This window comes from Drosophila arizonae, chromosome 4 (assembly GCF_054131065.1).
Source record: "Drosophila arizonae isolate 15081-1271.41 chromosome 4, UAZ_ARI_1.0, whole genome shotgun sequence".
Taxonomy (NCBI): Eukaryota; Metazoa; Arthropoda; class Insecta; order Diptera; family Drosophilidae; genus Drosophila; species Drosophila arizonae.
Genome location: NC_142924.1, coordinates 26,748,760 through 26,820,848, shown reverse-complemented (window position 1 = coordinate 26,820,848; position 72,089 = coordinate 26,748,760). Strand labels below are relative to the sequence as shown.

The 72,089-nt window shown below is 43.1% G+C and overlaps 1 protein-coding gene, 1 long non-coding RNA gene and 1 pseudogene across 2 annotated transcripts; 2 read left to right on the top strand and 1 right to left on the bottom strand.

The window, feature by feature from the left end:
* Positions 1-16,499: 16,499 nt before the first annotated feature.
* LOC149269507 (uncharacterized) lies at positions 16,500-17,891 on the bottom strand. The gene is made up of 3 exons (XR_016270091.1): positions 17,112-17,891; positions 16,910-17,056; positions 16,500-16,842 (listed from the first exon to the last, which is right to left on the bottom strand). It is a non-coding gene; the product is annotated as an uncharacterized LOC149269507 (long non-coding RNA).
* Positions 17,892-19,500: 1,609 nt separating this feature from the next.
* LOC149269506 (uncharacterized) lies at positions 19,501-22,271 on the top strand (annotated as a pseudogene).
* Positions 22,272-49,291: 27,020 nt separating this feature from the next.
* Positions 49,292-62,035, top strand: GNBP2 (Gram-negative bacteria binding protein 2). The gene is made up of 4 exons (XM_089468930.1): positions 49,292-49,427; positions 49,481-50,263; positions 50,326-50,382; positions 61,578-62,035. Exons 1-4 carry the CDS (start codon positions 49,301-49,303, stop codon positions 62,033-62,035), a joined length of 1,425 nt encoding a protein of 474 aa, XP_089325056.1. The 5' UTR covers positions 49,292-49,300.
* The last annotated feature ends 10,054 nt before the right edge of the window (positions 62,036-72,089 follow it).

The following is a 72,089-nucleotide window of genomic DNA, read 5'->3' as shown; positions in this document are numbered from 1 at the left end:
GACGTAAGTTGATATTAGTTGATTATTATTAGGTAGTAAGTAGAATAAGCGTTAGTTCGTAAGGTAGTTAATAATTAGATGTAAGTGCCGTAGCGATTAGCCTTAGAAAGTAAGCGAAATTCAAATGAGTGGGCGGGCACGCGATCAGCAATGCGACCGTGCAGCTCGAAAGCTCGCGGTGGTGAATTGCATTGCTGGTCGCGTGGTAAAATCTGCACAGCGGTAGAAGAGGATTGAAAGCTGCGTGCAGATTTTAGTCAGTCTGGAGCTCTCGATGTGAGCGATCAAAAGGGAAAAATAAAACTAATTAGCAAATATAAAGGTTATAAGGCGACAAGTTTAATAAAGTAAGGAAATGCACGTAGAGATGGTTGCGTATTTATTCGTAGCTAGTTTAATAATCAATTTGTTAGTTTAATAATCATAACTAACCACGATAACACTAACTGGTAGTTTGAACGAGGTCACGACCTGTTCGCCGGAAGGTCAAAACTCCCATAATAAAAATGTTTTTGCGACGAGCACACTCTCCCTTGCTTCATGTACTATGAGCATTTGGATGCCTGTGTGCGAAGCTCTTACTGCCTATAGAAATTTTAAATCTCAGCATTTGCATTTGGTCGATCTTGTGAAGTGCTTACATACATATGTGTGTATGTATGTATGTACATTTGATTATGTGTACGCATGGGATGCGATGTTCACAATTATGGGATATCGCTTGTAGAAGCATGTGTATGCCTGTGTTCTTTTACATATGCGTGTGTGTATGCCTGGCAGATGAACATTGGCGTGTGCCTACCTCAACTTTTAATGGTGTGAACGGTTTTGGGTTTTAATTGAAAAGGCGCTTTTATTTAAATATCTGACTATCTAAAGCTGACTAAGTTATTTTACTTGCATACACCTGTATATGTATGTACATATATGAACGGGTGCTAGGGATCGAAAATCGCATCCCATTTTGCCAACTGAGTTTAATCAGGTATTACATTTCATTAAAAATGCCCTCTGATAGGCGAACCCACAATCATTGAAATGAAATCAAGTGCTTAAAGATAGGCGCCAGTCACTATACCACACACATACATATGTGTATGTGTATGAGTTACTCGTCGGCCACAGTGCCACAGAGTATTGGGAAGTGCACTTGTCACTTCTACAAGTGATATCCCATAATTGTGAGCAGCACATCCCATGCGTACACACAATCAAATGTATATACAGACATACATACATATGTATGTGAGCACTTCACAAGATCGACCAAATGCAAATGCTGAACTGTAAAATTGCAACAGGCGGCAAGAGCTTCGCACACAGGCATACAAATGCTCATACTACATGTAGCAAGGGAGAGTGTGTGTGTGCATGCCCGTCGCAAAATCATATTTTTATGAGCACCAACGATTTCAAACCCTTCTTAGAAATAATCATGAAAACGCTAACATTTGTATGAACGTGGCGAACGCTTTTCAAATTTCGGTATACCCTTCACTCATAAGGAACGAGCTAAGATCGTCGCGAACAATTTTCAATTTTTGTGCGCTGCTGCTATTCGAGAGACCATAGAGAGAGAGACCATAAAGAGAGGGAGAGAGTGAGTAAGGAAAAAAGAGCGCATAGCCGTGCTTCATTTGGTAATGCGTGCATTTCGTGGCAGCAGTCGCAGCACACTGATTTTGTCGTGACTTAATTTCACTGCTTGAGCCTCAGAAGACCGAGCCGACCAAATACGAAGTTGTCCGATCTCTTCAGCGCATTTTTTCGGTGTTGAAAAAGTTTGTTCTACATGTCTAGTCTATGTGTTCTTTGGTTAGTGTCAGAATTCATTGTAGTTTAAATAAATAAAAAATAGATTTTTAGTCTTGTTATACCCTGAACCTATTTTGAATGGGAAATCAGGGTATAATGGTTTTGTTGAAATGTATATAACAGGCAGAAGGAGGCGTGGCAGACCCCACAAAGTATATATATTCTTGATCAGGGCGACGAGCTGAGTTGATTTGGCCCTGTCCGTCTGTCTGTCCGTCTGTCCGTCCGTCCGTCTGTCCGTCTGTCCGTCTGTCCGTATGCTTGAACGCGTCGATTTCCGAAGATATAAGAGCTAGAGACTTCAAATTTATTTTAAAATGTTCGTAATTACAGAGCGGATATCGAGTTTATCATTAAAAATCGATATCTCATCCCGATCTTTTTTTATCGATAAAAAACCTTATCGAAAACCAGTTATAAAATTATATCTTCTACACCTTTATTGCTAGAGTCTCCAAATTTTTAATGTATGCTTATATGCAATTTATGCAGTTTCGGTTTTTGTTAAAATTTACCCCCAACCTTTAAAGTCACCCCCTCACCCTCACTTTTGTAAAAAGCGTATTTCAAATACTAGAGACTTGTGCTTTGGCAATTACATGCATATCCATGTTATAATCATAATCTGAAGTTTCATGAAGATCGTACGTCCACAAAAAAAGTTATTAAACAATTAAGTTCTCATAGTAAGCGCTCACTGCCGCCCATGCGTGTTTATGCTTGTGTGTGTATATGTATGTAAATGTTTGCGTATGTGTGTGTGTATACGTTTGTGTGAGTATGCGTGTGTGTGTGTATGTGTGTCTGTATGCGTGTGTGTGTATGTATGCCTGTGTGTGCGTACGTGCGTGTGTGTGTGCGTGTTTCTTGTGTAAATATGCAATTTATACAATTTCGGTTTTTGTTAAAATTTACCCCCCACCCTTAAATTCACCCCCTCACCAACACTTTTGTAAAAAGCGTATTTCAAATACTAGAGACTTGTGCTTTGGCAATTACATGCAAATCCATGTTATAATCATAATGTGAAAGTTTCATGAAGATCGTACGTCCACAAACAAAGTTATTAAGCAATTAAGTTCTCATAGTAAGCGCTCACTGCCGCCCATGCGTGTTTATGCGTGGGTGCTTGTGTGTGTATGTGTTTGTGTATGTGTGTGTGTGTGTGTGTGTGTGTGTGTGTACGTGTGTGTATGTATGTGTGTGTATGTATGCCTGTGTGTGCGTGCGTGCGTGTGTGTGTGTGTGTGTGTGTGTGTGTGTGTGTGTGCGTGTTTCTTGTGTAAGCTGAGAGACGCGAAAAATTATTGAAATAGCTATTGCTCCAAGGGTTCAGGGGATCTCGTAGTCGAGTAGTCTCGACTAGAGCTTTCTTACTTGTTATACCCTGAACCCATTGAAAATGGGAAATCAGGGTATAATGGTTTTGTTAAAAGTATGTAACAGGCAGAAGGAGGCGTGGCAGACCCCACAAAGTATATATATTCTTGATCAGGGCGACGAGCTGAGTCGATTTGGCCCTGTCCGTCTGTCTGTCCGTCCGTCCGTCCGTCCGTCCGTCCGCCGTCTGTCCGTCTGTCCGTATGTATGAACGCGTCGATTTCAGAAGATATAAGAGCTAGAGACTTCAAATTTTTTTTTAAAATGTCCGTAATTACAGCGCGCATATCAAGTTTATCATTAAAAATCGATAACTCATCCCGATCTTTTTTTATCGATAAAAAACCTTATCGAAAACCAATTATAAAATTATATCTTCTACACCCTTATTGCTAGAGTCTCCAAATTTTTAATGTATGCTTATATGCAATTTATACAATTTCGGTTTTTGTTAAAATTTACCCCCCACCCTTAAATTCACCCCCTCGCCATCACTTTTGTAAAAAGCGTATTTCAAATACTAGAGACTTGGGAATGTACACACATATTTACCATATGATTACACTCTAAAAGTTTCATTAGGATCGTATGTCTACAAAAGAAATTATTTAACAAATAAATTCTCATAATATTGCCCACACTGCAGCGCAGCCCAAGCGCAGTCGCTGCTTACTGCGCAGTTAGCAGAGCGCAGGCTTATGCGTGCGTGTGGATGCATGTGTATGTATGTGTGCATAAAAGAAGTGCAGAATGATTAGAATATCAGCTTGGAGGGTTCAGGGTATCTCCTAGTCGAGCAGTCACGACTGGAGCTTTCTTACTTGTTTTTATATTCATTTATTGACAAAATTATATATAGCAAATTGCAAGTTGCGTGGTGGCTAGGATAGCGCGCGGTGCTTGCGGGACGGCCGTAAAGCATTGCTTCGCAAGCACTATGCGCTACCTTAGCCTGGGACAGCTCGTCTTCTCGATCGCTCGACTCTGCGGAGCTCCATCATCACCGTGGCCGCGAAGGTGCTTGTTAGTCCCCAAGCTTCCTCCGATTCCAGCATGGCGTTGACTAAGTTGTCCGCTCTGATGGAGCGGCCCACTGCCTCTTCCAGACGACGCCTCTCCTCCAGGAACCGTCCACATTCGAAAAGAATGTGGTTGGCGTCTTCCACATGCCCTCGCTCGCACCAGGGGCATTCGTCAGATTCCTCGTGGCCAAAGCGCTTCAAATAGCTCCGAAAGCATCCATGACCCGAGAGGATCTGCGTAAGGTAGAAGTTAACCTCGCCATGTTTGCGGTTAACCCATGGTTCAAGCTCCGGGATGAGCTTGTGCGTCCACCGCCCTTTAGCTGAGCTATGCCACCTTCTTTGCCATCGTGCGATGCTGTTCGCCCTGACAGCGTTGAGTCGCGTAGGCCCGTGCGAATTCCGCTCCACGGCTTCGGCGACCAAATACTCCAGTGGCACCATACCGGCTATGACGAGCGCCGCGTCATCGGAGATAGTCCTGAAAGCGCAGCTGACTCTGATTGCGCTCAGCCTGTAGATCGCGCAAATGCCTCGGCTGTAGCTCGGCGTTGCCATCGCTCTTGCCCATATTGGCGCAGCATAGAGGATGACAGACCTAATGACGCTCATTAGGAGGAGACGTCGTTGCTGTTTAAGTCCCCGCGTGTTAAGCATGATTCTCGAGAGAGCTCTACAAGAATCAGCTGCCTTTTTATGCACATATTCTAAGTGCTCGCGGAAAGTTAATCTTGTGTCTATCATGACACCAAGATATCTTATCGCCCTCTTTGACGCAATGGTGACGCTGCCGATCTTTATATTGGCAGTTTCCACTCTTTTGCGACTGCTGACTAGTACAACTTCGGTCTTGTGTGCCGCAAGCTCGAGCCCAGCTCCTGTCAACCAGCTTCGTATGCGATTGATACTTTCGCTGCACATATCCTCTGTATCTTTGAGCTCCTTTCCTATGGCTACGACAGCTACATCATCAGCAAAGCCAATGGTGTGCGCGCCTGCTGGTAGTTCCAAGCGCAGTACGCCGTCGTACATGATGTTCCATAGGAGAGGACCCAGCACTGAGCCTTGGGGTACTTCAGCTGACACTGTATGAGTTTGGGGACCCTCACTCGTGTTGTATACCAGTGTTCTTCCTCTGAAGTAGCTCTTTATTATCTCTCTTAGATATTTAGGGATATTATATTGTGACAGCGCATTCAGTATCATATCCCAACTAGCTGTGTTGAAGGCATTCCTTACATCCAGGGTCGCGATGATACAGTATTCCTTCGTCCCGTGCCTCCATCTGGTGCCTTGAATAGCGGAAGTGGCCAGACCAACAACTTTGTTAAGCGCGTATTTCAAATACTAGAGACTTGTGCTTTGGCAATTACATGCAAATCCATGTTATAATCATAATGTGAAAGTTTCATGAAGATCGTACGTCCACAAACAAAGTTATTAAGCAATTAAGTTCTCATAGTAAGCGCTCACTGCCGCCCATGCGTGTTTATGCGTGGGTGCTTGTGTGTGTATGTGTTTGTGTATGTGTGTGTGTGTGTGTGTGTGTGTGTGTGTGTGTATGTGTGTGTATGTATGTGTGTGTATGTATGCCTGTGTGTGCGTGCGTGCGTGTGTGTGTGTGTGTGTGTGTGTGTGCGTGTTTCTTGTGTAAGCTGAGAGACGCGAAAAATTATTGAAATAGCTATTGCTCCAAGGGTTCAGGGGATCTCGTAGTCGAGTAGTCTCGACTAGAGCTTTCTTACTTGTTATACCCTGAACCCATTGAAAATGGGAAATCAGGGTATAATGGTTTTGTTAAAAGTATGTAACAGGCAGAAGGAGGCGTGGCAGACCCCACAAAGTATATATATTCTTGATCAGGGCGACGAGCTGAGTCGATTTGGCCCTGTCCGTCTGTCTGTCCGTCCGTCCGTCCGTCCGTCCGTCCGTCCGTCCGTCCGTCCGTCCGTCCGTCCGTCCGTCCGTCCTTATGTATGAACGCGTCGATTTCAGAAGATATAAGAGCTAGAGACTTCAAATTTTTTTTTAAAATGTCCGTAATTACAGCGCGCATATCAAGTTTATCATTAAAAATCGATAACTCATCCCGATCTTTTTTATCGATAAAAAACCTTATCGAAAACCAATTATAAAATTATATCTTCTACACCCTTATTGCTAGAGTCTCCAAATTTTTAATGTATGCTTATATGCAATTTATACAATTTCGGTTTTTGTTAAAATTTACCCCCCACCCTTAAATTCACCCCCTCGCCATCACTTTTGTAAAAAGCGTATTTCAAATACTAGAGACTTGGGCTTTGGAATGTACACACATATTTACCATATGATTACACTCTAAAAGTTTCATTAGGATCGTATGTCTACAAAAGAAATTATTTAACAAATAAATTCTCATAATATTGCCCACACTGCAGCGGAGCCCAAGCGCAGTCGCTGCTTACTGCGCAGTTAGCAGAGCGCAGACTTATGCGTGCGTGTGGATGCATGTGTATGTATGTGTGCATAAAAGAAGTGCAGAATGATTAGAATATCAGCTTGGAGGGTTCAGGGTATCTCCTAGTCGAGCAGTCTCGACTGGAGCTTTCTTACTTGTTTTTATATTCATTTATTGACAAAATTATATATAACAAATTGCAAGTTGCGTGGTGGCTAGGATAGCGCGCGGTGCTTGCGGGACGGCCGTAAAGCATTGCTTCGCAAGCACTATGCGCTACCTTAGCCTGGGACAGCTCGTCTTCTCGATCGCTCGACTCTGCGGAGCTCCATCATCACCGTGGCCGCGAAGGTGCTTGTTAGTCCCCAAGCTTCCTCCGATTCCAGCATGGCTTTGACTAAGTTGTCCGCTCTGATGGAGCGGCCCACTGCCTCTTCCAGACGACGCCTCTCCTCCAGGAACCGTCCACATTCGAAAAGAATGTGGTTGGCGTCTTCCACATGCCCTCGCTCGCACCAGGGGCATTCGTCAGATTCCTCGTGGCCAAAGCGCTTCAAATAGCTCCGAAAGCATCCATGACCCGAGAGGATCTGCGTAAGGTAGAAGTTAACCTCGCCATGTTTGCGGTTAACCCATGGTTCAAGCTCCGGGATGAGCTTGTGCGTCCACCGCCCTTTAGCTGAGCTATGCCACCTTCTTTGCCATCGTGCGATGCTGTTCGCCCTGACAGCGTTGAGTCGCGTAGGCCCGTGCGAATTCCGCTCCACGGCTTCGGCGACCAAATACTCCAGTGGCACCATACCGGCTATGACGAGCGCCGCGTCATCGGAGATAGTCCTGAAAGCGCAGCTGACTCTGATTGCGCTCAGCCTGTAGATCGCGCAAATGCCTCGGCTGTAGCTCGGCGTTGCCATCGCTCTTGCCCATATTGGCGCAGCATAGAGGATGACAGACCTAATGACGCTCATTAGGAGGAGACGTCGTTGCTGTTTAAGTCCCCGCGTGTTAAGCATGATTCTCGAGAGAGCTCTACAAGAATCAGCTGCCTTTTTATGCACATATTCTAAGTGCTCGCGGAAAGTTAATCTTGTGTCTATCATGACACCAAGATATCTTATCGCCCTCTTTGACGCAATGGTGACGCTGCCGATCTTTATATTGGCAGTTTCCACTCTTTTGCGACTGCTGACTAGTACAACTTCGGTCTTGTGTGCCGCAAGCTCGAGCCCAGCTCCTGTCAACCAGCTTCGTATGCGATTGATACTTTCGCTGCACATATCCTCTGTATCTTTGAGCTCCTTTCCTATGGCTACGACAGCTACATCATCAGCAAAGCCAATGGTGTGCGCGCCTGCTGGTAGTTCCAAGCGCAGTACGCCGTCGTACATGATGTTCCATAGGAGAGGACCCAGCACTGAGCCTTGGGGTACTTCAGCTGACACTGTATGAGTTTGGGGACCTTCACTCGTGTTGTATACCAGTGTTCTTCCTCTGAAGTAGCTCTTTATTATCTCTCTTAGATATTTAGGGATATTATATTGTGACAGCGCATTCAGTATCATATCCCAACTAGCTGTGTTGAAGGCATTCCTTACATCCAGGGTCGCGATGATACAGTATTCCTTCGTCCCGTGCCTCCATCTGGTGCCTTGAATAGCGGAAGTGGCCAGACCAACAACTTTGTTAAGCGCGTCCGTTGTTGACCGGGCCTTCCGGAATCCAAATTGGTTTGGTGACAGGCCTCCGGCGCTTGCAATCGCAGTCTCCAGCCTAGAGCAGATCAGTTGCTCAAACACCTTTCCCATGGTGTCTAAGAGACAGATCGGTCTGTACGAAGATGGCTCATCTAGTGGTTTGCCAGCCTTGTGTAGCAATACCAGATTCTGGGCTTTCCATTTTGCCGGGAACGTCTCTTGGATCAGGCATTCATTAAATAATTCGGCGAACGTACTTGGGTGCAAGGCGAGGGCTAGCTTTAGCGCACGATTTGGGATCCCGTCCGGCCCTGGAGCTGTGTTGGTTCTAAGACCTCGGAGAACTACTGATATTTCTTCCTCTGTAACTAAAACAATTTCAGTGCTCGTTGAGCCCTGATCAGCAGACTCGGACTCAGGGGCGTGAATGGAGCTTAAACTTTCTGGAAAGAGTGTTTCCACAATCGATTTAAGCTCCAGACGATCCGTAGGCTGCACCTGTCTACCTGCGTATAGTCTTTTAACTATTATCTTATATGCCCTGCCCCAAGGGTCATATTCGGCTGAGTCGCACAACTGTAAAAAACATTCTCTTTTGCTTGCCCGAATGGCCTTCTTCAGCTGTCTTCTAGCTGCCTGGTAAGCTAACTGTTTCTCAAAAAACGTTGACCTACCGCGAGCCCGTTGGTACCTTCTTCTCGCCTGGATGCATTTGCGACGAATGTCACCTATTTGCGTTTTCCACCAATACGTAGGCTCATGTTGTCGCGTGAACTGCTTGCGACGTAACATGCTGCTATTGCAGGCACACTGTATTTGGGCTACCATTTGGCATGCTCTGGCCTCAGCATTACCAGTTGTACCCAGAGACTGAATGGCCTCTGAAAAGACCGCGGGATCAAAAGTGTCTAGCCGATACGACTCCCTCCACAATGTTGACGCCCTGTCAGGTGGCTCACCTATTGTGAACAGAAGTGCCGTATGATCGCTGCCTGTATAGCTATCGCAATGGCTCCATGTTGCTCCCCGAAAGAGGGATGAAGTGACAAAAGTAATGTCGATAACAGACCCGTATCCCGCCCGACTGAAGATGTACTCATGGCCAGTGTTGAGCAGTGCAACATCTAGTGTCGCGAAGATCTCCAGTAGGATACGACCTCTGGCATTTGTTGTGGGGCTACCCCATTCTAGCGCCCAGGAGTTAAAATCTCCAGCTATAATGGCCTTCCGACCCCTAGCATCCTCGGCAAGCTCGTCGAGCACCGTCGTGAATTCACTGAGCTGCATGCTGGGGGCCAGATAGCAACTTTAAAGCCATAAGCTACCATATCGGCCACGTACGAACCCATTGAATGACTTAACATTCGAAAGTACGTTCGTTGAGTTGCCGCATACCCACAACGCAGCTTTGCCATTAACGTCTATTGACCATGTCCTAGGGCAGCTGGTTCTACAGTGGTGAGGCTCACTGAGAAAAGCTACATCTATACATTTTTCCCTAATGGTCTGCTCTAGAAGATATTGGGCAGCAACACAATGATTTAAGTTAAGCTGCAAAAACCTTAACATTTCATTTTACGAGCAGCTTCACGGTAAGATGGGCACTTGAAGCTGCCTGCTGAATGGTCCGTCTGCTTTTCACCTTTCCGGATGCAGAGGCTACATTTTGGTGGCTTGGTGCATGCTTTTGCACTGTAACTGCCATATGACCGAAATCGAGGCACTTGAAACAGCGTTTAGGCTGCTCCACGGCTCGGATACGGCAAACTACTCATCCTATTCTAATTTTGGACAGCTCGAGCAGAGTTTTAGCTTTCCCAATTGGAAGAGCAACCGTAGCTCTTTGCTGTCCACCAAAAGCTGGCCGAAGCGATTTGATAGCCTCAATGGGGAGTGAGCTATCCTTCAACTCCACCCTAATTGCCTCCAAGATCTCCTCTTTGGTCGCTAACTCATCTAGATCGCGAATCTCAATTTGAGCCGATTCGGTAAGTGTTTTAACTACCGCTCGGTCTCCCAAGGCCTTGCCTACAGCTTCGTGCAGAGCCTCAGCGCTATGCTCCGGCTTCCTACTCAGTTGCAGTAAAAGGTCCCCCTTAGTTGTCTTCCTAATGCCTTGAACGTCGCTGCTCAGATGCTTCAAATTTGGATCGCTTTTAACTACACGAAGCATGTCCGCATAGCTGCAACCCCCTACGCCTGAAATCGCAATCGCGTCAGTCCTGGGACGTTTTTGCATAGGCTTTCGCCCTTTGACGACTTTCCAGCTGCTCTGGTTTGTCTGTCGAGCGGCCTGGTTTGAAGTTTCAGCTGTAGCCCGTAGAGCCATTGGTTCTTTTGGGTTCGCTGCACTTCTATTGGGCCTCGGCTTTTTTGAGGGAGTTTTCCTCTGTTCGGAGGCAACTTCCCTCGACCGCTTGGGAGTATTGCTACCTACTGTAGCACTAATGCTCGCTGCCTTAACATTATCGCCTACTTTTTTGAGTGGCGTGGTCTGCACCTCACAGTTTTTAACCGAACGGTTGCAGAACGCTTCGGCCGTCTTGTGAAGGCTGACCAGCCTAGCCAGCTCCTCTCTCATTAAGGCATTTATATGCCGCTGACCCCCAAATAAGGCAGACAAACCCTCTAGTGTAGCTCCTATTTGAGCTAACGCTTCTTTTAGTGACTTGGGTGCCTGGCACTCAGCCACTGGAGCCTGATTAGAAGTCGACGGCTGCGCCAACGCCCTCTGTTGTTGCTGCGGCGATCGCAACAACGAGGAACGACGCGCAAAAGCTTGCAGCTCGTCCTCCATCATGGCATCCATTTCTGCTCCGACTACCACGGCGTGAAGCCTGTAGTGGGCAATGGCTACTAATATAATCTGAGTTTACAACCCGCAGTAACTTAAACTCAACTTGACTACAGCGAGAGCCCGAAAGTATGCACTAGGTTGCTGTCTTTGCTAAGGCTTAGCAACTCACCAACGTTAGTGAGCAGCTGATTGTCCGATGCAATTTCCAGCACTATTAACAGCTGTTAGAGTGAATGCACCTGATTTTTATTATTGCGCAAGTGTGACGCCTAAAGTAACAAAATTTACGCGCCCACAAAAGACAAGGAAAGGAAAGAAGCCCTGACGCCAAAACAATGACGCTATCGCCCCCCCTCTCTTGCACCACCGAATTATACCGCTTGGGAATTCCACGAACCGCCGCGCAGTAAGTCTCTGGTAGTTTTTTTGAGGTCGCTGGGTACGCCGCGCCCACAGTAAACACGTTAACTTCAGTTCTTTCCACTTTCACAGGGGAAAACACAGTTCAAGCTATTGTCTACGATGGATCACGATGACATCGTCCGCACTCCGTGAAAACGCAACTCGAACTCTGAGTGTGTGTGTGTGTATGTGTGTGTGTGTGTGAGTGTGCCATGTGTAAGCTGAACGACGCGAAAAATTATTGAAATAGCTATTGCTCCAAAGGTTCAGGGGATCTCGTAGTCGAGTAGTCTCGACTAGAGCTTTCTTACTTGTTTTGGTTATTTAATTTTTAAAAAATGTACGATGAAGTTCTTCGTAATATTTTTTTTTGTATAATTAAAATAATTCCCTATTCTATTTGGTTCATTTTTTGTTTCATTAAAAAAACGTTTCAAAATATTTGAAAAATGGCTTTAATGTTTAAAAACCTTGCTGTGCCAATAATTTAGTTCGTCACTGTATATATAAAACAAAGTCGGATTTGTTACAAGTCTTGTAACTCGAGGTCTGACGGACCAATTTTCATGGTTTTTGATTTGTTGGATTTATCCCCGCTCCGATTAGCAGAATATATCTTAAAAATACTGAAAAATTTACGAATACTTGAAAAATGTAATGATACCAGTGACAGTTTTCGGTCATGCTCATTTAAAACAATTATTTATGCGAGTGCGTATTACTATTAATAAAAGTGCCGCGTCCTAGAAGATCTAATCTTTCCCAGCGGATCCATAATGCAATTTGGTAACGGAATGCCGCGAGTGAATTATCTGTCGAAGAACGAGAGCAAAGAAGGGCCCTTATTCGTGCTTCTCGAACACAAGAGCAAAGAGAGCCAGCCCGTGAAACGACTAGATTAGAAATGAGAAATCGTTGAGCTTATCGTACAAATAAACAGAGGAATAATCTTTGAAGTGCAAGAAGAAATGGTTCACGTATTGATTTGAATCGATATGATTGCATCTTCGACTACACCTTGCATCGTTTAGTTTGCATTGGTCCAATGGACGTTGTTTGCCAGCATTGTGGCGCATTGAAGTTTGCTGGTGGAACGCCCGGTTTATGCTGCCTTAGTGATAAAAAAAACATTGCCATTATTGGTCCCTCCACAAGAGCCATTGCGTTCCTTACTAGAATCACGACATTTTTTAGCGAACACTCAAAAATACAATGCCTGTTTCCATATGACTTCATTTGGGGCAGAAATTATTGAAGAACACGAATATAATCCGAAATTTAAGGTAAATTACATAAAAAAAATTTTTTTTTCTATGATTGTTTGGAATGTAGCTTGTTAGATTTCTGGAAAAAGTGTTTGTAAGTCTAACTATAACTGTGGCTTTGAATATACAGATTCAAGGCCAGATTTGCCTTCGCATTGGATCATTGTAATCTATTGAAGATGCACAGCACAAATTCTTGCAAATATACTTCATGGGCAATATGGAAGAACAACTTCACCGGCGTCAAAGGATCAACACAGATCCGAAAAGAGCAATTCTCCAAGTTTTGCAGCAAATGCTTCATGATATTCATTACATTTACATGTAATCCGAAATGGATGGAAATTATTCAATTGCTGCTTCCCGGACAAACATCAAGTGATCGACACGACATTACCGCACGGGTTTTCAAGAAAAAATTCGGTCACTTATAAATTACATTGTTAAGCGGTACGAAGTTCGCCGGGTCAACTAGTTAATAATAAAATAAATCAATGAATTATCACATAAGCAAATTATTGTCAACAAAGAAATAGAAAATATATTTATGATTATTTCAGACCACATTAATAACGATCAAAATGTAATCGATTCCTTCATTAATAATTATAACAAGTAAGAAAGCGCTAGTCTCGACTACGAGATCCCCTGAACCCTTCGAGCAACTGATATTTCAATAATTATTCGCATATGCACACATACACGCATACACACATTGGCTGCAGTGTTGGCTTACTATGGGAAATTAATTGTTTAATAAATTTTCTTTTGGATGGACATCTTCATGAAATTTTCTGATTATTAATATAACATAGATATGTATTTGCCAAAGCACAAGTCCCTAGTATTTAAAATACGCCTTTTGCAAATGTGATGGTAAGGGGGTGAATAAGGGGTTGGAGGTAAGTGTTGACAAAAATCGAAATTGTGAATTGTAAAGTAAAATTTAAAAGATGTAGCAGATATAAATTTATTACTAGTTTTCGATAATGTTTTTAATCGATAACAAAATAAAGGGGCAAGTTATCGATATTTAAAGCAAAACTATATATGCTCGTGCGATATGCGCGTGCTATACACGGGCCTGGGAAAAAATTTCGAGTCTCTAACTCTTATATCTTCTGAGATCGACGCGTTCAAGCATACGGACAGGCGGACAGACTGACAGACGGACAGGGCTAAATCGACTCAGCTCGTCACCCTGATCAAGAATATATATACTTTGTGGGGTCTGCCACGCCGTCTTCTGCGTGTTACATACATTTAACAAAACCATTATACCCTGATTTCCCATTTAAAATGGTTCAGGGTTATGAGGAGCAATATAGGTATGCACGTAGTAATGTATATGTTCAGGCATGAACATATGAATATACGAAGATCGTAAACATGTCCAGTCAACACTGAAAGATTTGGAGGTAAACTATGAAAGGCCTGCCTACGAAATCGAGTACATAGACGAACTGGAAGTCAAAGTGTACATAGTGTCAAAAAATCTGGAAAGGAAAATTAGTGCACTGCAAATCGTAAAAGAAGACACTCCAAAGCGACCGAATCCGACACTTCATCACTTTAATGGAAGTCTTAAGGCGTGGCCAACGTTCTTCGAGCAGTTCACCAAAATAATTCACAACAGAAAGCATATCGACAAGACGAAACTGATAATCCTCAAAATGTATCTCAAAAGAGAAGGTCAACGAGTTATTTTATTTATTTATTTTATAAAGTTAGATATAATTAAAAATTAAGATCTAACTTAATTTTAACAGCACTGGCTACTATGGCCTTCGGCTCTAACTTATCCTATGCATTTACATTTATATACATATTTACATTGTTTTGTTGGTTGGGAACTAAATGAGGTGGTATAAATCTGTTATTTTTAGAAACTTGATTATTGAGCATATGTTTTCAGGGGTTGGGTTTGAGAGTAAGGATATGGGGCAGCTGTTGTGGAAGATTTGGGTTTTCAGGTGGGAAGTTGCGGGACAGTTAAAGAAAATATGTTGGATGGTGAGGTCTGTTGTGGTGTTGCAGTTGGGGCATGGGATTATGTTGTCAGGGTTGATGTATTGTTGTTTTGTAAATCTTGTGTGTCCTAGTCGGAGTCTTAGTATTTTTACTTGGTCGCTGCGTGTAATAATTTCTTGTTTTATGTTTTTTAAGTAATAGGTTGTGTGTGTCAGGTTGTTGAGTTGCTGATACCAACTGTTGCAGACTTCTATATTTTGATGGAGTTTTTTGGATGATTCGTTGGCAAGGAATTTGTGTATATCTTTGGAATTGAAGTTTGGGGTGTAGTGGAGGGGCATTTTGGCTGTGGATTTGGCTGTGATATCGGCAAGCTCATTCCCATCGATGCCACAGTGGCTGGGTACCCAGAACAGTTTTATTTTGGGGGCAGATTTTGTAAGGAGTGTTCTTATGGTTGCGGGATATAAGTTGTTGTTGTTGGTATTGGAGATGGATTTTAGGGACGAGAGGGAGTCGGAGAAAATGATGTATTTTCCTGTTCTTTTTTTTTGGATCAGTTCTATGGCATGGAGAATAGCTATGGTTTCGGCGGATAGGATGGATGAGTAATGGGGTAGGATACATCTTTTTAGGACTTCATTTTCTGTAGTAATGGCAAAAGTGGCTGTGTCATTTTGCAGTGAGCCGTCGGTGTAAATGAATGTATGGTCTTTGTATATATGTTTGAGATTGGCGAATTGTTGTCTATATGAGCTGGGAGGTGTGTGGGGTTTGCTGAATTGGTGTAGTGTGGTGTTGATGAGGGGAGCGGGAAATAACCATGAGGGGGTGATTGTTTTGTTTGGAGGTGGAAGGTAGGGGATATTGTGTTCTTTGCATGAATTTATTATTTTTTGCACTGTTGATGTTAGTTTGCTGTTTCTATGGTTGCAGTTCCGTTTTATGTATTTATGGAGTGGGGAGTCTGAGCTATTTAGGAGTGTTTTATAGGATTTGGCTGTGATGAGGTCTCTTTTTTGTTCTATTGTGGGTATATTTGATTCGAAAAGCAAGTTGGGGATAGGGGTCGAGCGTAGTGCTCCAAGGGATATGCGGATTGCGGCGTTAAATAAGGTTTTAAGTCTATTGAGGGTTGATTTGGGGGCATGGCCGTATATGAAAATCCCATATTCTATTTTTGATAGAAGCGTAGCTTTTGTAATGTTTATGAGGGTATGGGTGCTGCAATTTTGTTTGGGATTGGCAAGGAATTTTATTATATTTAGTTTTTTTGTTAGCGCCGGTTTATATGGGAGTCCCATCTATATTTATTATTTAGTGTTAGGCCTAAGATTTTTAGGCTGGAAACGGAGGGAATGGGGGTGTTGTTGGACGATATGGTGCAAATGCAATTATGCCTTCGGCAAATGTGGAGGTGTTTTGATTTGTTGAGTGCGAGTGATGCTCCTGAATATGAGCACCATTCGTGGATTTGGGCAAAGAGGCTGTCAAAATGTATCTCAAAGGAGAAGGTCAACGAGTTATAAGCCATTGCTCAATTGGAGTGGGTAACTACAATTCAGCGTGGGACTGTTTATGCAAACGCTACAAATAGGGACACGATATCGAATGCAAAGTATCGATCATGTACTCATAAGAAGCATCAAAAGAAAAGCATCGTACTTATAAAAATATCAAATCAAAAGCATCGATGTTGCAAGGTATCGGGTATTTATATTTGGATGAAATGTTTATTAAATCTAGGATACATTTCATGTTTTTTTAAATTAAAAAGTAAAAGTTACAAGTAAATTTTCAATTATTACATAGTACAATGAAGTTATGTTAAGTTATATATTCCTCCTCTACACAATCGCCTACAAAAAGAAATTTGTCAAGCCTTTTGGGTGACAGTCGGCTGCGAGTTTTGGTTATGGCACTTCCAGCTTTGGAGAAAAGGCGCTCAGAGGGCACGGACGTTGCGGGAATTCCCAAGTCAGTTTCATGACTTGATGAACTTATTAGATCAAGATCTCTTGTAAAAGTTGATTGTTTTTTTCCAGTTTCTTTTGCACTAAAATACATGGAGCATAACATAATTTTATAAATTTAAATATATATTTTTGACAATATTTACTTACCTCACTTCGGGGTGACTCTTTATATGCTTTTGCATGTTTGAGGTGTTTCCTGATGATTTAAGAGTTTTGAAGCAAATTTTGCACTTCACCTCGTCGTTGCGTATTCTGGTGAAATACTGCCAAACACTGCTGCGGCTTGGTGGCATTCTTTTAAAGACATATATTTCAATAAACAGCATAGAGTAATTGCTTTATTACTTACTTTAACTATAAATCAAATTGACTTCGATAATAATTCACTGTTTTAACTTTGTTTTAATGATTCAACTAGCGGAGTCTCAAATTACGCGCAAATTGGCTGGCGAGCTTGACTTGATCCCGCGTATTTTTCTTTACTCGATATGGCTCTAGATACTTGATAAGTAAAAATATCGAAACCAAAACATCGAGTAAAAAGTATCGGTATCATCGCCCCAATGTATCCGATACCGAAAATATCAATACTTTTTTCGTGTCCCTAGCTACAAACGTTATTTGACTGCTGAAGGATAACGATGAAGGCAGTATCCGCAATTGCGTGAGCACCTCTGATAACAGTGACAAGGTCACCGCTGATGAGATGTTAGCATATCAAGCAGCCTTGGATGCAATTGTGTTCAAAACGTGGGATGTCAACCCGCCGGAAAGTTCCTATATGGGAGGAAAAATAACTAAAGCTACTGAACAAGGTAATAAAGTTCAAGTGGTAACAACAAAACCAAATATAGGTAAAGACAAGAGATCAATAAAAAAGATCTGGGCTCCACCAACTCTGACAAAGGATCCGGAGCACATAGAAGATGCGGACGAGAATGGAATTTCTGCCACAACTTCGACATCGACGTTGAGTATCACTGAAGATACATCAAAAGATATCCAATTGGAAGTTCGACCAATGGATGATATTTCCACAGTTGGCAGCACGACGGAAGAGCAAACTTCTGCGGAGACTGCAACAGCGACTGGAATTGCAGCTGAAGAGAAAAGCGACAATACCGACTCAAACTCTCCAGTGATGACCACAGCAGCGCCACCAACAATGGAGATTAAACCTGCAAGTACAATTACATCAGAAAAGGAGTCAATTGGAAGTAGTAGCAGCATATTAAAGGAAACAACCATAACGACAACAAGCGAAACAATTGGCACAATAAGGCATCAGCATCAACAGAAGGACATCTATCACTTGGAGGCTTTGGCCTCGGCAACAATGAAGCGATCGACAACTTCCTCAACAGATGCAATTAGCTATTAATGCAACAAACGATGACACCTACAAGCCACAGAAGTTCTTTAAAGAGGCACGACTTCATTTGGCATGGCAACCGCCACCTGAGCAAAAGACTAAGGTGATGGTGGCATACTAGGTTTATAGAATATGTAATAGACCAATGCTGAGCCTTACACACTCAGCAATAGACGCACTAGATTTAAGGGTTGAAATTATGCATGGTATATAAGCCCAGGCTCAGAAGAATAAAGATCAATACGCAACTAAGCCTCATCAAAGTCAAGTGTATTTGTTCGGTATGAACGTACATATTTGCTGTGCGTTTATATGCATATACGTGCATATATATGTTGCTCCACACAGCGACGCGAATACTGTAGGAGCGACCCTCGCACTGGAAAGGGGGACAAAGTCCTGTTAGAGGCGGTCTCTTTCGCTCCTACAGATTCAGCAATGGGTTCGCGTCGCATGTACGACGATCATCGGTGACCGTTAGCCGGGGTGCCGTTCGGGCCGGGTGATAGCAGTGGACACTTTCACTCGCAGGGCAACAACGGTACTCCGGCCAATGGGAGGCTGCCACGCTATTTGGCGGGAAAGTTTCAGCTGACTGTGGACTGTGGACAGCGGCACCGATCAGGACATCGGTGCATATCAGCGGCTTAAGCGAGGCCTGCACATCTGAGTAAGTTCACGTAGCCTTGCGCAAGAGAAGTGTTTGTGAGTGAAACGAAGCTAGGGTTGTGCTGTGAGCGAGTGGGATAGTAGGAGAGGCCTGTATATCTGAGCGAACCGCCAGAGTTTACAGATCCAGGTCCTGGCGTTTCCTCAATCGTCCCGGTGAGCTAGCGTGTTTTAGCACAACACTTCCCCAGCCGGAGTGCGTTGAACCAGCACTCAATAGGTATGCTCCGCTAAAGCGAATCAGCGAATCATCGTAGGACTAAGTGATGTGCAAATTTCAAACTTATTTAAGAAAATATACAATTACGCTATAAAACCTAAATGACAAGTGACTAATTAATATCGCAGGGGCTTCAACAAATCAATTTGTTGGCACGAATCCACAGTCAGCTGAAACTAGCCCAGCTTAGACTCGGGATAAACCGAAGGTTCGTTACAACTGGCGCCCAACGTGGGGCCCTGCGATAAGAGTTTAATTAGAAATTATGACTATGGTGCGAGCGTGGGTATATAACTTGAAAACTGCGTTATGAAGTGCTGCGTTATGGTGACGAGTTCGGAGTGAGCTTGTCCAGAACACTGGACGTTATGCGGAGGCAGTTTGGCGAGTGGGTTGAGAGGAATGAAGGAAGCATTCTTTGCTCACTGAGGATCGCCGAGCTAGGGCGACTGCATGGACGCCGTGCTTCACTGAGGGATGACCGCCGTCACGGAGGACGATCTGGGGGCAGAGCATGCGCATGTGGCGCGGCTGTGTGTGCCCTCCACTAGCGCAGCTGCGCGCCTGCAGGATACGCGGCAAGGTGAGATGGGAGCCACATCCACCCTGCAACCTGAAATAAGGCCACGAGGGCTCGGCACCACAACTCAGGAGTATCCAAAGGTGGCCAAACAAGTGAGGGAGTGAAGCTTCCGCTTTGATGGCACTCCAAAGCCTTTGGAGTTCCTGGAGCAAGTGAAGTGGTCGGCTGAAACATAAGGCTTTTAGTTGGACATGATCCCGAGGGCGATGTCAGAGCTGCTGAAAGGCATGGCCTTGAAGTGGTATGTGGCCAACAACCGGCACTGGAGTTCTTGCCCAGAGACTATCTGGAGAAGCTGCAGGACGACGTCAAACGCCGGAAGCAAATGGTAGATGAGGTCTACATGGTAGAGATGCAGACTCTCATGCGGCCCCTGCGCTATGGAGCAGACCGCGAGATGAAGATCATCTACAACAACAGCCTGCTCGATCTGCGTGCATACGCCCGCCTGTATCAATTCCGGACTCTGAGTTCGAGGAGCTGGAGAGAGACCGCGAGAGGTTGCGGCAACAGCTACGGCCTGGCCGGTCACGACTGATGGCCATGGACGACGTGGCGATGTGGAGTATCGCCGCATGGAGTATGAGGCGAAGCCTTCTCCTGCGCCAAGGACAGGCGCATCCGGAGCAAGGACACACATCCCGAATCCAGCCAAGGCATGACGAGTGTGTGGCCAGGAGGGCCACCGCGCTTTTACGTGCCGCAACAAGGCACTGGATTTCTGCTAGCAGTGCGGGCGTTTTGGATTGAGAACGTTTTCCTGTTGCCAGTCGGGAAACGAACAGCGGCACGCGCCATCCAGGGGCGAGCGGGAGCAGCAGCCAGGAGCCCCCAGACGCTAGTGGGCGTCTTCAGGATGAAGGCAGCCAGATGACAGCGATCGTGACCATTGGAGCCACTCAACAAAGAGCTACGATCGACACGGAAGCCACAAGCAGCTTTATCAGCGAAAAGCTTGCTGACAGGCTCAGAGGAGTGGGCGTGGTGCGTGCTACACGGCGGCGTATACGCTTAGCGGACGGCAGTTGCAGTCAGGTGGACTCGCAACTGGAGACGACGATCAGCCTGGGGAATCAGCAAATCCAGATCCCTTTGCTGATTCTACCAGGAGTGATCGACGATCTAGTGCTGAGCTGGGATTCCTTGGCCAGCATGGGCACCACACTGGAGTGCGGTGGCTTGACACTGAAGATCGCGCGCGATTGTCATGGTTCGCAAGAAGAATGGGAAGTGGCGGCTATGTGTGGATTTTCGACAGCTGAACAGCAGATCCATTAAAGATGCATACCCTTTGCCGCGTGTGCATCACATTTTGGATCAGCTGCGAGAGGCGCGCTACATCAGCAGCCTGGATTTGAAGGATGGGTGTTGACAGATACCTATGGAGAAGGCAAGCAGACCACTGACGGCATTCACGGTGCCAGGAAAGGGGCTTTATCAGTGGAAAGTGATGCCGTTTGGACTCCATTCTGCGCCGGCAACATTTCAGCGAGCGCTGGACCAAGTTATCGGCCCAGAAATTATGCCCCATGCCTTTGCCTACCTGGACGACATCACCGTTATCGGCCGAACGCGACTGGAGCATATGAACAACCTACGAGAGGTGTTCCGGCGACTGCGGGCAGTCAACTTACAGTGCTGAAAAGAACTATTCAGCTACTGAAAAAGAGTGTCTGGCTCAGGCCATACCTGGAAGGCTACAAATTTGTAGTGGTCATTGACCTATGGCTCTGAAGTGGCTCAATTCGATCGAGAGCCCAACGGATAGGATTGCCAGATGGGCACTGGATCTGCAGCAGTACGACTTCGAGATTCGCTAAAGGAAGGGCAAGCAGAATGTGGTAGCAGATGCGCATTCACGGCAGCCTCTGGGAGAGGAGGCGTGCCGTTTGGTCAAGAGCAAGGAGATGCCAGCTGAGACAGGAAGTCGCTGGCTCACCAAGTTTCGACAGGACATAAAGAAGGCGCCACATAAGTTTCCAGACTATATGGAAGAGTCTGGAAACTTATATCGTCACATCCCGCCTCAAGTCGGCCACGAGGATGTGGCTGCATGGAAGTTGTGCGTGCCGGCGGACCGGCGCAAACAAGTACTGGAGGAGAATCACGACGCAGCCATCGCTGGCCACCTTGGGAGCCGAAAAACAATCGCTCGGGTGGCAGCGCGGTATTATTGGCCAGGTATGTACCGGGATGTAAGAACATGCGTACAGCGCTGCCAAATGTGTCAGAGATATAAGCCCAGTCAGCTGCAAGCTACTGGGCAAATGCTGACGCAGGTACCCGAGGAACCATGGGCAACAGTTTGTGCCGATTTTGTTGGCCCACTGCCGAGATCAAAGCATGGGAACATTATGCTTTTGGTTTTCATAGATCGCTTTTCGAAATGGACGGAGATGGTGCCGCTACGGAGTGCGAATAGCGCGGCTCTCCAAAAAGCATTTCGCGAGCGGATCTTGGCACGGTTCGGCACGCCAAAGGTGCTCATTACGGATAATGGGACCCAGTTCACCAGTCGGGCATTCAAGGTGTTTCTAGAGGAGCTTGGGGTGCGCCACCAGCTGACAGCACCATACACACCTCAGGAGAATCCCACTGAGAGGGCCAACAGGACAGTGAAAACAATGATGCTGTGTTCGAGATAGTGCGTCGGAACCTAGAGAGAGCTGGACAGGATCAGGCGCGGCATTACAACCTACGAAGGCGGCAGTGGAAGCCGGCCGTAGGCGACAAGGTGTGGGCAAAGGAACGCCAATTGTCGAATGCCGCAGAGGGATTTGCAGCAAAGCTGGCACCACGGAGAGGAAACACGGGTGAGCAATAGAGCTGTTTCGTTTTTTTTCTCGGAAAAAAAGGGGAGTGAATACACAGCGGTGTATTGCTTTTCATGCTAAGCGAAGAAAAGAAGAAGTAGAGAAAACACAGCACAAATTTTGCCCAAAATGCTTAATTTCGTCGTCGAAACGCATCTGTAGCTGGAAAATCACAGTTGCCACCGGCAAATTTACGATATATGGGTGCGCAACAACAATTTATTTGAACTGCGCGCGCACGACAGTAAGCAGTGTACAGTACTGCACTTAAAACTTAGCTGCCAGTGCATGCACAATGCACTAGATACAACAACAAGCAGTGCATGCGCAAGCATCACTCATATACGGTACATGCGCAACATTAACGCGCGCAGCTGAAATTATGTATTTGTTCTAACGATAGCGAAAAGCGGAAAAACAACAACAAACCGCACGCATTTCAGTCAAGAATTTCTGCACACACACATACAGCGAAGCGAGAACAAACAAGCATAGGCGAGGGTAAGGGCATTCGTTGGCTGCTTAGCGATCGCTGACGCCCGAAAATGCTGTGTGTGCGACATATAAAACAGCCAAGAAAACAAACACAGCGACATGCAAAACAGCCAACAACAAAACACACAGCGACATATCAAACAACCACTAAGAGATATATACATAAGACGGCCAACAACAAAGTATCGCAGCTGAAGAGCGTGCATTAGAATGTTCGGCCACTGAAGGGCTGTGTGTGCATGTGACAGTATGGAAAACGGTATCAGGGCGATACCGTAGCCTGGAATTCAGCCATAAGATCAAGCAGGCTAGAGTGGGTCGATCCGAGGATCCGTTATGCTGCCGCCCACGCAGCAGCGACGCGGCAGCATAAGGGTATAAAATGGGCAGGTGAGCTTTGACTCGGCCTATTTTGTGAAAGTAATAATGGAGAGTGGACGCACCGTTATCAATAATATCGATCTGGGCGATCATCGAATACTCTGGAGCGGCATGAGGAGCAAGCAGGGTGGACACACCGGTGTCCAGTCGACGCGCACGACAAGGTAGAGCGCGGCTGCCGCCGGTGAGGCTGCCATTTCATCCGCGCCGACAGCCGAAGAGACAGTTACAACGCCATCGGCTCTACCTGGAGCTGGAGCCGTCATCCAGCGAGAAGGCGATCGCAGCCACGTCTGACTCGTGGTCGCCGGACAGCTTGACTAGCGACACAGAGGACGAGGGCAGGCTATGGTCACCCGTAAGCTCGCCCGGTGTCGCGACGGCACCTATGCCGACAAAAGCTTGGGAGAGGCTGGAACAAGAGCGCTGGGACGAGACGCTGGTGAGTGGATATGTACGCAACGGCCAATACTCACCAACGCGGTCGTTATGGTGCCCACCGCGTCCGCCCACGCCTCCCCGAGCGCAGTGGCTGGAGTTGCGGCGTGAGGAATGGTCGATAGAGGTGGAACAGCACGCCACCCGGATGGAGGCCCAAGACAGCGGGCACGTTCCGGATGCAGAGCATTTAAATACGCGTGAAAACCATATATGTATATATTATATTGCGAAATAATAAAAAAAAAACACACACACACACATTTACAACAATTTTGGGTTGCCCGTTGAGAGTGGGTCACCATCGATGCCTGCTACGCGACGAGTCCATCCGGTTGTCCGTGCTGAGACGTAGGCGCGTACTCGCGCACTGGTCAGCGATTTGCTGTGAGCTGTGCGCGAATGAGGAATGGCCGCAAAATGCCAGCCGGCGTCAAAGTTCGACACCGGTGGCAGTTGCGAACGACATTGATGTGGTCAGCTCTCAACAACAATCCAAAATTTGGCTGCATCAGCAACGGAGACACTGCACCAACTAGGAGAGCAGCTGCTATTATGGACGCCTTCATCAGCAACGGAGAGGACAACGAGGCATATTGTGAGGCAGGTGGCCGCCGCACGGGTGCCAAAGCCACCGGGGACTGCAGAACCAACAGGTGAGTTGGGCAGGAGCGTCCGGCGTGAGCAGAGTTAGCGGCGGCCCATCGTATACGCGGGGCATGCAGCCGGACATGTGGCTGTGTGCTGTGAGAGTGTGGCTACAGACGCCTACCACGCGGATGGCTCCACCGGCTAAGGGTCTTCAAGTGTCGGGAAAGCTTGACAACCGATCCTCGCGCACTGGCAAGCGACTTTGCTGTGAGCTGTGCGCAAAAGAGGAGTGGCCAACAAGCGTACCGACACCAAAGACCTGGCACCGGGGTCTATTTGGGAACGACGTCTGTGGTCCGATCTCATAGCAGCAGTACATGGAATGACTGCAATGCCCCACCGGTGAATCCCCAAGGGTCCAAGGAGCCGCAAGAACAAGCAGAGAGACGTCTCCAAAGGCGAGGGACAGCACGCGCCAAATGGGCGAAATGGCCATTGCCACCGGGGACTGCAAAAACAAAATTTTTATTAATATTTTATTGAGACTTATAAAAATATTAACCCCATTCCCTTACCGACAGAATACAGCATTGTCAGCGGTAAGGCAAAAATGCAGCTGATAACATTAACAGAGCGTTAACAGCAGCGATCATCAAACACGATGGTGTCGTGTTTTCCCGAACGAAGAGGGGAGTGTGAGGAGCAATATAGGTATGCACTTAGTAATGTATATGAACGTACGTATTTGCTATGTGTTTATATGCATATACGTGCATATATATGTTGATCCACACAGCGACGCGAATACTGTAGGAGCGACCCTCGCACTGGAAAGGGGGTCAAAGTCCTGTTAGAGGCGGTCTCTTTCGCTCCTACAGATTCAGCAAGGGGTTCGCGTCGCACGCACGACGATCATCGGTGACCGTTAGACGAGGTGCCGTTCGGGCCGGGTGATAGCAGTGGACACTTTCACTCGCAGGGCAATAACGGTACTCCGGCCAATGGGAGGCCACGCGATTTGGCGGGAAAGTGGCGTCACCAGAAATCACGCCACTTTACCGTTTTATGGATAAAAACGGTAGAAAGGTCCCGCTCCAGAGCCGAACAGGCCCTGTTACCACACAAAGCAGGGCCTGTGGCTGGGGTATAAATGGCCACCAGCAGCTCTATACGAGACTGTCGAAACTATACAGAAGGGAAGATATAAAGTGAAAAGTGAAAGTGCGTGAGGAAAGTGCCAAAGTCAAGTGAAAGTCAACGCGAGTGGTAAATCAGGACTCCCAGGACAGCGTGGGAACAGCAAGGAAATCCAGAGGGAATACTTGCGGATCATCAGCGGCAGGATCAGGACATCGGTGCATATCAGCGACTTAAGCGAGGCCTGCACATCTGAATAAGTTCACGTAGCCTTGCGCAAGAGAAGTGTTTGTGAGTGAATCGAAGCTAGTGTTGTGCTGTGAGCGAGTGGGATAGTAGGAGAGGCCTGTATATCTGAGCGAACCTCCAGAGTTTACAAATCCAGGTCCTGGCGTTTCCTCAATCGTCCCGGCGAACTGGCGTGTTTTAGCACAACACTTCCCCAGCCGGAGTGCGTTGAACCAGCACTCAATAGGTATGCTCCGCTAAAGCGAACCAGCGAACCATCGTAGGACTAAGTGATGTGTAAATTTCAAACTTATTTAAGAAAATATACAATTACGCTATAAAACCTAAATCACAAGTGACTAATTAATATCGAAGGGGCTTCAACAAATAAATTTGTTGGCACGAATTCACAGTCAGCTGAAACTAGCCCTTCTTAGACTCGGGATAAACCGAAGGTTCGCTACAGGGTATAATAAGTAAGAAAGCTGTAGTTGAGACTGCTCGACTACGAGATCCCCTGAACCCTTCGAGCAATAGATATTTCCATATGAACTCTATTTTAAACCATCTAAAGCGCACTCTAGATCTTGTGTTTGTTAATCATGATTCGATCATTAATGTCGCGAGATCAACTCCTTTCTGCTTATCAGAGGATATACATCACCCCACTTTAAAGGTTTTATTAACTGTTGATAATCCTCCCACTAATACTCCAATGCCTTCTAAATTTAGTCGCAGTTTTCGTAAATGCAATTTTGTTTTGCTTAACGAATTAATTAATTCAACAGACTCTATTTTATATGAGTAGGTTGATATTAATTTGGCAGCATCGTTTTTTATTCTACCTTAAACTTTATTCTGGATGTTTGTGTCCCTCTCTGGAACAAGAGCGCTGGGACGAGACGCTGGTGAGTGGATATGTACGCAACGGCCAATACTCACCAACGCGGTCGTTATGGTGTCCACCGCGTCCGCCCACGCCTCCCCGAGCGATGCAGAGCAGCGAGGAAGAAAACGGCGAGCCCATCATAATAGTCGACAGCGACGAGGATGAAGAGGAAGAGCGAATCGAAACCATCGTCATTTCGGATGAGAGTGGGTCAGCAGTACATGGAACGACTGCAGTGCCCCACCGGTGAATCCCCAAGGGTCCAAGGAGCAGCAAGAACCAGCAGAGAGACGTCTCCAAAGGCGAGGGACAGCATGCGCCAAATGGGCGAAATGGCCATTGCCACGCGCACGTGCACCAATGCCACCGGGGACTGCAATACCGACAGACGAGTTATTTGAAACTGGCCGTAATTCGCCAGTTTCAAATAAGCCACCATGGTTTACCAAGACTCTTTCGAACTTGAGAAACATTAAAACTAAATGTTTTAAAAATTATAAAAAAGCCTGGTTTAAGTGTTGACTGGTCCAAATATTCCATTGCCAAGACAAACTTCAATCTTTTAAATTCTAGCTGTAATGAGAATTATCTCATACGTTGCAAACGTCAGTTTGCTCGAGATCCCAAACAATTTTACTCATTTGTCCTTAGGGGTGAAAAAACTTGCAATGACCAGGCTTCCTCTGATCTATTTGCTGATTTTTATACCCTGAACCCATTTTCAATGGGAAATCAGGGTATAATGGTTTTGTAGAAATGTATGTAACAGGCAGAAGGAGGCGTGGCAGACCCCACAAAGTATATATATTCTTGATCAGGGCGACGAGCTATGTTGATTTGGCCCTGTCCGTCTGTCTGTCCGTCCGTCTGTCCGTATGTATGAACGCGTCGATTTCAGAAGATATAAGAGCTAGAGACTTCAAATTTTTTAATGTCTGTAATTACAGCGCGGATATCAAGTTTATTATTAACAAGTAAGAAAGCTCTAGTCGAGACTGCTCGACTACGAGATCCTCTGAACCCTTGGACTAATAGCTATTTCAATCATTTTTCGCGTCTTTCAGCTTACAAAAGAAACACGCACACACACACACGCACACACAGGCATACATACACACACATACACACACACACACACACACACACGCATACGGAGTTCGAGTTGCGTTTTCGTGGAGTACGGTCGACGTCACCATGATCCATCGAGGACAATCCGCTTGATCTGTGTTTTTCCCTGTGAAAGTGGAAAGAACTGTAGACAACGTGGTTGCTGTGGGCGCGACGCACCCAGCGACGGCAAAAACTATCAAAGACTTACTTCGCGGCTGTCTCGCGGAGTACCCCAGTGGTACAATCCGGTGGTGCAAGAGAGGAGGGCAATAGCGTCACTGTTTTTGGCGTCAGGGCTTTCCTCTTTCCCTTTCTTTTTTTTAAGCGCTCCGTGAAAACGCAACTCTGTAAGTGGATGCACATGTAAATGCCTGTGTGTGTGTGTGTGTGTATGTTTGTGTGTGTGTGTGTGTGTGTGTGTGTATGTTTGTGTGTGTGTGTGTTTGTGTGTGTTTGTGTGTGTGTAAGTGTGTATGTATGCCTGTGTGTTTTTTTTTTTTTTTTTTTTTTTTTTTTATATTCAAACAAATTATATTATAACAAATTACAAGTTGCGTGGTGGCTAGGATAGCGCGCGGTGCTTGCGGGACGGCCGTAAAGCATTGCTTCGCAAGCACTATGCGCTACCTTAGCCTGGGACAGCTCGTCTTCTCGATCGCTCGACTCTGCGGAGCTCCATCATCACCGTGGCCGCGAAGGTGCTGGTTAGTTCCCAAGCTTCCTCCGATTCCAGCATGGCGTTGACTAAGTTGTCCGCTCTGATGGAGCGGCCCACTGCCTCTTCCAGACGACGCCTCTCCTCCAGGAACCGTCCACATTCGAAAAGAATGTGGTTGACGTCTTCCCCATGCCCTCGCTCGCACCAGGGGCACTCGTCAGATTCCTCGTGGCCAAAGCGCTTCAAATAGCTCCGAAAGCATCCATGACCCGAGAGGATCTGCGTAAGGTAGAAGTTAACCTCGCCATGTTTGCGGTTAACCCATGGTTCAAGCTCCGGGATGAGCTTGTGCGTCCACCGCCCTTTAGCTGAGCTATTCCACCTTCTTTGCCATCGTGCGATGCTGTTCGCCCTGACAACGTTGAGTCGCGTAGGCCCGTGCGAATTCCGCTCCACGGCTTCGGCGACCAAATACTCCAGTGGCACCATACCGGCTATGACGAGCGCCGCGTCATCGGAGATAGTCCTGAAAGCGCAGCTGACTCTGATTGCGCTCAGCCTGTAGATCGCGCAAATGCCTCTGCTGTAGCTCGGCGTTGCCATCGCTCTTGCCCATATTGGCGCAGCATAGAGGATGACAGACCTAATGACGCTCGTTAGGAGGAGACGTCGTTGCTGTTTAGGTCCCCGCGTGTTAAGCATGATTCTCGAGAGAGCTCTACAAGAATCAGCTGCCTTTTTATGCACATATTCTAAGTGCTCGCGGAAAGTTAATCTTGTGTCTATCATGACACCAAGATATTTTATCGCCCTCTTTGACGCAATGGTGACGCTGCCGATCTTTATATTGGCAGTTTCCACTCTTTTGCGACTGCTGACTAGTACAACTTCGGTCTTGTGTGCCGCAAGCTCGAGCCCAGCTCCTGTCAACCAGCTTCGTATGCGATTGATACTTTCGCTGCACATATCCTCTGTGTCTTTGAGCTCCTTTCCTATGGCTACGACAGCTACATCATCAGCAAAACCAATGGTGTGCGCGCCTGCTGGTAGTTCCAGTATGCCTGTGTGTGCGTGCGTGTGTGTGTGTGTGTGTGCGTGTTTCTTGTGTAAGCTGAAAGACGCGAAAAATTATTGAAATAGCTAACACTCCAAAGGTTCAGGGGATCTCGTAGTCGAGCAGTCTCGACTAGAGATTTCTTACTTGTTTAAAAAAAATGTGTAACGATTCAATTTTCAGCTGGGGCAGCGTCAGTCTGCCCAGGGTGGATGCCACAAGAAAATTTATTAATTGCGGTGACCGGTCTTTAGAGAGGGGGGGGGGGGGGTATAGGGAACAATGGGGGACAATGCCGAGGGTTTGGCCTCTCAGCGAACGGGCATGGCCGCGTTCTCTACATTGACATTAACTACTTTTACAGTCGGGCGTTGCCGCGACAGATTTTCCAATAAAACGCAACAAACAAGGGGGGGGGGGGGGAGTAGGGATTCACTATCGTGTGTTAATATTCAACTGATTTAAATCACAATATATAAAAGACACTCCAAGTTAAACTTTCAATTCATATTTCGTTTATTTATCACATTTCATTTAAAAATAGTTATTCATTAACTATTTGCATGCTCTTATTTTAATTTGCTTTCGTTTTATTTCTATCACTTCGCTTAAAACTCTAATCAGCTAATTACGCTCACCCGCTTCTATTCGCCGTTCGCTAACTAATCCTTATCTTGTTCTCGGCCGAACGCCTCTAAGCCTCCGCCGCGATCCGCCTCGGCGTCGGCAACGCAACTCACCACGGCGTCGGCCCTTCGAACTTTCGCCGCAAAGGGCAGAGTTGCATTGCCGATCGCCGCGACTTGCGCGCGTTCTTGACCCATTTGAATTTCGGAAGTTATGTGAGGCGGTTCGGCGAGCCGCCTTACACCCCCCCCTTACTTTGCAGAGCGATGGTCACGCTTCCCGAAGGCGCGACTGTCACATTTACAGCGACCCCCTCGATCCAGATGCGGAAACGCGTCCTCCTGTGTGGCAGCCTCCGCCTCTGCAACTCCCGTTGCACCGCCTCGATCGTGAGCTCGTCCAGCGTCGCGCCTGCTGGACGGATCCGCCAGCCGTCCGGGATGGTAGGTGTTGGCTCGCATGGGATGGAGCCCTCCCCCATGAGGATTTCGAACAGGTTTGGCTCCCACCCGTCCAAAATGTCGGCCATGTCGGCCAGCAGTCTGGCTTCATCTTCCTCCGGCTCTGGCACTGCGCTCGCCTCTTCTGGTGGGTCGTGCCCGCCTTGTTCCGGACCCCGGGCTCGTTCCCCTTCTTCCGGGATACTTTGATCCGGCTCAAAGGGGGTTGTGTCGCGATTGCCTCCCGTCTGGCGTAACTTCGCCGCCACTTCCGCCAAATCGACCCTCGGAACCTTTCTGGCCGGGCTCTCCGACGGACTTCGCCGGCACCGGCGTCGGAGTGGGGGGCTCGACTCGTTCTCCTCGTCGCTGCATTCCGATTCGAACGGTACGGCTCGTGCCTTCCTCCTCTCGCCTCGCCGCGTCCACAATGACGGGGATCGTCGCCCTTCGTCCCACGCTGCAGTCTCCGAGTCGAGGAGTGCGACGAAAGGACTGTGCTCCCGGCGGCTATCCTGTCCCCGGGACGGGGATCGGTCTTCGGATGACTCCGCTTCCCACTGTCTCCTTTCTTCCTCCGGCGACTGGACCTCCCGCATCTCCTCTTTTTCGCTTTCGCTCTGGGGGGCGGCACGTTCCTCCGGCCCTGATATCGCTGGCGGCGGCGGGAGGGATTGTGGCTCCTCCACGTATGGCGGTGCCCCTCGCGACTCGGGTATCTCCACGTAGATAGTGGTGAACTCTACCTTCATCAACATGACACATCCATCGAGCCTCTCGGCGATGTTGATCGAGGATCGATGGACCGTGTGTTTGTATTTAGGTGGGGGTCGCTCCTCACGGGGCCTATAATATTCCCGGCCCATCCTCGGATCGCCCCGCCTTTGGTACTCCGTACCCGGGAATGGTTCGGTGTCAGCATCGCTGACATCTTCGACGCGGGCCGCCTCTTCTTCCTCCCACTCGTCCTCGCTGCTGATAATGATAGTCTCGTCCTCCATCGTTGTTGTATCCGAAAGCTGAAGCATTAAGTTATACGCTTTTAGGATATTGCTACCCAAAACTACGGGTTAATATCACAACTTTTACGAGATACTACGGGGGGAATTGAACAACACGTTTGAGGTGAGGAAAAGGCGTGGTTAGACTGAGGTATGTTGCCGTCAGTGATCAGGGACGTCGATGGTCCCTCGGCTTTCATCCTGCTCTTCTTCGCTCTCGTCGCCGTCGTGATGGAAGGGCTTGAGCTGGGAGACATTAGCTACCCTTCTTTTTCGTTCGCCGCGTTTGGCGAGGCGCACGATGTTGGGAGAGACAAACCCAACGATCCTGAACGGCCCGTCATACTTCGGCGCCAGTTTTGCTGCGAAGCCATCCGCCGCGTTAGACAACTGATGCTGCCTCAACAGCACTAATGAACACTTCTCTCATCTTGTCTCTTTTAGCATCTGGGTGAAGCCCCTCTGTCGCCGATCCGGGTGTTACCTCGTCGTATAGGGCAGCTGGCAGGCGTGGCTCTCGCCCTAACATTAGGAACGCCGGGCTGAACCCCGTAGAATCCGCCACACTGGAGTTGATAGCCAGCGTTATTTCTGGCAGTAACTCATCCCATGAGCTCTGGTGACCCTGGACGTATTGTGCGATCATCGTTTTAATCGTACGATTAGCCCTCTCCGTCGGATTCTCCTGTGGCGAGTACGGCGCTGTATGTTGGAGTGTCACCCCCAGGGACTCCATGAACGTCTTGAAGCTCCTACTCGTAAATTGAACGCCATTGTCGCAGACGAATATCCTAGGCACTCCAAATCTGCCGAGTATTCGTTCCCGGAACGCCGACTGCAGATGTGCGGTAGTGGCCTTTCTCAACGGCACCAGCTCCACCCATTTAGCGAAAGCGTCGTGGAACACCAATAGCATTGTGTTCCCATGCTTGGATCGAGGCAAAGGTCCCACGAAGTCCGCGCACAGGACCGCCATCGGCTCCGCTACCTGTCTGGTCAGCATCTGTCCGGCCGGCTTTTGTTGTACGCCCTTGAATTTCTGGCACGTGACGCAACGCTTCACGTAACGAGCGGCATCTCGGGACATACCTGGCCAATAGTATCGCTGTGCTAATCTTGTCGCCGTTTGTCTCACACCTTGGTGTCCCGCCGTGGGGGCGTCGTGGCACTCCTGGAGTACCCGGTTCCTTTGGCATTCCGGGACGCATAGCTTCCAGGGGATGTAATCCTCGTCGTCCGTCCGATGCCCCAGGTTGCGGTACAAGTGTCCATTCTCCTCCACGTAATCCCTAAACTTCTCGGGGTTGTTAGCGATGTTCTCACGCATCCTTGCCAACCATTTACAAGGGTAGTGAGCCTCCACCGCTTGTTGGCAGCTCTCCAAGGGCTGGCGAGACAATGCATCGGCCACCACGTTTAGGCTTCCCCGGCGATAACGGACGTCGAACTGGAACTGCTGTAGTTCCAACGCCCATCGGGCGATCCTGCCCGTGGAGCTCTCTATCGAGTTCAGCCATTTCAACGCCAGGTGGTCTGTTACCACGTCGAACCTGTAGCCTTCTAGATAGCAGCGCATCTTCCTGATTGCCCAAACGATCGCGAGGCACTCTTTCTCCGTGGCTGAATAGTTCGCCTCAGTTTTCGTCAGTCTTCGGCTGGCGTAGGCTATGACTCGTTCTCGACTCTCGATTTCTTGAGTTAGTACTGCGCCCAGCCCACAGTCGCTGGCGTCGGTTTGCAGCACGAATTTTTCTGAGAAGTCGGGGCATGCCAAGACTGGCGCTGTCGTCAGGCTCTCCTTCAACTTCTGCAGCGCATCTTCTTGCTCCTTGGTCCAGACCCATTTCTGCCCTTTCTTGAGCAGCTTGGTCATTGGTTGGACCAATGAAGCGAAGCTCGGCACAAATCGCCTGTACCAAGAGGCCATTCCCAAGCATTGTCGTAGCTCTTTCAGGTTCTTCGGCGTTGGGAATTCTCGAATTGCTTCGACTTTCGCGGGGTCGGTGCAGATTCCTTCACCACTAATGACGTGGCCTAGATACGCCAACTTTTCCCGGAAAAAACTGCATTTTTTCCTATTTACCTTGAGGTTGGCTGCTCTTAGTCGCCGGAAAACCTCCCTCAAATTGGCCGTATGTTCTTCTTTCGAGGCTCCGATCACCACTATATCGTCCAGGTATGCGAACGCGTGGGGCTCCATCTCGGGTCCGATCACCGTATCCAATGCTCTCTGGCGAAATGTCCCACTTGCGCACACCGATAGCAGACCCGCCGCGGGTCGAAATCGAAGCCGGCATCCTGTGCTATCATGCGATGCGCTGCCTCCGTTGGTGCCGTTGCTGTTGCCGCAGTGTGGCCTGAGCCTCGCTGCTCGGTTCGTTGCTCCGACGCTTGCGCACGGAACGGATTTCCAGGCCGATTGTCCGTCTGCATCGCCCAAGGTGCCCTCGAGTGGCTCGCCACGGGCTTCCTCTCCCAAATCCTTCTTTGGCCCTGGACATTTTCGTATTCCGTCGCCATCTGGGTTAGCTGTGTCAGCGTTGTGAAATCGTGGCGTCTTACGTATAACCGATACTCAGGCGCGGCGTTCTCGTACACCCTGTGTAGCTCTTGCGCCGCGCTGTATCTGGCCTGACGTATCAGCAACCTCAGTTCGAGTAGGTAATCCTTAAAGCTTTCGCCCTGTCGCTGATGACGCGCCCGGATCTGGTCCTCCAGGCGCTCGAAATATTGCGGTGGCAGGAAAAAGTCCAGAAACTCTCTCTTGAACTCGGTCCAGGTCGCGTCTCTCAACCCGCTGGTTAAAAGCCACTTCGCCGCCTTGTCGCTGAACATCTCGCTCATCGCTCTCGGCATCCGGTCCAACTCTATGCCGTATGTTATGGCCCGCTCTTCTACCACCTCTACGAATCCTAACGGGTCCGCCTGGCCGTCATACCTCATACCCCACTTCCTCACCTGTTCAGCCACGCACCAAGGCGGGTGTCTCTCCGGTGGTAATTGGGGCATGTGGTCGCGCAAAGGGGTTCTTGGCGTAGGTGGCGCCACTCTCGCCTCCTCGACGACAGGCACTTTTAGCCTCTAGTTTTCCACCGGTGCCGACTCCAACTCTTGCAACTTGCGGAGGTCAGGTTCCGATTTCTGATAGGCGCGTCCCCCCATGCCTTCCGCTGCTGATCCCGGAAGCGTATCCGTCACTTTAGGGAAACGGGCCTCTATTTCGCCTAGGCGCATCCTCATTCCCGCAGAGTGTTTACCGCTTTGTATATATGCCGACAGCCTTTTACGTAGGTCGTCCACCCGACCGTCGCATTCCAGTCCGAGCTCTCGAGTTATTGCCACCAACTCCTCTTTGTTGCGGTAGTATACCCAGCGCACGCTGAGTCCCGAGCTTTGTCCTGCTCCTCCTTCCATCTTTATCTGAGTTTTTATATTTTCTTCTTCTCCTTTTTTTTTTTGTTTTTTTTTTTTTTTTACTTTATTCTAGGTTATTTTATTTTACTCTATTTATTTATTTCTTTATTATTATTATTATTATTATTATTATTATTTTTTTTTTCCTTTATTTATTTATTTTTTTTTTCCTTTCTTTTCTCTTCCCTTCCCTTCTCTTCGCTTCTCTTTTCTCCTCTTACTTTACTTTATTTTATTTTATTTTACTGTATTTTACTTCGATTTAATTCAATTTTTAATTTCATTAAATTTAGTTTTATTTTATTTAATTTAATCTTAATTCTGTTTTATTCTATTTTATTTTATTTTAATCAAATTTAGCTCTATTTAATTTAATTTAATTTAATTTAATTTAATTTTGTTTTATTTTATTTTAATTTATTTCATTTTATTTTACTTTAATTTGATTTAATTTAATTTAATTTAATTTAATTTAATTTAATTTTGTTTTATTTTATTTAATTTGATCCGCTATTGTTTCATCCTTGTCCCACTGTTCGCTTTATGGCCTCATGCCCTGGAGTTTACTACATTGAGCTATGGGGTATGCCTGCTCATGATTCCGCGCGCACCAAGAATAAAGTTTTTATTTTATTTATCTTATATTATTTTATTTTATTTTTATTTTATTTTATTTTGCTTTACTTTTATTTTATTTTGTTTTTTATTTTATTTTATTTTATTTTTGTTTTATTCTATTTTATTTTATTTTAATTTGTTTTATTTTATGTTTATTTTATTTTATATTATTTTATTTTATTTATTTTATTTTAATCTATTCTGTCGCGTTGAGCTGTGGGGTATATTCGCTCACGAGCCCGCGCGCACCCAGAACAACAAAAAAAAATTTTGTTTTTATTTTATTTTATTTTATTTTATGTTTATTTTATATTATTTATTTTATTTTATTTTATTTTATTTTATTTTAAGTTTATTTTATTTTATGTTTATTTTATTTTATATTATTTATTTTATTTTATTTTAAGTTTATTTTATTTTATGTTTATTTTATTTTATATTATTTTATTTTTATTTTATTTTATTTTATTTTATCCTCGGCCCACTGTGCGCCCCGCTTTTATGGCCCAGTGACCGCTAATCTATTCTGTTGCATTGAGCTGTGGGGTATATTCGCTCACGAGCCCGCGCGCACCCAGAACAACAAAAAAAAAATTTTGTTTTTATTTTATTTTATTTTATTCTATTTTATTTTATGTTTATTTTATATTATTTATTTTATTTTATTTTATTTTAAGTTTATTTTATTTTATGTTTATTTTATATTATTTATTTTATTTTATTTTATTTTATTTTATTTTAAGTTTATTTTATTTTATGTTTATTTTATTTTATATTATTTATTTTATTTTATTTTATATTATTTTATTTTATTTTATTTTATTTTTATTTTATTTTATTTTATTTTATTTTATTTTATTTTCGGCCCACTGTGCGCCCCGCTTTTATGGCCCAGTGACCGCTAATCTACTCTGTTGCGTTTAGTCGTGGGGTATATTCGCTCACGAGCTCGCGCGCACCCAGAATAAAAAAAAAAAAAATTTTGCTTTATTTTATTATTAGCGTTGTTATTATTATTACTACTTATATATATATATAAGTGTACATGTGTGTGTTTTTTTCTTTCTTCTTCTTCTTCCTTCCTTCTATCTTTCCTTTATATTTTCTTGTTTCATGCAGTTTTACTGTAACTTGTTTTGTCTAAGTTTTTTCTTATTCTCGACCCAATGTGCGCCACACTTTTATGAGGCCGCACACATTCATTAACATTTGTATATGAAAAAGAATTTTGTATATATTTGTATATATAAAAATATGTATATATATAAAAAGAATGCGTGTATATATATATATATATATATATATATATATACATATATATACGTATATATATATATATATATATATATGTATATATATATGCTTGTTTATTTATTTGTTTATTGTGTAGATATATCTATCTATGCATATACATATACGTACATGTCCCTTCCGTTATATATATGCGTATATATGCATATATGTGCATACAAATATATGAGTTTTCATCACACTTTTGACGCGCCTTCGGTGCAATGCCCTTTAGCGCCGTTGCGCTCACGCTGTTATTCGCCGCCGCTAGTGCTATTATTTCGTTGTTTTCGTTGCGCAGGTCGGGTACCTGTGGGTATGCTCGACCGCGCGCTTCCACGCACCAATATTTTTTTTCTGCGAACGTTTCTGCTGTCCGGCTCCCTATATTCGGGCAAGTTTACGGGTCTTTATGCCGCTAGCTTACCACACTCTCCTCAGTCATGTGTCCCTGCTCGGGCGCCACTTGTAACGATCCAATTTTCAGCTGGGGCAGCGTCAGTCTGCCCAGGGTGGATGCCACAAGAAAATTTATTAATTGCGGTGACCGGACTTTAGAGAGGGGGGGGGGGGGGGTATAGGGAACAATGGGGGACAATGCCGAGGGTTTGGCCTCTCAGCGAACGGGCATGGCCGCGTTCTCTACATTGACATTAACTACTTTTACAGTCGGGCGTTGCCGCGACAGATTTTCCAATAAAACGCAACAAACAAGGGGGGGGGGGGGGGGGAGTAGAGATTCACTATCGTGTGTTAATATTCAACTGATTTAAATCACAATATATAAAAGACACTCCAAGTTAAACTTTCAATTCATATTTCGTTTATTTATCACATTTCATTTAAAAATAGCTATTCATTAACTATTTGCATGCTCTTATTTTAATTTGCTTTCGTTTTATTTCTATCACTCGCTTAAAACTCTAATCAGCTAATTACGCTCACCCGCTTCTATTCGCCGTTCGCTAACTAATCCTTATCTTGTTCTCGGCCGAACGCCTCTAAGCCTCCGCCGCGATCCGCCTCGGCGTCGGCAACGCAACTCACCACGGCGTCGGCCCTTCGAACTTTCGCCGCAAAGGGCAGAGTTGCATTGCCGATCGCCGCGACTTGCGCGCGTTCTTGACCCATTTGAATTTCGGAAGTTATGTGAGGCGGTTCGGCGAGCCGCCTTACAAATGTAGTACCTGATTTATCCCAGTGGGCATACATGTGCAGGTACATTTGACCCCTTTTTATACCCTGAAGGCGTGGCAGACCCCACATATATTCTTCATCAGGGAGATGAGCTGAGTCGATTTGGCCCTGTCCGTCTGTCTGCCCGTCCGTCTGTCCGTCTGTCCGTATGTATGAACGCGTCGATTTCAGAAGATATAAGAGCTAAAAACTTCAATTTTTTTTTTAATGTCCGTAATTACAGCGCGCATATCAAGTTTATCATTAAAAATCGATAACTCATCCCAATCATTTTTTTCGATAAAAAACCTTATCGAAAACCAGTTATAAAATTATATCTTCTACACCTTTATTGCTAGAGTCTCCAAATTTTTAATGTATGCTTACATGCAAGTTATACAATTTTGGTTTTTGTTAAAATTTACCCCCCACCCTTAAATTCACCCCCTCACCCGCACTTTTGTAAAAAGCGTATTTCAAATACTAGAGACTTGTGCTTTGGCAATCATAATCTGAAAGTTTCATGAAGATCGTACGTCCATAAAAAAAGTTATTAAACAATTAAGTTCTCATAGTAAGCGCACACTGCAGCCCATGCGTGTTTATGCGTGGGTGCTTGTGTGTGTATGTGTTTGTGTATGTGTGTGTGTATATGTATGTGTGTGTGTATGCGTTTGTGTATGTATGCGTGTGTGTGTGTATGTGTGTCTGTATGCGTTTGTGTGTATGTATGCCTGTGTGTGCGTACGTGCCTGTGTGTGTGTGTGCGTGTTTCTTGTGTAAGCTGAAAGACGCGAAAAATTATTGAAATATCTATTGCTCCAAGGGTTCAGGGGATCTCGTAGTCGAGCAGTCTCGACTAGAGCTTTCTTACTTGTTTTATAACTGGTTTTCGATAAGGTTTTTTATCGATAAAAAAGATCGGGATGAGTTATCGATTTTTAATGATAAACTTGATATGCGCGCTGTAATTACGGACATTTTAAAAAAAATTTGAAGTCTCTAGCTCTTATATCTTCTGAAATCGACGCGTTCATACATACGGACAGACAGACGGACAGGGCCAAATCAACTCAGCTCGTCGACCTGATCAAGAATATATATACTTTGTGGGGTCTGCCACGCCTCCTTCTGCCTGTTACATACATTTCAACAAAACCATTATACCCTGATTTCCCATTGAAATCGGGTTCAGGGTATAAAAATGCCCATTTAGTACGGCTGAATTTAGTATTTTAGTACAGGCTTACATACACACACACGCATACAGACACACATACACACACACACACGCATACACACACAAACGCATACACACACACACACACACACACACACACACATACAAACGCCAGGGGTCGGAAGGCCATTATAGCTGGAGATTTTAACTCCTGGGCGCTAGAATGGGGTAGCCCAACAACAAATGCCAGAGGTCGTATCCTACTGGAGATCTTCGCGACACTAGATGTTGCACTGCTCAACACTGGCCATGAGTACACCTTCAGTCGGGCGGGATACGGGTCTGTTATCGACATTACTTTTGTCACTTCATCCCTCTTTCGGGGAGCAACATGGAGCCATTGCGATAGCTATACAGGCAGCGATCATACGGCACTTCTGTTCACAATAGGTGAGCCACCTGCCAGGGCGTCAACATTGTGGAGGGAGTCGTATCGGCTAGATACTTTTGATCCCGCGGTCTTTTCAGAGGCCATTCAGTCTCTAGGTACAATTGGTAATGCTGAGGCCAGAGCATGCCAAATGGTAGCCCAAATACAGTGTGCCTGCAATAGCAGCATGTTACGTCGCAAGCAGTTCACGCGACAACATGATCCTACGTATTGGTGGAATACGCAAATAGGTGACATTCGTCGCAAATGCATCCAGCCGAGAAGAAGCTACCAACGGGCTCGCGGTAGGTCAACGTTTTTTGAGAAACAGTTAGCTTACCAGGCAGCTAGAAGACAGCTGAAGAAGGCCATTCGGGCAAGCAAAAGAGAATGTTTTTTACAGTTGTGCGACTCAGCCGAATATGACCCTTGGGGCAGGGCATATAAGATAGTAGTTAAAAGACTATACGCAGGTAGACAGGTGCAGCCTACGGATCGTCTGGAGCTTAAATCGATTGTGGAAACACTCTTTCCAGAAAGTTTAAGCTCCATTCACGCCCCTGAGTCCGAGTCTGCTGATCAGGGCTCAACGAGCACTGAAATTGTTTTAGTTACAGAGGAAGAAATATCAGTAGTTCTCCGAGGTCTTAGAACCAACACAGCTCCAGGGCCGGACGGGATCCCAAATCGTGCGCTAAAGCTAGCCCTCGCCTTGCACCCAAGTACGTTCGCCGAATTATTTAACGAATGCCTGATCCAAGAGACGTTCCCGGCAAAATGGAAAGCCCAGAATCTGGTATTGCTACCCAAGGCTGGCAAACCACCAGATGAGCCATCTTCGTACAGACCGATCTGTCTCTTAGACACCATGGGAAAGGTGTTTGAGAAACTGATCTGCTCTAGGCTGGAGACTGCGATTGCAAGCGCCGGAGGCCTGTCACCAAACCAATTTGGATTCCGGAAGGCCCGGTCAACAACGGACGCGCTTAACAAAGTTGTTGGTCTGGCCACTTCCGCTATTCAAGGCACCAGATGGAGGCACGGGACGAAGGAATACTGTATCATCGCGACCCTGGATGTAAGGAATGCCTTCAACACAGCTAGTTGGGATATGATACTGAATGCGCTGTCACAATATAATATCCCTAAATATCTAAGAGAGATAATAAAGAGCTACTTCAGAGGAAGAACACTGGTATACAACACGAGTGAGGGTCCCCAAACTCATAAAGTGTCAGCTGGAGTACCCCAAGGCTCAGTGCTGGGTCCTCTCCTATGGAACATCATGTACGACGGCGTACTGCGCTTGGAACTACCAGCAGGCGCGCACACCATTGGCTTTGCTGATGATGTAGCTGTCGTAGCCATAGGAAAGGAGCTCAAAGATACAGAGGATATGTGCAGCGAAAGTATCAATCGCATACGAAGCTGGTTGACAGGAGCTGGGCTCGAGCTTGCGGCACACAAGACCGAAGTTGTACTAGTCAGCAGTCGCAAAAGAGTGGAAACTGCCAATATAAAGATCGGCAGCGTCACCATTGCGTCAAAGAGGGCGATAAAATATCTTGGTGTCATGATAGACACAAGATTAACTTTCCGCGAGCACTTAGAATATGTGCATAAAAAGGCAGCTGATTCTTGTAGAGCTCTCTCGAGAATCATGCTTAACACGCGGGGACCTAAACAGCAACGACGTCTCCTCCTAATGAGCGTCATTAGGTCTGTCATCCTCTATGCTGCGCCAATATGGGCAAGAGCGGTGGCAACGCCGAGCTACAGCCGAGGCATTTGCGCGATCTACAGGCTGAGCGCAATCAGAGTCAGCTGCGCTTTCAGGACTATCTCCGATGACGCGGCGCTCGTCATAGCCGGTATGGTGCCACTGGAGTATTTGGTCGCCGAAGCCGTGGAGCGGAATTCGCACGGGCCTACGCGACTCAACGCTGTCAGGGCGAACAGCATCGCACGATGGCAAAGAAGGTGGAATAGCTCAGCTAAAGGGCGGTGGACGCACAAGCTCATCCCGGAGCTTGAACCATGGGTTAACCGCAAACATGGCGAGGTTAACTTCTACCTTACGCAGATCCTCTCGGGTCATGGATGCTTTCGGAGCTATTTGAAGCGCTTTGGCCACGAGGAATCTGACGAGTGCCCCTGGTGCGAGCGAGGGCATGTGGAAGACGCCAACCACATTCTTTTCGAATGTGGACGGTTCCTGGAGGAGAGGCGTCGTCTGGAAGAGGCAGTGGGCCGCTCCATCAGAGCGGACAACTTAGTCAACGCCATGCTGGAATCGGAGGAAGCTTGGGAACTAACAAGCACCTTCGCGGCCACGGTGATGATGGAGCTCCGCAGAGTCGAGCGATCGAGAAGACGAGCTGTCCCAGGCTAAGGTAGCGCATAGTGCTTGCGAAGCAATGCTTTACGGCCGTCCCGCAAGCACCGCGCGCTATCCTAGCCACCACGCAACTTGCAATTTGTATAATTTTGTCAATAAATGAATATAAAAAAAAAAAAAAACACACACATACAAAAACAGAGTTCGAGTTGCGTTTTCACGGAGTGCGGTCGATGTCATCGTGGTCCATCGTAGACAATAGCTTGAACTGTGTTTTCCCCTGTGAAAGTGGAAAGAACTGAAGTCAACGTGTTTGCTGTGGGCGCGGCGTACCCAGCGACCTCAAAAAACTACCAGAGGCTTACTGCGCGGCGGTTCGTGGAATTCCCAAGCGGTATAATTCGGTGGTGCAAGAGAGGGGGGGCGATAGCGTCAGTGTTTTGGCGTCAGGGCTTCTTTCCTTTCCTTGTCTTTTGTGGGCGCGTAAATTTTGTTACTTTAGGCGTCACACTTGCGCAATAAGAAAAATCAGGTGCATTCACTCTAACTTCTGTTAGTAGTGCTGGAAATTGCATCGGGCAATCAGCTGCTCACTAACGTTGGTGAGTTGCTAAGCCTTAGCAAAGACAGCAACCTAGCTGCTGGAGTGAAGTAGCAGTTATTAAAATTAGTGCATACTTTCGGGCTCTCGCTGTAGTCAAGTTGAGTTTAAGTTACTGCGGGTTGTAAACTCAGATTATATTAGTAGCCATTGCCCACTACAGGCTTCACGCCGTGGTAGTCGGAGCAGAAATGGATGCCATGATGGAGGACGAGCTGCAAGCTTTTGCGCGTCGTTCCTCGTTGCAGCGATCGCCGCAGCAACAACAGAGGGTGTTGGCGCAGCCGTCGACTTCTAACCAGGCTCCAGTGGCTGAGTGCCAGGCACCCAAGTCACTAAAAGAAGCGTTAGCTCAAATAGGAGCTACACTAGAGGGTTTGTCTGCCTTATTTGGGGGTCAGCGGCATATAAATGCCTTAATGAGAGAGGAGCTGGCTAGGCTGGTCAGCCTTCACAAAACGGCCGAAGCGTTCTGCAGCCGTTCGGTTAAAAACTGTGAGGTGCAGACCACGCCACTCAAAAAAGTAGGCGAAAACTTTAAGGCAGCGAGCATTAGTGCTACAGTAGGTAGCAATACTCCCAAGCGGTCGAGGGAAGTTGCCTCCGAACAGAGGAAAACTCCCTCAAAAAAGCCGAGGCCCAATAGAAGTGCAGCGAACCCAAAAGAACCAATGGCTCTACGGGCTACAGCTGAATCTGAAACTTCAAACCAGGCCGCCCGACAGACAAACCAGAGCAGCTGGACAGTCGTCAAAGGGCGAAAGCCTATGCAAAAACGTACCAGGACTGACGCGATTGCGATTTCAGGCGTAGGGGGTTGCAGCTATGCGGACATGCTTCGTGTAGTTAAAAACGACCCAAATTTGAAGCATCTGAGCAGCGACGTTCAAGGCATTAGGAAGACAGCTAAGGGGGACCTTTTACTGCAACTGAGTAGGAAGTCGGAGCATAGCGCTGAGGCTCTGCACGAAGCTGTAGGCAAGGCCTTGGGAGACCGAGCGGTAGTTAAAACACTTACCGAATCGGCGCAAGTTGAGATTCGCGATCTAGATGAGTTAGCGACCAAAGAGGAGATCTTGGAGGCAATTAGGGTGGAGTTGAAGGATAGCTCACTCCCCATTGAGGCTATCAAATCGCTTCGGCCAGCTTTTGGTGGACAGCAAAGAGCAACGGTTGCTCTTCCAATTGGGAAAGCTAAAACTCTGCTCGAGCTGTCCAAAATTAGAGTAGGATGAGTAGTTTGCCGTATCCGAGCCGTGGAGCAGCCTAAACGCTGTTTCAAGTGCCTCGATTACGGTCATATGGCAGCAAACTGCGGCAGCGACTGTGACTTAAAGGGCGCCTGTTTCAGGTGTGGAGAGATGGGTCACAGTGCCAAAGCATGCACCAAGCCACCAAAATGTAGCCTCTGCATCCGGAAAGGTGAAAAGCAGACGGACCATTCAGCAGGCAGCTTCAAGTGCCCATCTTACCGTGAAGCTGCTCGTAAAATGAAATGTTAAGGTTTTTGCAGCTTAACTTAAATCATTGTGTTGCTGCCCAAGATCTTCTAGAGCAGACCATTAGGGAAAAATGTATAGATGTAGCTTTTCTCAGTGAGCCTCACCACTGTAGAACCAGCTGCCCTAGGACATGGTCAATAGACGTTAATGGCAAAGCTGCGTTGTGGGTATGCGGCAACTCAACGAACGTACTTTCGAATGTTAAGTCATTCAATGGGTTCGTACGTGGCCGATATGGTAGCTTATGGCTTTAAAGTTGCTATCTGGCCCCCAGCATGCAGCTCAGTGAATTCACGACGGTGCTCGACGAGCTTGCCGAGGATGCTAGGGGTCGGAAGGCCATTATAGCTGGAGATTTTAACTCCTGGGCGTTAGAATGGGGTAGCCCCACAACAAATGCCAGAGGTCGTATCCTACTGGAGATCTTCGCGACACTAGATGTTGCACTGCTCAACACTGGCCATGAGTACACCTTCAGTCGGGCGGGATACGGGTCTGTTATCGACATTACTTTTGTCACTTCATCCCTCTTTCGGGGAGCAACATGGAGCCATTGCGATAGCTATACAGGCAGCGATCATACGGCACTTCTGTTCACAATAGGTGAGCCACCTGACAGGGCGTCAACATTGTGGAGGGAGTCGTATCGGCTAGACACTTTTGATCCCGCGGTCTTTTCAGAGGCCATTCAGTCTCTGGGTACAACTGGTAATGCTGAGGCCAGAGCATGCCAAATGGTAGCCCAAATACAGTGTGCCTGCAATAGCAGCATGTTACGTCGCAAGCAGTTCACGCGACAACATGAGCCTACGTATTGGTGGAAAACGCAAATAGGTGACATTCGTCGCAAATGCATCCAGGCGAGAAGAAACTATCAACGGGCTCGGGGTAGGTCTAAGTTTTGCGAAAAACAATTAGCTTACCAGGCAGCTAGAATACAGTTGAAGAAGGCCATTCGGGCAAGCAAAAGAGAATGCTTTCTAGAGTTGTGCTACTCAGCCGAATATAACCCTTGGGGCAGGGCATATAAGATAGTAGTTAAAAGACTATACGCAGGCAAACTGGTGCAGCCGACGGATCGTCTGGAGCCTAAATCGATTGTGGAAACGCTGTTTCCAGAAAGAGTAAGCTCCATTATTATTATTATCATTATTAAGCTCAACGAGCACTCAAATTGTTTTAGTTACAGACGAAGAAATCTTAGTAGCTCTCAGAGGTCTTATAACCAACACCAACCAACCAACACAGCTCTAGGGCCGGACGGGATCCCAAATCGTGCGCTAAAGCTAGCCCTCGCCTTGCACCCTAGTACGTTTGCCGAATTATTCAACGAATGCTTACTACAAGGGACGTTCCCTACAAAATGGAAGACCCAGAACCTGGTATTGCTACCCAAGGCTGGCAAACCACCAGACGAGCCATCCTCATACACACCGATCTGCCTCTTAGACACCATAGGAAAGGTGTTTGAGAAATTGATCTGCTCTAGACTGGAGACTGCTATTGCTAGCGCCGGAGGCCTATCACCAAATCAATTTGGATTCCGGATGGCCTGGTCAACAACAGATGCTCTAGAAAAAGTTGTTGGCCTGGCAACTTCCGCCATCCAAGGCAGATGGAGGCACGGGACGAAGCAATACTGCATCATCGCGACCCTGGACGTTAAGAACGTCTTCAACACAGCTAGTTGGGATATGATACTGAATGCGCTGTTGCAATATAATATCCCTAAATATCAACAAGTAAGAAAGCTCTAGTCGAGACTACTCGACTACGAGATCCCCTGAACCCTTGGAGTAATAGCTATTTCAATCATTTTTCGCGTCTTTCAGCTTACACAAGAAACACGCACACACACACACAGGCATACATACACACACATACACACACACACACACATACACAAACATTTACATACACATAGACACACAAGCACACAAGCGGCAGTGAGCGCTTACTATGAGAACTTAATTGCTTAATAACTTTTTTTGTGGACGTGCGATCTTCATGAAACTTTCAGATTATGATTATAACTGAATATACATGTAATTGCCAAAGCACAAGTCTCTAGTACTTGAAATACGCTTTTTACAAAAGTGAGGGTGAGGGGGTGAATTTAAAAGTGGGGGGTAAATTTTAACAAAAACCGAAATTGTATAAATTGCATATAATTGGAGACTCTAGCAATAAAGGTGTAGAAGATATAATTTTATAATTGGTTTTCGATAAGGTTTTTTATCGATAAAAAAAGATCGGGATGAGTTATCGATTTTTAATGATAAACTTGATATGCGCGCTGTAATTACGGACATTTAAAAAAAAATTGAAGTCTCTAGCTCTTATATCTTCTGAAATCGACGCGTTCATACATACGGACAGACGGACAGACAGACGGACAGGGCCAAATCAACTCAGCTCGTCACCCTAATCAAGAATATATACACTTTGTGGGGTCTGCCACACCTCCTTCTGCCTGGTACATACATATCAAAAAACCATTATAATAAACAAGTAAGAAAGCTCTAGTCGAGACTACTCGACTACGAGATCCCCTGAACCCTTGGAGTAGCTATTTCAATAATTTTTCGCGTCTTTCAGCTTACACAAGAAACACACACACATACACAAACACATACACACACAAGCACCCACGCATAAACACGCATGGGCTGCAGTGTGCGCTTACTATGAGAACTTAATTGTTTAATAACTTTTGTTGTGGACGTACGATCTTCATGAAACTCAGATTATGATTATAACATGAATATGCATGTAATTGCCAAAGCACAAGTCTCTAGTATTTGAAATACGCGTTTTACAAAAGTGAGGGTGAGGGGGTGAATTTAGAGGTGGGGGGTAAATTTTAACAAAAACCGAAATTGTATAAATTGCATATAAGCATATATAAAAAATTTGCAGACTCTAGCAATAAAGGTGTAGAAGATATAATTTTATAACTGGTTTTCGATAAGGTTTTTTATCGATAAAAAAGATCGGGATGAGTTATCGAATTTTAATGATAAACTCGATATCCGCGCTGTAATTACGAACATTTTACAAAAAATTTGAAGTCTCTAGCTCTTATATCTTCGGAAATCGACGCGTTCAAACATACGGACAGACGGACAGACGGACGGACAGGGCCAAATCAACTCAGCTCGTCGTCCTTGTGTGTGTATATGTGCGTGTGGGTGTGTGTGTGTATGTGTATGTGTGTGTATGCATGTGTGTGTATGTATGCCTGTGTGTGCGTGCGTGCGTGCGAGTGTGCGTGTGTGTGTGTGCGTGTTTCTTGTGTAAGCATGATCGAAGTTTAATTTATTTTGCACACTAATGTCAGTGGACTCGTCCAACAGAAGACTTAAAGTTGAGTTTCCGATGTCGGTTCGCAAGTCGTCCATGAAATGCACTGCGAGTACATTTTCAATAATGTAAGTGCATTTTGTTCGACCTAATTTGATGTTTGCAGCAGCTTTGCAAGCTGAAAACTGCTCCACACTTAACTTTGACAAGTGATCACTTGTCACTTTGGGCACAAAGCTGCTTCCTGTTTCTCCGTTTTGCTCGACTTACGAGCGAAAGGCAACTTATTTTTTTTTTTTTTTTTTGGGTAGCTGCGCCCATCACAGCCACATTTTTTTTTTTGAGTCAGCGTGGTGGCGGATGTCATAAAGTTTTGCGCCAATTGAGGATTTGCAATATGCACAATAAGCTCGCGTTGAATCGGTGATATCCTTACGAAAATTTTGTTTATAAATTTTCGACATCTTCTTTCAATCACTATCACTTTTCATATGTAAAGAGTAATCGTTGTATATGTAATCGAACCACTGAGTCAAGTACATGTTCCGAACCACCATTAATCGGAATTTTGAAGTCGACAGAAAGGTAAACAAATTGAAACAAGTAAGAAAAATCCAGTCGAGAGTGCTCGACTTGATACTACCCTGAACCCAACAAATAAAAATGCCCATTTAGTATGGCTGAAATTTCAATTTCGATGTATTTAAAAATATAAATAAAATACCAAACTCATTTAATAAAATATAAAAATATTTTGAAACAATTAAGAAAGTTATCATCAGTTGCACCGATCGGGATTCGAACCACAACTTCTCGATCGAGCGTCATGCAGCTAACACACTAGGCCACCTCACTCCTGCTAGTGGTACTGGAAAAACTCAAATAGATTCATTGCTGCAGCGCCATCTACCAAAACTAAACGAAACTAACAGCTGATGTGATTCAACGAATGTTTCTGTTGTAGCTGCTGCACGTGCGTTTGTTAATTGGCCAAATATTTGATTATTTTTTATTAATTTTTGACTGAACGGACACACACACACACACACAAGCATAAACACGCATGGGCGGCAGTGAGCGCTTACTATGAGAATTTAATTCCTTAATAACTTTTTTTGTGGGCATACGATCTACATGAAACTTTCAGATTATGATTATAACATGGATATGCATGTAATTGCCAAAGCACAAGTCTCTAGTATTTGAAATACGGTTTTTACAAAAGTGAGGGTCAAAGGTTGGGGGTAAATTTTAACAAAAACCGAAATTGTATAAATTGCATATAAGCATACATTAAAAATTTGGAGACTAGCAATAAAGGTGTAGAAGGTATAATTTTATAACTGGTTTTCGATAAGGTTTTTTATAGATAAAAAAAGATCGACATGAGTTATCGATTATTAATGATAAACTCGATATCCGCGCTGTAATTACGGACATTTGAAAAAAAATTTGAAGCCTCTAGCTCTTATATCTTCTGAAATCGACGCGATCAAACATACGGACAGACGGACGGACAGACAGACGGACAGAGCCAAATCAACTCAGCTTGTCACCCTGATCAAGAATATATTTACTTTGTGGGGTCTGCCACGCCTCCTTCTGCCTGTTACATACATTTCAACAAAACCATTATACCCTGATTTCCCATTGAAAATGGGTTCAGGGTATAAAAATATAATCTTTAATAAATTTTATGGTGCTATTTAAACAAAAAGAATACGAATTATTAAAGAACATCGATTACGTAACAGGAGCTATATCTATATAATCATGTAGATCGTTATTAACTGAGAAGTGTTTGCATATTTAATCCAAATACAATCGTCCAGCAAAGCTTAGTACTCTGCTAGTAGCTTGAGAGCTTTGACACGATCAAGTTTCCATTGAATGCAACACTAACAGGTTTTCAAGAGCTTGAACGCACAAATCGAGCATTAGTAGTATTAGCATTATTCATTTTTGAAGCACAAATGCGTCATGGCTCCTCAGTTTTTATTGAATTTCCTTCTGTTACTATTGATGGGCCAACAAAATATGGGATATAAAATGCCACACGTGAACATAGAAATATTCAATGAACGGGGCCTCAAAATCTCAATACCTGGTAAGTCGATGTGCCAGATACCAGTACCAATATTAATGATAAATAATCCAAAGATGAGGTACGCATGCAGCGTGTCTTTGTAATACTGCAAGTGGATGGCAGCTGTCCGGTGTTTATGGACTGCTTAACTCAAGCCACTAATGGCAGTTGGACCAGTGTACAACGCATTAGGCTGCAAAACGATGATAAGCTACGAGTCTCGCTGTTGGTGCAGTACAATAATAATATTTACGAAAAAAGCGAGACACATGTGATACTCAACACACGCTTTCTGACTACACAACAAAGCAATACCGTCAATATCTGGCGATCCAAAGCTCCAGAGACCCTCGACAACAACAACGAGAACAAATGCCAGCTATACCTACCATCAGACCAAAAACTGTTCAAACATTGCAAGCCAACCAACAGCATTACGAGTAGAAATAGTGGTAGTCAAGTTACATGTCAGGGCGATCTTATTTTTGAAGATGACTTTAGTGAAGGACAGCTGAATAGCAGCGTTTGGATGCATGACATCCGTCAGCGTATGTATTATGTGGAAGAAGAGCTGGTAGCATTCGATAATTCGCCGCGAATTTCCTACGTGCGTGAAGGACACCTACACATTGTGCCGATGGTGGCCAGCGAGGTGACAGAGGGAATTTACAAGCTAGGTGATCGCTGTACGGCTGTTGATAACCGTCAGTTGGAGTGCAGTATTTCTAAAGGTAGTTTCTTTAAGATCAAACCACCTGTATATTCAGCTCAATTGCACACACGGGAGAGCTTCAGCTTTAAATATGGAAAAGTTGTGGTGCGTGCTAAGCTTCCAAAGGGTGATTGGCTTTTTCCATGTAAATAGTTTGCATTATGCTCAACACCTCGATATATATTATAAACAATTTATGAATTACAGATATGATGTTACAGCCAGTCTCAACTTATGCAGAAACTCATTTTGCCAACCAGCTTCGTAAGTAAAAAATCGTTGTTTTATTAATTATACATTATTAGCTTTGTTGTATGCATATTTTGCTGAAAATAAGTTTGAATTTAATTTGAACAAGAGCGCTCTAGCCGAGACTGCACGACTACGAAATCCCCTGAACCTTTTTAAGAATTAATATTTCAATAATTATTCGCGCCTTTCTACTTAAATAAGAAACACACACATAGGCATGCACGCAAAAACACGCATGGACTGCAGTGTGGGCTTACTATGGGAAATGAATTGTTTAATAACTTTTCTTGTCGATGGACTATCTCCATAAAACTTTTAGATCATGATCATAACATGAAAATTGTTTGATACCAGTTATCAAACGCCAGCGATCCAAAGATTTTAGCTGTTCATCTTCTATATTGTGTTCAGGCAATGCTCGCAAGGAGTCTCAAACTAGGAAGTGACCATGTGTCAAGCAAGTCTCTTCGATCTGATGATAGTGGGGTGAGCGGACGTGAGTTGAGGATGGCTTCTACTTCCGCAGTGATTGTGGCCAATTCCTCAAACGTGCAGCGGACATTCATAAGGCTGCGTGTCATGAGTCCCTTGGCGCTTTTAACTGCAGCCTCCCAGAGGCCGCCAAAGTGTGGTGCTCTGGGTGGGATGAAACGAAAGTTTATGAATTCATTTGTGCAAAAACTAATAATTGATTATTAATTTTCTTGCTTGAAGTAGGTTCGTAGTTTCTTTAATTGATTGCTTGCTCCAGTGAAATTGGTGGCGTTGTCGCAAAATATATCCATAGGCCATCCTCGTCGTGAAATCATGCGCCTCAACGCGGGCAGGAAAGCATCCGTTGAGAGGTCAGATACCATACTCGATATGCACAGCAATGTACGCCTTGCGAGGAGCCTTGCTCTGAATGCGGAGGTAGACGTTGACTGGTCCGCAAAAGTCAACTCCACAGTCAGCGAAAGGAGTCAATCGCTCTACAGGCAGATTTCCCATTAGTTGCTGTTGCAACTTTGGCTTGTAGCGCACACAATGCACGCATTTTCTGACGATAGAGCGAGTCAGGTCTCGAGCATTTACGATCCAGAATTGAAGACGAATTAGCGCAACAAGTGCCTTTGAGCCAGCATGGTAGTGTTGCACATGAAGAAACTGCACGTAATGACGAACGAAGTCATCTTTACTGGGAAGTAGGATTGGATATTTCTGATCGCCTGGTGTATTTGCCAATTCGAGACGGCCGCCAACCTTCAATAGTAGGTATCCGTCTGTTAGAGCGTTAAAATAAAACAACTCCACATTTGCCGAATTCAAGATGAAAACTGAACTGTTTATTGCTTAAAATCCTAGTTCTTATATACCTAACAGAGACTCTTAAAACTACTTCCAGTCACTGGAAGGGTGCATTTTCTCACACAAACAAGTGCACAGATGTTTACTTAAGTGTCCCTTTTTTTGAATCGTTGGGCCCAGGCTCACGTTACATTTACATATATTAGACGCTGCATTGGTCGCTGCAACTAAGGGATGACATATTTATTACTTTGTGTCGGATAACGCGCAGGTTATTCGAGTACTGTCTCTATTTAGACTCATTCACGAAAGTGAAATGAGTATATTGGTTTTATGCAATGTCCGTCTTGCTGTCCGTCCGTCTGTCCGTCTGTCCGTCCGTCCGTCTGTCCGTCTGTCCGTATGAACGCAATCTATTTCGGTGCTATTGAAGCTAGAGACTTGAAATTTGGAACACATACTCGTGTATATCTCCGATTTATAAAGTGTTAAAATTTTCCCGATCCGCCCACTAGGGGCGTGGCAAATCGGAAAATGCATTTTCCGATATACCAGAAATCATGTTTGTTGACGAGCTAAAAAGCTGAAATTTGGTATGTAGGTCCGCGCCGATCACCCAAGATCACAAACTATGGCGGATATATCTCCGCCCATTAGGGGCGTGGCAAATCGGATAAAACTGTATCTCCTAAAGTTATAAACCTAGAATGCTGAAATTTTGCATGTAAGCTGATATTTTAATTCTATGAAGATTGGTGAAAAAATTATATATCTACTCCCACTAGGGGCGTGGGAAATCGGACCTGAAGATATAGTGATTTTTCGAATTCTGCTATATTTTAGGCACTATTGATGCTAGAGACCTGAAATTTTGTATATATACGCGGGTTGACCACCCACGTCCAACGAGCTATGGTAGATATATGTCCGCCTATAGGGGGCGTGGCAAACCGCAAAAGTTTATATCTCATACAGTTTAAGAGCTAGAAGCTTCAAATTTGCATAGTTAAGTTACTGGTGGCCTCCTCTATCGATGCCCCAAAAATAATTTTTAAGCCTATTTAGGGGCGTGGCATATCGGAAAATACCCTGTAATTTTCACATTTTTTGAGCGTAAGAATTCAAATTTTGCATTTAGGTAACCGGTTGCTCGTTCTAAAAACTGGCTAAAATTGAGGAGTCTACGGCCACTAGGGGCGTGGCAATCGGCATTTACAGTGCCCGAGTTGCGACATTTATATGCGTCAGCCATCTATTTATGTATATGTACACATAAGTAGGCTTAATAGGCATTGATAGCACGGAAGGAAACATTTTTATAAAATTAATAAAATATAAAAAAGCTAAAATAACAAAAATTTGCAATTTACAAAAAAGTGTTTTCAGCGGGATTTGAACTCGCACCCAACCCAAACAGCATGTTTGTCAAAATAGCTAAAATAAAGATCGTCGGCGCTTCAGCCTACAGCACCACCGTGTCGTTTCGATCAAGGGTAGTTAAAACGAAATCACATTATTGTTATGACGCCGCATAGCAAAGAAAAGCCAGTGTAGCGGCTGGAAATTCAAAAACAATGCAAAGACAAATCAATCGCAACGGGATTCTTAGAATATGCTAGAGGACGCATTTATGTGTGCATACATACACACATACAAATGAGCGCGTGTATAAGGCTGGAATGCTTGATGCTATGCGTGCAGGCTTACATATATAATTATATATACATATGTATGTATTTGCGTATATGTATTTGAGGGCTATTTAAGAAGAAACAAATTTAAACTTATAAAATTATTCGACTAAGAAAATGAAAAGTATTAAGTGCCATCACTAACCAGAGAACACATAGACTAGACAACTAGTGGAAAGCTTTTTGCACGCTTTTTTTGAGGCTTTAGTACCCCAGACAGCTTTGGACTCGCTCGGCTCCTTACTTTTAGGTTCGAGCTACGAAAAAATACGAACGCACAATCATTTCGCTTCATGCGCTCGACCGAGATGGTCAACTTTTGAACAAAAGATCCCTCTATGCTCAATATTTCCCTTGCTCTCTCTCTCTCTCGATGTTCTCTGCTCTCTCGAATGTGTATATGTATGTATACATGTGAGGCTCACATTGTGAGCACAAGCAGCAGCTCACGAAAATTGAAATTTCTTCGCAGCAAGAACCCATGCCTTCCCTTATGTGTGAAGAGTATACCGAACTTTTCAAACCGTTTGCCATGTGTTTTCGTTATTATTTGTGGGAAGAGTATGAAAGCGTTGGTGCGCATAATGAAAATGTTTTCGCGACGAGCATGCACACATACACTGTCCCTTGCTACATGTACTATGAGCATTTGTATGCCTGTGTGCAAAGCCCTTGCTGGCTATAGCAATTTGAAATCCTAGCATTTGCATTTGGTCGATCTTGTGAAGTGCTCACACTTACATAAATATGTTTGATTGTGTGTACGCAGGGGCCGCGATGCTCACAAATGATGGGGTAATCATTGTAGAAGCAGTTCAGTGCCTTTATATGTATGTGCGTGTGTGTATGTTTATAAGTGTATGCATGCGACATGAGCATTGACGTGTGCCTACGACAACTTAGAATTGTGTGAAGGATTTTGGGTTTGACCGGAGGAGGCGCGCTTATATTTAAGTAGATGATTAACTAAAGTAACAAGTGCACTTCCTATTACTTTTAAAGGTATTTTTTAATTGCATGATTTTTATGACATCTAACAGATGCACTCTTTAAAATGGGTCCATTTAGCCAGTATATGTATGTATGTACATACATATGCTTCTTATTAAAAAGGTAAATTTCACCTGTATATGTGCAGGTACAAGGGATCGAAAATCGCATTCCAATTTGGCCACAGGGATTGATCAGGTACTACATTTCTAGCAAAAATCATTCTGATAGGCAAACCCACGATCATTGAAATAAAATCATACAGGTGGCGTGGCAGACACCACAAAGTATATATATTCTTGATCAGGGCGACGAGCTGAATTGATTTGGCCCTGTCCGTCTGTCTGTCCGTCTGTCCGTATGTATGAACGCGTCGATTTCAGAAGATATAAGAGCTAGAGACTTCAATTTTTTTTAAATGTCCGTAATTACAGCGCGCATATCAAGTTTATCATTAAAAATCGATAACTATTCCCGATCTTTTTTTATCGATAAAACCCCTTATCGATAACCAGTTATAAAATTATATCTTCTACACCTTTATTGCTAGAGTCTCCAAATTTTTAATGTATGCTTATATGCAATTTATACAATTTCGGTTTTTATTAAAATTCACCCCCTCACCCTCACTTTTGTAAAAAGCGTATTTCAGATACTAGAGACTTGTGCTTTGGCAATTACATGCATATCCATGTTATAATCATAATCTGAAAGTTTCATGAAGATCGTACGTCCACAAAAAAAAAAGTTATTAAGCAATTAAGTTCTCATAGTCAGCGCTCACTGCCGCCCATGCGTGTTTATGCTTGTGTGTGTATATGTATGTAATTGTTTGTGTATGTGTGTGTGTGTGTGTGTGTGTGTATGTGCGTGTATGTATGTGTGTGTATGTATGTGTGTGTATGTATGCCTGTGTGTGTGTGCGTGCGTGCGTGTGTGTGTGTGTGTGTGTGCGTGTTTCTTGTGTAAGCTGAAAGACGCGAAAAATTATTGAAATAGCTATTACTCCAAGGGATCAGGGTATCTCGTAGTCGAGTAGTCTCGACTAGAGCTTTCTTACTTGTTTCTTATTTAAAATTAAACAAGTAAGAACGTTGCAATCGGGCGATACCGATAGCAGAAGACTCATTCACAGCCCAAACGCTGTCAACCAGAGTATATAGTTCAATTTTCAAGTCTAGTACGCAGCAAAAAACACGGCATGATGTCATTAAAATTGGAAAATCATCGATAGCTATTGCATTCAAACTACATACATATATAATTTATACAATTTTGATTTTTATTATATATTTATATCCATACATTGGATACCGGCTTCAAGCTAACAGCAGATCAGCGCGATTTTCCTATGCTTGTGCACACACTCATAGTCTATTCTATGCGTACAGACAGAAACGCGCCTTTTCCCACATTCTTAGAATTTCGATTGATTTCTGGACTTTCTAGCCGTTACTGTAGTTTTGTCTGATGACGCTCTCTTATTAAGTTATTCTATTTTAGCAACTGATTGCTCGAGCAAAGCAGTGGCGCGGGTGCTAAGGGCGACGCAAGTAATGTTAGAGTAGGGGAGGTTCGAACCTTTACTGTGTTATTTTTTTTATTTTTTCATACATATTTCGTTTTTTATAAAATAGATATTTTATTGGGAAGGTGCGAGCTTGACTGAATGGCACTTAATACTTTTCATTTTCTTAGTCGAATAATTTTATAAGTTTAAATTTGTTTCTTCTTAAATAGCCCTCAAATACATATACGCAAATACATACATAATATGTATTACATATGTACAGTGGCTCACAGCTGTGACATTGATTTTATGACTTTTTTTAGTTTTTGTTATTTTCTTACTGTGTTTTTTTTAAATATCAATAAAAAAGTTATGCTTTCCATTAATTTAATATTGAAATAACAATTCCACGTTTGAATTTTTCAAAAATTTCTATTGGGTAAAAAGTAATGAGCAGATGAAATTTTTATTTTACGTTGGGTCAAATAAGCTGTGAGCCACTGTATATATAATTATATATGTAAGCCTGCACGCATAGCATCAAGCATTCCAGCCTTATACACGCGCTCATTTGTATGTGTGTATGTATGCACACATAAATGCGTGCTCTAGCATATTCTAAGAATCCCGTTGCGATTGATTTGTCTTTGCATTGTTTTTGAATTTCCAGCCGCTACACTGGCTTTTCTTTGCTATGCGGCGTCATAACAATAATGTGATTTCGTTTTAACTACCCTTGATCGAAACGACGCGGTGGTGCTGTAGGCTGAAGCGCCGACGATCTTTATTCTAGCTATTTTGACAAACATGCTGTTTGGGTTGGGTGCGAGTTCAAATCCCGCTGAAAACACTTTTTTGTAAATTGCAAATTTTTGTTATTTTAGCTTTTTTATATTTTATTAATTTTATAAAAATATTTCCTTCCGTGCTATCAATGCCTATTAAGCCTACTTATGTGTACATATACATAAATAGATGGCTGACGCATATAAATGTCGCAATTCGCGCACTGTAAATGCCGATTGCCACGCCCCTAGTGGCCGTAGACTCCTCAATTTTAGCCAGTTTTTAGAACGAGCAACCGGTTACCTAAATGCAAAATTTGAATTCTTACGCTCAAAAAATGTGAAAATTACAGGGTATTTTCCGATATGCCACGCCCCTAAAGAGGCTTAAAAATTATTTTTGGGGCATCGATAGAGGAGGCCACTAGTAACTTAACTATCCAAATTTGACGTTTCTAGCTCTTAAACTGTAGGAGATATAATCTTTTGCGGTTTGCCACGCCCCCTATAGGCGGACATATATCTACCGTATATATATGTATATAAAATTTCAGGTCTCTAGCATCAATAGTGCCTAAAATATAGCAGAATTCGAAAAATCACTATATCTTCAGGTCCGATTTCCCACGCCCCTAGTGGGAGTAGATATATAATTTTTCACCTATCTTCATAGAATTAAAACATCAGCTTACATGCAAAATTTCAGCATTCTAGGTTTATAGCATTAGGAGATACAGTTTTATCCGATTTGCCACGCCCCTAATGGGCGGAGATATATCCGCCATAGTTTGTGATCTTGGGTGATCGGCGCGGACCTACATACCAAATTTCAGCTTTTTAGCTCGTCAACAAACATGATTTCTGGTATATCGGAAAATGCATTTTCCGATTTGCCACGCCCCTAGTGGGCGGATCGGGAAAATTTTAACACTTTATAAATCGGAGATATACACGAGTATGTGTTCCAAATTTAAAGTCTCTAGCTTCAATAGCGCCGAAATAGATTGCGTTCATACGGACAGACGGACAGACGGACGGACAGCAAGACGGACATTGCACAAAACCAATATACTCATTTCACATTCGTGAATGAGTCTAAAAAAAAACTGTTTAATATTGTTTTTTTTTTTTAAATTAGAGATAAATGTGTGCTATTAAATAGTTTTTCACTAAAAAATATAAAATTGATAATAATACTATTATTTATCATATTTAATAAATAAATATTATCTATATATATAAAAGAGAGTTGTGTAAAAGTGCTCCAACACTTATAACTTGATATGTGCTAGACCAATTTTCATGGTTTTTGATTTGTTGGATTTGTCTCCGCCACGAGTAGGTCAGTAGATCTTTAAAATACTGCAAAAATTTGACTATACTTGAAAAACGCGGTTTTTTCCCTAAAGATTCAAATTTCCATTTATACTCAGTAGCCTTGACAACAGTGAGAGTTTCGGTCCTGTATAAAAGTAAAAAAACAAATGTAGTCAGTCAGTCTACGGCACAGCCTCGAGCAGACCTGACTATTCAACAAAAAAAAAAAAACAAGTAAGAAAGCTCTAGTCGAGACTGCTCGACTACGAGATCCCCTGAACCCTTGGAGTGCACTATAGGAAAAAAGCCCGAAATTTTGGCATCAATTCTAAAAATAGAGCTGTTAGCTATTTCAATAATTTTTCGCGTCTTTCACACGCACGTACGCACACACAGGCATACATACACACACACGCATACAGACACAAACGCATACACACACTTACATACACACACACATACACAAACACATACACACATACACAAACACATACACACACAAGCACCCACGCATAAACACGCATGGGCTGCAGTGTGCGCTTACTATGAGAACTTAATTGTTTAAAACCTTTTTTTGTGGACGTACGATCTTCACGAAACTTTCAGATTATGATTATAACATGGATATGCATGTAATTGCTAAAGCACAAGTCTCTAGTATTTGAAATACGCTTTTTACAAAAGTGAGGGTGAGGGGGTGAATTTTAACAAAAACCGAAATTGTATAAATTGCATATAAGCATACATTAAAAATTTGGAGACTCTAGCAATAAAGGTGTGGAAGATATAATTTTATAACTGGTTTTCGATAAGGTTTTTTATCGATAAAAAAAGATCGGGATGAGTTATCGATTTTTAATGATAAACTTGATATGCGCGCTGTAATTACGGACATTTGAAAAAAAATTTGAAGTCTCTAGCTCTTATATCTTCTGAAATCGACGCGTTCATACATACGGACAGACGGACAGACGGACGGACGGACAGACGGACAGACAGACAGACGGACAGGGCCAAATCGACGCAGCTCGTCGCCCTGATCAAGAATATATATACTTTGTGGGGTCTGCCACGCCTCCTTCTGCCTGTTACATACATTTCAACAAAACCATTATACCCTGATTTCCCATTTTCAATGGGTTCAGGGTATAAAAACAAGTAAGAAAGCTCTAGTCGAGACTGCTCGACTACGAGATCCCCTGAACCCTTGGAGCAATAGATATTTCAACAAGTAAGAAAGCTCTAGTCGAGACTACTCGACTACGAGATCCCCTGAACCCTTGGAGTAATAGCTATTTCAATAATTTTTCGCGACTTTCAGCTTACACAAGAAACACGCACACACACACACACACACAAACAATTACATACATATACACACACAAGCATATACACGCATGGGCGGCAGTGAGCGCTTACTATGAGAACTTAATTGCTTAATAACTTTTTTTGTGGACGTACGATCTTCATGAAACTTTTAGATTATGATTATAACATGGATATGCATGTAATTGCTAAAGCACAAGTCTCTAGTATTTGAAATACGCTTTTTACAAAAGTGAGGGTGAGGGGGTGTATTTAAGGGTGGGGGGTAAATTTTAACAAAAACCGAAATTGTATAAATTGCATATAAGCATACATTAAAAATTTGGAGACTCTAGCAATAAAGGTGTAGAATATATAATTTTATAACTGGTTTTCGATAGGGTTTTTTATCGATAAAAAAGATCGGGATGAGTTATCGATTTTTAATGATAAACTTGATATGCGCGCTGTAATTACGGACATTTGAAAAAAAATTTGAAGTCTCTAGCTCTTATATCTTCTGAAATCGACGTGTTCATACATACGGACAGACGGACAGACAGACGGACAGGGCCAAATCAACTCAGCTCGTCACCCTGATCAAGAATATATATACTTTGTGGGGTCTGCCACGCCTCCTTCTCCCTGTTACATACATTTCAACAAAACCATTATACACTGATTTCCCATTGAAAATGGGTTCAGGGTATAACAAGTAAGAAAGCTCTAGTCGAGACTGCTCGACTACGAGATCCCCTGAACCCTGGGAGCAATAGATATTTCAATAATTTTTCGCGTCTTTCAGCTTACACAAGAAACACGCACACACGCACGTACGCACACACAGGCATACATACACACACACGCATACAGACACAAACACATACACACACTCACATACACACACATACACAAACACATACACACACAAGCACCCACGCATAAACACGCATGGGCTGCAGTATGCGCTTACTATGAGAACTTAATTGTTTAATAACTTTTTTTATAAACGTACCATCTTCATGAAACTTTCAGATTATGATTATAACATGGATTTGCATGTAATTGCCAAAGCACAAGTCTCTAGTATTTGAAATACGCTTCTTACAAAAGTGAGGGTGAGGGGGTGAATTTAGAGGTGGGGGGTAAATTTTAACAAAAACCGAAATTGTATAAATTGCATGTAAGCATACATTAAAAATTTGGAGACTCTAGTAATAAAGGTGTAGAAGATATAATTTTATAACTGGTTTTCGATAAGGTTTTTTATCGATAAAAAAGATCGGGATGAGTTATCGATTTTTAATGATAAACTTGATATGCGCGCTGTAATTACGGACATTTAAAAAAAAAAATTGAAGTCTCTAGCTCGTATATCTTCGGAAATCGACACGTTCATACATACGGACAGACGGACAGACGGACGGACGGACAGACGGACAGACGGACGGACAGACGGACAGACGGACGGACGGACAGACGGACGGACAGGGCCAAATCAACTCAGCTCGTCGCCCTGATCAAGAATATATATACTTTGTGGGGTCTGCCACGCCTCCTTCTGCCTGTTACATACATTTCAACAAAACCATTATACCCTGATTTCCCATTGAAAATGGGTTCAGGGTATAAAAATAAAGACTTCAACAAAAAAAAAAAAAAAAAAAAAAAAAAAAAGGGGAAATTTCGTTTACCACAAGGTGCTTGAATGAAAATCCGATTAATAAATTAATCAGAGTGTATCCCAACCTGAACAACATAGCTTTCAACAATTTTTTACCTAGAAATAATATAGAGGGCAATGCAACGTTTGCCGGGCCAGCTAGTATTATTATAAATATTATTTATTCTCTATCAAAGTCGCGCATTAGGCCTGTATGCATAGTTTTTCTGGCAAGTGTATGTAACTAATAAACTGTTTCATGCTGAAAGTAACTTATTGAAGCCTAAATTGTAAACTGTTATTTGTATTTTATCTGAATGCATAAGTATTATTTTCAGTTTTATTGTGACACATTTTCGATTTGAGCTATGTTCTTCCATCTGAAAGTAAAGTAATTCTAATAGCACTAACAACTAGTGCTAATAGTCAGCACTTTAAAAATGGTTAATCAAATTAATACTTTGCTGCGGCAATGATATACCTAAATGAATAGTATGTGATATGGAATCATTTTATTAATAATAATACTATTTAAATTGAATAATTAGTCACACTTTAAAATTTTGTAATTCCGGATTATCAACTATTATTCATATTTTCTCTGCTTTATTTTGTTTTAAATAAAATAAAAAAGTCTTCTAATAAAATACTTTTTTTAGGGATTGCCTATGCTCGAGGAAATGAATTTTTGCGCAGTTCTCAGCAAGATGATATATCGGGTCACCGCTTATATGGAGGCATCGTAATTTGGCAAGAAGGAGATGCCGTAGAAATATTAAAAAATCGACTTCATACAAAGCACTATGGTGATGATTTTCATAATTATACAATGATCTGGCAAAGAGACAAGCTAACACTTTTGGTCGACGATGAGATTTACGGAGAGATTTACGATGGCTTGCCATTTTTTAATGAGAAATGTTTCATAATTTTTGGAGTTACAGTTGGTGGATTTCTCAATTTCGATGACAGCATACTATTGGACGATGTAAAGCCGTACAAAAATAAACAACCGCGGGCTGCTGTTTCGTTTTGGGAAAATCGCGATACTTGGGTATCTACATGGACAAATAACAGTGCGATGATTGTAGATTTTGTGCGTGTTTATGCAGATTAGACTTTAGCTACAATTGACCGTCTTTTGCCACTGAGTCTGACTACTTAAAAGGAGATAGTTTCCGACGTATGATAGTAAGCAGCGCACAGTGTTTTTTTTTTTTTTTTTTTTTTGGCGTTTATTTTGGCATAAAGTCTAAATTTAAGGCTATTGCAGTGAAATTTCGTTTGTATATTTTTATTGTACATTTTTTATGTTTCTTTAATGTTCTACTTAGTTTTATGGAATTTGGAGTACTTTTTCAAATGGCTGTCATATAAGTGGCATTAAAAAAAATTTTAATTAAAATAGAAAAAATCATAATTTTATACAAATTCATAAATAAGAATTTAAAACAAAAAACTTTTTATAGAAATTAATTCATTTAGGCATTTATCTCCTTTGGATGGTGATTAGTCCTTCGTAGTCCTTCTAAAAATTAAGAAACATTAAAAAACAAAAAACTAAAACAAACAAGTTTTTTACATAATTCATTATAAAAGATACTCAGTTCTCTTGAAGCTCAAAATATTCATCTTCTGAAGCAATAACTTTAAGTTCATCCTGTTCTTCATAATCTTCATCTTCATCTTTTTGCAATGAAACATACGCTTTATTTTCATAATATTGAGTTCCTTTTATTTATTTATTTATTTATTTCTTAACGCTATTGACAAAAACGAGAGTCAATTTAAATTTAAAAAAGCCTAAACAAAGTACAGGATATAATTTCAATAGTAACACCGACCCGATTGGGGTATTTTATTTGCCAGTCTGGCCAGCTATGCCCACGTATCACAGCCGATACTAATGAAACTATAAAAAGCAAGTGTTAGTAAGAAAACTTTAAAAAAATATTAAATATAGATTGATTAACTATACCTAACATAATAATTTAAAAAAATCTTACAAAGACAAGTAAGAAAGCTCTAGTCGAGACTGCTCGACTACGAGATCTCCTGAACCCTTGGAGCAATAGATATTTCAATAATTTTTTGCGTCTTTCAGCTTACACAAGAAACACGCACACACACACGCACGTACGCACACACAGGCATACATACACACACACGCATACAGACACACATACACACACACACGCATACTCACACAAACGTATACACACACACATACACACACACATACACAAACACATACACACACATACACAAACATTTACATACATATACACACACAAGCATAAACACGCATGGGCGGCAGTGAGCGCTTACTATGAGAACTTAATTGCTTAATAACTTTTTTTGTGGACGTACGATCTTCATGAAACTTTTAGATTATGATTATAACATGGATATGCATGCAATTGCTAAAGCACAAGTCTCTAGTATTTGAAATACGCTTTTTACAAAAGTGTTGGTGAGGGGGTGAATTTAGAGGTGGGGGTACATTTTAACAAAAACCGAAATTGTATAAATTGCATATAAGCATACATTAAAAATTTGGCAATAAAGGTGTAGAAGATATAATTTTATAACTGGTTTTCGATAAGGTTTTTTATCGATAAAAAAGATCGGGATGAGTTATCGATTTTTAATGATAAACTTGATATGCGCGCTGTAATTACGGACATTTAAAAAAAATTTGAAGTCTCTAGCTCTTATATCTTCTGAAATCGACGCGTTCATACATACGGATAGACGGACGGACGGACAGACAGACGGACAGGGCCAAATCAACACAGCTCGTCGCCCTGATCAAGAATATATATACTTTGTGGGGTCTGCCACGCCTCCTTCTCCCTGTTACATACATTTCAACAAAACCATTATACCCTGATTTCCCATTGAAAATGGGTTCAGGGTATAAAAAGAAATAAAAAAAAAAAATAAAAAAAAAAAACAAACAAAAAACAAAAAATAAAAATTAAGAAAAAATAAAATAAAAAGAATTTAGTATATAACAAGTGAGACAACTCTAGTCGAGAGTGCTCGACTATATACTACCCTGAACCCAACTAATAAAAATTCCCATTTAGTATGGCTAAAATTTCAATTTTGATGTATTTAAAAATATAAATGAAATAGAAAACTCATTTATGAAAATATAAAAATATTTTGAAGCAATTAAAAAAATTATCATCAGTTGCACCAATCGGGTTTCGAACCGCGACTTCTCGATCGAGCGTCATGCCGCTAACACACTACGCCACCTCACTTCTAAGAGCTTCGCTGGAAAAACTCGAATAGATTAACTGCTGCAGCGCCATCTACCAAAACTAAACCAAACTAACAGCTGATGTGATTCAAAAAATGTTCCAGAAGAAGTTTGAATGTATGTGTGCACACGTATACGATGCTGTTGTAGCTGCTGCACGTGCGTTTGTTAGTTGGCCAAACATTTGATGAATTTAATGAAACTTTCAGCATATGATCTACATATTAAATTGAATATTTGAGAAATTTAAAAAAATGAAAAATAATTCACAATTAGCTATAGTGGTATCTGACTTGAACTTGAATGTTTTTATTCGATAAAAACATAACGGGATGATTTATCGAATTTTAAAAGCAAAGTCGACATCCGCGCTGTATATACGTCAAGTCTCTAGCTCTTATATCTTCGGAAATCGACGCGTTCAAACATACGGACAGACGGACGGACGGACGGACAGACGTACAGACGGACAGGGCCAAATCAACTCAGCTCGTCGCCCTGATCAAGAATATATATACTTTGTGGGGTCTGCCACGCCAATTTCTTCCTGTTACATACATTTCAACAAAACCATTATACCCTGATTTCCCATTGAAAATGGGTTCAGGGTATAAAAACGATGCTGCCAAATTAATATCAACCGACTCATATAAAATGGACCAGTCTGTTGAATTAATTAATTCGTTAAGCAAAACAAAATTGCATTTTCAATAACAGCGACTAAGTTTAGAAGGCATTGGAGTATTGGTGGGAGGATTATCAACAGTAAATAAAACCTTTAAAGTGGGGTGATGTATATCCTCTGGTAAGCGAGTTGATCTCGCGACATTAATGACCGAATCATTATTAACAAACATAAGATATAGAGTGCGATTTAGATGGTTTAAAATAGAGTTCATCTGAAACATAGACAGGTTAAACACTTCCTCAAAAAGATAGTGATCAATTGTCGGAATAAAGTAATTTGCATTACAAACTGATGACCAAGAAGTGTTCGGAATATAAAAATCACCCAACACAAGAAGCAAGTCTCTATCATTTACATGCTCATAAACTTCTTTAATACAATTAATATATTGAGCATAAACTTGTACATCAGAAGAGGGAGGGATATAAGAACATGTAATAAACAATGAGCACGATTGGAGAGTTAATTTAACCTCTATAATCTCCGCATCATGAAGGGACGAAAAGGTAAACGATTCAGAGAGGATAATAGATTTAACGGCAATTAACACATCACCCCTTCTGCAAACCGAACTATCGAGTCTATAAGTAGTGAAATTACCTGAAAGGATTTCACTGTTATGAATATTATTACTTAGCCAGGTTTCAGTGAATGCTGTACACTGAAACTGTTCAAGAATAGATTTTTAAGTTTAGAATTTAAGCCACGTACATTTTGAAGGATCACAGACAGTTGAGAAGAAGATTGTAAATTATTTAGTTTTTTGGCACAATGTTAGATGAAGATTGCACCGAAGGTAAATTTAATGAAATAGGAGTCGATCTGTTACGATTTTTAGATTTGAACTCATGAACAACTACATGAGGTGGCCAGAAATTAGAATCACATAAAATTTTAAAATATTCTACACACTAATCTTTAAAGATGCAATTTCTCTCGGAGTTGCGAAACTAAACACATGTCGTATCAGATGAAAGCCTAGATAAAAATATTTGCTTTCGAGGAGAGACGACAGATAAGGTGATGCCCGGAGTGGCTAACTTATTTTCACTCTTTGTTTGAGCAACAATAGAAGTAGTAACTAAATTTGCGACAGGGGCTTGAGTTTCAATAGAAGCCTCAATAGGAGAAACAGATTTGGGACAAGCTGAAGGAATTAGGAGCCGACGACAAAACAGAAGCGCAAGGTGAGGGAGGAGCAAGCGAATTAGGTGACGGTACTGTTACAGAAGGAGTTACCGACAACAAAGGAGTCTCCAATTGAGAGAGAGGACTTTCAAAGCCATACTGATTTAATATTTCTTCAGCAGCAGCCATGTCACTTATCAACTGCATAGAAATCTTCTTCAGTTTTAAAAATTGAGCTCTCACAGCACTATACATTTTAGAAAAGTTTATCTGTTTTTCCAAGCAAATCGGACAAGACCAGCGTACGCCTTCACTGCCAGCTTTAGTAGTAGACATAATCTTGTCATATTCACGCCCAGTAAGACCTGCACTCTTAGTATGCATAATGTTATCACACAGCCAGCAACTTATAAATTGCGCATGTGCAGAATCAACTGCCTGCCTGAAAGTGCAAGGTTTTTTGCAGCAACTTATATTGGCAATTGGGATAGATCACAAAATTACTGAATGTAAACAGAAATGTAAAAACCAAGAGAGGTATAAATGTGTTGAGAGCGAGTCCAACAACAAACTGCCGTTACAGAGAGCAACGAAAATATATGTTAAGAGAGCGAGTCAACAACAAAAACAGCCGTTACAGAGCGGATGAAAAGACCACAGTGAAAGAGTATACTTGCACAGCACGAAAATCAATGATTTCGAGAGAGGCAAATACAAAAACAGTAGATAGTGAGAGCAATTATGCACACACTCACACTAACAAACTTAGAAAGAGTGAGCTGGGGAGAGCGCCAACAAATAGAAACAACAAGTAAGAAAGCTCTAGTCGAGACTGCTCGACTACGAGATCCCCTGAACCCTTGGAGCATAATAATTTTTCGCGTCTTTCAGCTTACACAAGAAACACGCACACACACACGCACGTACGCACACACAGGCATACATACACACACACGCATACAGACACACATACACACACACACACACAAACGCATACACACACAAACGCATACACACACACACATACACACACACATACACACACATATACAAACACATACACACACAAGCATAAACACGCATGGGCGGCAGTGAGCGCTTACTATGAGAAATTAATTGCTTAATAACTTTTTTTGTGGACATACAATCTTCATGAAACTTTCAGATTATGATTATAACATAGATATGCATGTAATTGCCAAAGCACAAGTCTATAGTATTTGAAATACGCTTTTTTTAAAAGTGAGGGTGAGGGGGTGAATTTAAGGGTGGGGGTAAATTTTAACAAAAACCGAAATTGTATAAATTGCATATAAGCATACATTAAAAATTTGGAGACTCTAGCAATAAAGGTGTAGGAGATATATTTTTATAACTGGTTTTCGATAGGGTTTTTTATCGATAAAAAAAAGATCGAGATGAGTTATCGAATTTTAATGATAAACTTGATATGCGCGCTGTAATTACGGACATTTTAAAAAAAATTTGAATTCTCTAGCTCTTATATCTTCTGAAATCGACGCGTTCATACATACGGACAGACGGACAGACGGACAGACAGACGGACAGGGCCAAATCAACTCAGCTCGTCGCCCTGATCAAGAATATATATACTTTGTGGGGTCTGCCACGCCTCCTTCTCCCTGTTACATACATTTCAACAAAACCATTATACCCTGATTTCCCATTGAAAATGGGTTCAGGGTATAAAAATATTTTGAAACAATTAAAAAAGTTGCTAACATGAGTTACACCGATCGGAATTCGAACCACAACTTCTCGATCGGGCGTCATGCAGCTAACACACTAGGCCACCTCACTCCTGCTAGTGGCGCTTGAAAAACTCGAATAGATTCACTGCTGCAGCGCCATCTACCGAAACTAAGCCAAACTAACTGCTGATATGATTCTAAGAATCTGCTAGAATAACCAAACTATTAAAAACGCGCATTAGGTATGGTTAAAATTTCAATTTCGGTGTATTGAAAAATATAAATTAAATAAAAAATTCATTTATGAAAATATAAAAATATTTTGAAGCAATTAAAAAAATTATCATCAGTTGCACCAATCGGGTTTCGAACCGCGACTTCTCGATCGAGCGTCATGCCGCTAACACACTACGCCACCTCACTTCTAAGAGCTTCGCTGGAAAAACTCGAATAGATTAACTGCTGCAGCGCCATCTACCAAAACTAAACCAAACTAACAGCTGATGTGATTCAAAAAATGTTCCAGAAGAAGTTTGAATGTATGTGTGCACACGTATACGATGCTGTTGTAGCTGCTGCACGTGCGTTTGTTAGTTGGCCAAACATTTGATGAATTTAATGAAACTTTCAGCATATGATCTACATATTAAATTGAATATTTGAGAAATTTAAAAAAATGAAAAATAATTCACAATTAGCTATAGTGGTATCTGACTTGAACTTGAATGTTTTTATTCGATAAAAACATAACGGGATGATTTATCGAATTTTAAAAGCAAAGTCGACATCCGCGCTGTATATACGTCAAGTCTCTAGCTCTTATATCTTCGGAAATCGACGCGTTCAAACATACGGACAGACGGACGGACGGACGGACAGACATACAGACGGACAGGGCCAAATCAACTCAGCTCGTCGCCCTGATCAAGAATATATATACTTTGTGGGGTCTGCCACGCCAATTTCTTCCTGTTACATACATTTCAACAAAACCATTATACCCTGATTTCCCATTGAAAATGGGTTCAGGGTATAAAAACGATGCTGCCAAATTAATATCAACCGACTCATATAAAATGGACCAGTCTGTTGAATTAATTAATTCGTTAAGCAAAACAAAATTGCATTTTCAATAACAGCGACTAAGTTTAGAAGGCATTGGAGTATTGGTGGGAGGATTATCAACAGTAAATAAAACCTTTAAAGTGGGGTGATGTATATCCTCTGGTAAGCGAGTTGATCTCGCGACATTAATGACCGAATCATTATTAACAAACATAAGATATAGAGTGCGATTTAGATGGTTTAAAATAGAGTTCATCTGAAACATAGACAGGTTAAACACTTCCTCAAAAAGATAATGATCAATTGTCGGAATAAAGTAATTTGCATTACAAACTGATGACCAAGAAGTGTTCGGAATATAAAAATCACCCAACACAAGAAGCAAGTCTCTATCATTTACATGCTCATAAACTTCTTTAATACAATTAATATATTGAGCATAAACTTGTACATCATCTGCAAACCGAACTATCGAGTCTATAAGTAGTGAAATTACCTGAAAGGATTTCACTGTTATGAATATTATTACTTAGCCAGGTTTCAGTGAATGCACTAATATCATGCTGTACACTGAAACTGTTCAAGAATAGATTTTTATACCCTGAACCCATTTTCAATGGGAAATCAGGGTATAATGGTTTTGTTGAAATGTATGTAACAGGGAGAAGGAGGCGTGGCAGACCCCACAAAGTATATATATTCTTGATCAGGGTGACGAGCTGAGTTGATTTGGCCCTGTCCGTCTGTCTGTCCGTCTGTCCGTCTGTCCGTATGTATGAACGCGTCGATTTCAGAAGATATAAGAGCTAGAGACTTCAAATTTTTTTTTAAATGTCCGTAATTACAGCGCGCATATCAAGTTTATCATTAAAATTCGATAACTAATCCCGATCTTTTTTATCGATAAAAAACCTTATCGAAAACCAGTTATAAAATTATATCTTCTACACCTTTATTGCTAGAGTCTCCAAATTTTTAATGTATGCTTATATGCAATTTATACAATTTCGGTTTTTGTTAAAATTTACCCCCCACCCTTAAATTCACCCCCTCACCCTCACTTTTGTACAAAGCGTATTTCAAATACTAGAGACTTGTGCTTTGGCAATTACATGCATATCCATGTTATAATCATAATCTGAAAGTTTCATGAAGATCGTACGCCCATAAAAAAAGTTATTAAACAATTAAGTTCTCATAGTAAGCGCACACTGCAGCCCATGCGTGTTTATGTGTGGGTGCTTGTGTGTGTATGTGTTTGTGTATGTGTGTGTATGTGTTTGTGTATGTGTGTGTGTATGTGTATGTGTGTGTGTATGCGTTTGTGTATGTATGCGTGTGTGTGTGTGTGTGTGTGTATGTGTGTCTGTATGCGTGTGTGTGTATGTATGCCTGTGTGTGCGTACGTGTCTGTGTGTGTGTGTGCGTGTTTCTTGTGTAAGCTGAAAGACGCGAAAAATTATTGAAATATCTATTGCTCCAAGGGTTCAGGGGATCTCGTAGTCGAGCAGTCTCGACTAGAGCTTTCTTACTTGTTAAGTTTAGAATTTAAGCCACGTACATTTTGAAGGATCACAGACAGTTGAGAAGAAGATTGTAAATTATTTAGTTTTTTGGCACAATGTTAGATGAAGATTGCACCGAAGGTAAATTTAATGAAATAGGAGTCGGTCTGTTACGATTTTTAGATTTGAACTCATGAACAACTACATGAGGTGGCCAGAAATTAGAATCACATAAAATTTTAAAATATTCTACACACTAATCTAATCTAATATTCTACACACTAACTAAAGATGCAATTTCTCTCGGAGTTGCGAAACTAAACTTCGATATAAAAGCATTAGCCGAAGTCTTGCTTGCAATAAAAGCAGATACTGCCTCACATGTCGTATCAGATGAAAGCCTAGATTAAACAAGTAAGAAAGCTCTAGTCGAGACTGCTCGACTACGAGATCCCCTGAACCCTTGGAGCAATAGATATTTCAATAACTTTTCGCGTCTTTCAGCTTACACAAGAAACACGCACACACACACGCACGTACGCACACACAGGCATACACACACGCATACACACACAAACGCATACACACACACACATACACAAACACATACACACACATACACAAACATTTACATACATATACACACACAAGCATAAACACGCATGGGCGGCAGTGAGCGCTTACTATGAGAACTTAATTGTTTAATAACTTTTTTTGTGGACATACGATCTTCATGAAACTTTCAGATTATGATTATAGCATAGATATGCATGTAATTGCCAAAGCACAAGTCTATAGTATTTGAAATACGCTTTTTACAAAAGTGTTGGTGAGGGGGTGAATTTAAGGGTGGGGGGTTAATTTTAACAAAAACCGAAATTGTATAAATTTCATATAAGCATACATTAAAAATTTGGAGACTCTAGCAATAAAGGTGTAGAAGATATAATTTTATAACTGGTTTTCGATAAGGGTTTTTATCGATAAAAAAAGATCGGGATGAGTTATCGATTTTTAATGATAAACTTGATATGCGCGCTGTAATTACGGACATTTAAAAAAAAATTTGAAGTCTCTAGCTCTTATATCTTCTGAAATCGACGCGTTCATACATACGGACAGACGGACAGACGGACGGACGGACAGACGGACAGACGGACAGGGCCAAATCAACTCAGCTCGTCGCCCTGATCAAGAATATATATACTTTGTGGGGTCTGCCACGCCTCCTTCTCCCTGTTACATACATTTCAACAAAACCATTATACCCTGATTTCCCATTGAAAATGGGTTCAGGGTATAAAAATGCCGCGTCCTAGAAGATCTAATCTTTCCCGGCGGACCTATAATGCAATTAGGCAACGGAATAGCGCGAGTCAATTATCTGACGAAGAGCGAGAAATCGCCCGAGAAAGGCTCCGTGTTAGTACCCAGCAAAGAAGGGCCTTAATTCGTGCTTCTCAAAGAGAGGCAGCCCGTGAAATGGCAATAAGAAATGGTTCAAGGATTGATTTGAATCGAGCAGCGTTTCGATATGATTGCACCATTGATTACAGCTTGAATCGTTTAGTTTGCATTGGTCCAATGGACGTTGTTTGCCAGCATTGTGGCGCATTGAAGTTTGCTGGTGAAACGCCCGGTTTGTGCTGCCTTAGTGGTAAAGTGACATTGCCATTAGTGGTCCCGTCACCAGAGCCATTGCGTTCCCTGCTTTATAGCGAAACACTAGAATCACGACATTTTCTAGCGAACACTCAAAAATACAATGCCTTTTTCCAATTGACATTTGGGGTGGAAATTAT

Coding starts and splice junctions, on each gene's coding strand:
- GNBP2 (XM_089468930.1), top strand. CDS start 49,301: ATGGCTCCTCAGTTTTTATTGAATTTCCTTCTGTTACTATTGATGGGC. Junction 50,264..50,325: donor GGGTGATTGGCTTTTTCCAT/GTAAATAGTTTG, acceptor TATGAATTACAG/ATATGATGTTACAGCCAGTC. Junction 50,383..61,577: donor TCATTTTGCCAACCAGCTTC/GTAAGTAAAAAA, acceptor TACTTTTTTTAG/GGATTGCCTATGCTCGAGGA.